The sequence below is a fragment of the Narcine bancroftii genome, chromosome 12 (genome assembly GCF_036971445.1).
Source record: "Narcine bancroftii isolate sNarBan1 chromosome 12, sNarBan1.hap1, whole genome shotgun sequence".
Lineage (NCBI taxonomy): Eukaryota > Metazoa > Chordata > Chondrichthyes > Torpediniformes > Narcinidae > Narcine > Narcine bancroftii.
The window spans coordinates 50,851,168-50,923,256 of NC_091480.1; positions in this window are offsets into that span (position 1 = coordinate 50,851,168).

Genomic DNA, 72,089 nt, shown 5'->3' on the forward strand with positions numbered 1-72,089 from the left:
TGCAACAGTGTCCATGATTGGGACAGTGAGAGTGACCAGCAGCAGTGACTGTGATTGGGTCAGTGGGAGTGACCGAGAGCAGTGACAGTGAATGTTTCAGTAGGAGTGACCGTCAGCAGTGACAGTTATTGGGTCAGTGGGAGAAACCTAGAGCAGTGACCGTGATTGTGTCAGTGGGAGTGCTCTACAGCAGTCACTGTGATTGTGTCAGAGGGAAAGACATACAGCAGTGACCGTGATTGGGTCAGTGGGAATGGCCTACAGCATTGACCATGATTGGGTCAGTGCAAATGAACTACAGCATTGACCGTGATTGGGTCAGTGGGAATGACATACAGCAGTGACCTTGCTTGGGTCAGTTGGAGTGACCTACAGCAGTGACAGTGAGTGGTTCAGTTGGAGTGACCGACAGCAGTGACAGTGAGTGGGTCACTGCAGTGACCTACAGCAGTTACTGCAATTTTGACAGAGGGAATGACCTACATCAGGGACTGTGATTGGCTCAGCGGGAGTGACCTACAGCATTGACCGTGATTGTGTCAGTGGGAGTGCTCTACAGCAGTGACAGTGAGTGGGTCAGTGGGAGTGACCGACAGCATTGACAGTGAGTGGGTCAGTGCGAGTAACCTACAGCGGTAACAGTGATTGTGTCAGTGGGAAAGACCAAAGCAGTGACTGAAATTGGTTCAGAGGGAATGACCGCCAGCAGTGACCGTGATTAGGTCAGAGGGAATGACCTACAGCAGTGACCGTGATTGGGTCAGTGGGAATGATATACAGCAGAGACCGTGATTGGGGCAGTGGGAGTGACCAACAGCAATGACCGTGATTGGGTCAGTGGGAGTGACCTAAAGCAGTGACCGTGATTGTGTCAGTGGGAGTGCTCTACAGCAGTGACAGTGAGTGGTTCTAAGTGAATGACCTGCAACAGTGACATTGATTGGGACAGTGAGAGTGACCTGCAGCAGTGACTGTCATTGGGTCAGTGGGAGTGACCTACAGCAGTGACAGTGAGTGCGTCAGTGGGAGTGACCGACAGCATTGACAGTGAATGGGTCAGTGCGAGTAACCTACAGCAGGAACCGTGATTGTGTCAGTGGGAATGACCTACAGCAGTGACAGTGAATGGGTCAGTGGGAATAACCGACAGCATTGACAGTGAGTGGGTCAGTGGGAGTAAACTACAGCAGTAACAGTGATTGTGTCAGTGGGAGTGACCTACAGCAGTGACAGTGAATGGGTCAGTGGGAGTGACCGTCAACAGTGACAGTGAGTGGGTCAGTGGGAGTGACCTACAGCAGTAACCGTGATTGTGTCAGTGGGAAAGACCTACAGCAGTCACTGAAATTGGTTCAGTGGGAATGACCTACAGCAGTTACCGTGATTGGGTCAGTCGGAATGACCTACAGCAGTGACTGTAATTGGGTCAGTGGGAGTGACCTACAGCATTGACAGTGAATGGGTCAGAGGGAATGACCGCCAGCAGTGACCGTGATTAAGTCAGTGCGAATGACCTACAGCAGTGATCGTAATCGGGTCAGTGCGAATGACCTACAGAAGTGACTGTGAGTGGGACAGTGGGAATGACCTACAGCAGTGACCGTATTTGCGTCAGTTGGAGTGACCAACAACAGTGACTGTGAGTTGGTCAGTGGGAGTGAACTACAGTAGTGACTGTGATTTGGTCAGTGGGAGTGACCTACAGCAGTTACTGTGATTTGGCCAGAGGGAGTGACCTACAGTAGTGACTGTGATTGGGTCAGTGGGAATGAGCAACAGCAGTGACTGTTATTGGGTCAGTGGAAGTGAACTAAAGCCGTGACCGTGATTGAGTGATCTAGAGCAGTGACAGTGAGTGGGTCTATTGTGAATGGCCTTCAATAGAGTCCATGATTGGGACAGTGAGAGTGACCTACAGCAGTGATTGTGATTGGGTCTGTGTGAGTGACCTACAGCTGTGAGAGTGAGTGGGTCAGTGTGAGTGACTTACAGCATTAACCGTGATTGGGTCTGTGCGATTGACCTACAGCAGTGACTTAGATTGGGTATGTAGGAATGACCTCCAGCAGTGTCCGTGATTGGGTCAGTGGGAATGACGTACAGCAGTGACCGAGATTGGTTCAGTGGGAATGATATACAGCAGTAACCGTGATTGGGTCAGTGCGATAGACCTACAGCAGTGACTGAGATTGGGTATGCAGGAATGACCTACACCAGTGACTGTGATTGGGGCAGTGGAAGTGACCTACAGCAGTGACCGTGATTTGGTCAGTGGGAATAATATTCAGCTGTGACCGTGATTGGGGCAGTGGGAGTGACTTACAGCAGTAACCGTGATTGGGTCAGTGGTAGTTACCTACAGCAGTGACAGTTAGTGAGTGAGTGGGAGTGACATGCAGCAGTGACTGTGAGTGGGACACTGGGAATGACATACAGCAGTGACCGTTATTGGGTCAGTGGAGTGACGTATAGCAGTAACCCTGATTGGGTGAGTGGCAGTGACCTCCATCAGTTACCATGATTGGGTTAGTGGGAATGACCTACAGCAGTGACAGTGAGTGGGTCAGTGGGGGTGACCGACAGCAGTGAAAGTGAGTGGATCAGTGGGAATGACCTACAACAGTGAATGTGATTGGGTCAGTGGGAATGACCTACAGCTTTGACCATGATTGGGTTACTGCGAATGACCTACAGCATTGTCCTTGCTTGGGTCAGTTGGAGTGACCTACAGCAGTAAGAGTGAATGGGTCAGTGGGAGTGACCTACAGTAGTGACTGACATTGGGTGAGTGGCAGCAGTGACTGTGATTGTGTCAGAGGGAGTGACCTACAGCAGTGACTGTGATTGTGTCAGAGGGAGTGACCTACAGCATTGACTGTGAATGGGTCAGTGGGAATGACCTACAGCACTGGGTGTGATTGGGTCTGTGGGAGTGACATACAGCAGTGAGAGTGAGTGGGTCAGTGGGAATTACCTACAGCAGAGACTGTGATTGGCTCAGCGGGAGTGACGTACAGCAGTGTCTGTGATTGGGTCAGTGGGAGTGACCTAAAGCAGTGACCGTGATTGTGTCAGTGGGAGTGCTCTACAACAGTGACAATGAGTGGGTCTGTGGGAATGACCTGCAACAGTGACAATGATTGGGACAGTGAGAGTGACCAGCAGCAGTGACTGTTATTGGGTCAGTGGGAGTGACCGACAGCAGTGACAGTGAGTGGGTCAGTGGGAGTGACCGTCAGCAGTGACAGTTATTGTGTCAGTGGGAGTAACCTAAAGCAGTGACCGTGATTGTGTCAGTGGGAGTGCTCTACAGCAGTTACAGTATTGTGTCAGTGGGAGTGACCTACAGCAGTCACTGTGATTGTGTCAGAGGGAAAGACATACAGCAGTGAGCGTGATTTGGTCAGTGGGAATGACCTACAGCATTGACCATGACTGGGTCAGTGCAAATGACCTACAGCAGTGACTGAGATTGGTTCAGTGGGAATGATATACAGCAGTGACCGTGATTGGGGCAGTGGGAGTGAACTACATCAGTGACTGTGATTAGGTCAGTGGGAGTGACCTACAGCAGTGAGAGTGAGTGTATGAGTGCGAATGACCTACAGCAGTGACCGTAATTGAGTCAGTGGGAATGACCAACAGAAGTGACTGTGAGTGGGACAGTGGGAATGACTTGCAGCAGTGACCGTAATTGGGTCAGTGGGAGTGTCCAACGACAGTGACTGTGATTGGGTCAGTGGGAGTGAGCTCAAGCCGTTACGTTGATTGAGTCAGTGGGAGTGATCTACAGCAGTGACAGTGAGTGGGTCTGTGGGAATGACCTGCAACAGTGACCATGATTGGGACAGTGACAGTGACCTACAGCAGTGACAGTGAGTGGGTCAGTGGGAGTGACCGACAGCAGTGACAGTGAGTGGGTCACTGGCAGTGACCTACAGCAGTTACTGTGATTGTGTCAGAGGGAGTCACCTACAGCAGTGACTGTGATTGGCTCAGCGGGAGTGACCTACAGTAGTGGCTGTGATTGGGTCAGTGGGAGTGACCTAAAGCAGTGGCCCTGATTGTGTCAGTGGGAGGTCTCTACAGCAGTCACTGAAATTGGTTTAGAGGGAATGACCGCCAGCAGTGTCCGTGATTAGGTCAGTGTGAATGACCTACAGCAGTGACCGTGATTGGGTCAGAGTGAATGACATACAGCAGTGACCGTGATTGCTTCAGTGGGAGTGACCTACAGCAGTGAGAGAGAGAGTGGGTGAGTGCGAATGACCTACAGCAGTGATCGTAATCGGATCAGTGCGAATGAACTAGAGAAGTAACTGTGAGTGGGACAGTGGGAATGACCTACAGCAGTGACAGTATTTGCCCCAGTTGCAGTGACCAACAACAGTGACTGTGAGTTGGTCAGTGGGAGTGAACTACAGTAGTGACTGTGATTTGTTCACTGGGAGTGACCTACAGCAGTGACTGTGATTGGGTCAGAGGGAGTGACCTACAGCAGTGACTGTGATTGGGTCAGTGAGAATGTCCTACAGCACTGACTGTGATTGGATGAGTGGTAGTGACCTAAAGCCGTGACCGTGATTGAGTCAGTGGGGGTGATCTAGAGCAGTGACAGTGAGTGGGTATATTGGCAATGGCCTGCAACAGTGTCCATGATTGGGACAGTGAGAGTGACCAGCAGCAGTGACTGTGATTGGGTCAGTGGGAGTGACCGACAGCATTGACAGTGAATGGGTCAGTGCGAGTAACCTACAGCAGGAACCGTGATTGTGTCAGTGGGAATGACCTACAGCAGTGACAGTGAGTGGGTCAGTGGGAGTGACCGACAGCATTGACAGTGAATGGGTCAGTGCGAGTAACCTACAGCAGGAACCGTGATTGTGTCAGTGGGAATGACCTACAGCAGTGACAGTGAATGGGTCAGTGGGAATAACCGACAGCATTGACAGTGAGTGGGTCAGTGGGAGTAAACTACAGCAGTAACAGTGATTGTGTCAGTGGGAGTGACCTACAGCAGTGACAGTGAATGGGTCAGTGGGAGTGACCGTCAACAGTGACAGTGAGTGGGTCAGTGGGAGTGACCTACAGCAGTAACCGTGATTGTGTCAGTGGGAAAGACCTACAGCAGTCACTGAAATTGGTTCAGTGGGAATGACCTACAGCAGTTACCGTGATTGGGTCAGTCGGAATGACCTACAGCAGTGACTGTAATTGGGTCAGTGGGAGTGACCTACAGCATTGACAGTGAATGGGTCAGAGGGAATGACCGCCAGCAGTGACCGTGATTAAGTCAGTGCGAATGACCTACAGCAGTGATCGTAATCGGGTCAGTGCGAATGACCTACAGAAGTGACTGTGAGTGGGACAGTGGGAATGACCTACAGCAGTGACCGTATTTGCGTCAGTTGGAGTGACCAACAACAGTGACTGTGAGTTGGTCAGTGGGAGTGAACTACAGTAGTGACTGTGATTTGGTCAGTGGGAGTGACCTACAGCAGTTACTGTGATTTGGCCAGAGGGAGTGACCTACAGTAGTGACTGTGATTGGGTCAGTGGGAATGAGCAACAGCAGTGACTGTTATTGGGTCAGTGGAAGTGAACTAAAGCCGTGACCGTGATTGAGTGATCTAGAGCAGTGACAGTGAGTGGGTCTATTGTGAATGGCCTTCAATAGAGTCCATGATTGGGACAGTGAGAGTGACCTACAGCAGTGATTGTGATTGGGTCTGTGTGAGTGACCTACAGCTGTGAGAGTGAGTGGGTCAGTGTGAGTGACTTACAGCATTAACCGTGATTGGGTCTGTGCGATTGACCTACAGCAGTGACTTAGATTGGGTATGTAGGAATGACCTCCAGCAGTGTCCGTGATTGGGTCAGTGGGAATGACGTACAGCAGTGACCGAGATTGGTTCAGTGGGAATGATATACAGCAGTAACCGTGATTGGGTCAGTGCGATAGACCTACAGCAGTGACTGAGATTGGGTATGCAGGAATGACCTACACCAGTGACTGTGATTGGGGCAGTGGAAGTGACCTACAGCAGTGACCGTGATTTGGTCAGTGGGAATAATATTCAGCTGTGACCGTGATTGGGGCAGTGGGAGTGACTTACAGCAGTAACCGTGATTGGGTCAGTGGTAGTTACCTACAGCAGTGACAGTTAGTGAGTGAGTGGGAGTGACATGCAGCAGTGACTGTGAGTGGGACATTGGGAATGACATACAGCAGTGACCGTTATTGGGTCAGTGGAGTGACGTATAGCAGTAACCCTGATTGGGTGAGTGGCAGTGACCTCCATCAGTTACCATGATTGGGTTAGTGGGAATGACCTACAGCAGTGACAGTGAGTGGGTCAGTGGGGGTGACCGACAGCAGTGAAAGTGAGTGGATCAGTGGGAATGACCTACAACAGTGAATGTGATTGGGTCAGTGGGAATGACCTACAGCTTTGACCATGATTGGGTTACTGCGAATGACCTACAGCATTGTCCTTGCTTGGGTCAGTTGGAGTGACCTACAGCAGTAAGAGTGAATGGGTCAGTGGGAGTGACCTACAGTAGTGACTGACATTGGGTGAGTGGCAGCAGTGACTGTGATTGTGTCAGAGGGAGTGACCTACAGCAGTGACTGTGATTGTGTCAGAGGGAGTGACCTACAGCATTGACTGTGAATGGGTCAGTGGGAATGACCTACAGCACTGCGTGTGATTGGGTCTGTGGGAGTGACATACAGCAGTGAGAGTGAGTGAGTCAGTGGGAATTACCTACAGCAGAGACTGTGATTGGCTCAGCGGGAGTGACGTACAGCAGTGTCTGTGATTGGGTCAGTGGGAGTGACCTAAAGCAGTGACCGTGATTGTGTCAGTGGGAGTGCTCTACAACAGTGACAATGAGTGGGTCTGTGGGAATGACCTGCAACAGTGACAATGATTGGGACAGTGAGAGTGACCAGCAGCAGTGACTGTTATTGGGTCAGTGGGAGTGACCGACAGCAGTGACAGTGAGTGGGTCAGTGGGAGTGACCGTCAGCAGTGACAGTTATTGTGTCAGTGGGAGTAACCTAAAGCAGTGACCGTGATTGTGTCAGTGGGAGTGCTCTACAGCAGTTACAGTATTGTGTCAGTGGGAGTGACCTACAGCAGTCACTGTGATTGTGTCAGAGGGAAAGACATACAGCAGTGAGCGTGATTTGGTCAGTGGGAATGACCTACAGCATTGACCATGACTGGGTCAGTGCAAATGACCTACAGCAGTGACTGAGATTGGTTCAGTGGGAATGATATACAGCAGTGACCGTGATTGGGGCAGTGGGAGTGAACTACATCAGTGACTGTGATTAGGTCAGTGGGAGTGACCTACAGCAGTGAGAGTGAGTGTATGAGTGCGAATGACTTACAGCAGTGACCGTAATTGAGTCAGTGGGAATGACCAACAGAAGTGACTGTGAGTGGGACAGTGGGAATGACTTGCAGCAGTGACCGTAATTGGGTCAGTGGGAGTGTCCAACGACAGTGACTGTGATTGGGTCAGTGGGAGTGAGCTCAAGCCGTTACGTTGATTGAGTCAGTGGGAGTGATCTACAGCAGTGACAGTGAGTGGGTCTGTGGGAATGACCTGCAACAGTGACCATGATTGGGACAGTGACAGTGACCTACAGCAGTGACAGTGAGTGGGTCAGTGGGAGTGACCGACAGCAGTGACAGTGAGTGGGTCACTGGCAGTGACCTACAGCAGTTACTGTGATTGTGTCAGAGGGAGTCACCTACAGCAGTGACTGTGATTGGCTCAGCGGGAGTGACCTACAGTAGTGGCTGTGATTGGGTCAGTGGGAGTGACCTAAAGCAGTGGCCGTGATTGTGTCAGTGGGAGGTCTCTACAGCAGTCACTGAAATTGGTTTAGAGGGAATGACCGCCAGCAGTGTCCGTGATTAGGTCAGTGTGAATGACCTACAGCAGTGACCGTGATTGGGTCAGAGTGAATGACATACAGCAGTGACCGTGATTGCTTCAGTGGGAGTGACCTACAGCAGTGAGAGAGAGAGTGGGTGAGTGCGAATGACCTACAGCAGTGATCGTAATCGGGTCAGTGCGAATGAACTAGAGAAGTAACTGTGAGTGGGACAGTGGGAATGACCTACAGCAGTGACAGTATTTGCCCCAGTTGCAGTGACCAACAACAGTGACTGTGAGTTGGTCAGTGGGAGTGAACTACAGTAGTGACTGTGATTTGTTCACTGGATGTGACCTACAGCAGTGACTGTGATTGGGTCAGAGGGAGTGACCTACAGCAGTGACTGTGATTGGGTCAGTGAGAATGTCCTACAGCACTGACTGTGATTGGATCAGTGGTAGTGACCTAAAGCCGTGACCGTGATTGAGTCAGTGGGGGTGATCTAGAGCAGTGACAGTGAGTGGGTATATTGGCAATGGCCTGCAACAGTGTCCATGATTGGGACAGTGAGAGTGACCAGCAGCAGTGACTGTGATTGGGTCAGTGGGAGTGACCGAGAGCAGTGACAGTGAATGGGTCAGTGGGAGTGACCGTCAGCAGTGACAGTTATTGGGTCAGTGGGAGTAACCTAGAGCAGTGACCGTGATTGTGTCAGTGGGAGTGCTCTACAGCAGTTACAGTGATTGTGTCAGTGGGAGTGACCTACAGCAGTCACTGTGATTGTGTCAGAGGGAAAGACATACAGCAGTGACCGTAATTGCGTCAGTTGGAGTGACCATCAACAGTGACTGTGAGTTGGTCAGTGGGAGGGATCTACAGTAGTGACTGTGATTTGGTCAGTGGGAGTGACCTACAGCAGTGACAGTGATTGGGCCAGAGGGAGTGACCTACAGCAGTTACTGTGATTGGGTCAGTGGGAATGAGCTACAGCAATGACTGTGATTGGGTCAGTGGAAGTGACCTCAAGCCGTGACAGTGATTGAGTCAGTGGGGGTGACCTAGAGCAGTGACAGTGAGTGGGTCTATTGGGAATGGCCTGCAACATTGTCCATGATTGGAACAGTGAGAGTGACCTACAGCAGTGACTGTGATTGGCTCAGCGGGCGTGACCTACAGCAGTGCCTGTGATTGGGTCAGTGGGAATGACCTACAGCAGTGAGAGTGAGTGGGTGAGTGCTAATGACCTACAGCAGTGACCGTAATTGAGTCAGTGGGAAGGAACTACAGAAGTTACTGTGTTTGTGTCAGAGGGAGACACCTACAGCAGTGACTGTGATTGGCTCGGCGGGAGTGACCTACAGCAGTGGCTGTGATTGGGTCAGTGGGAGTGACCTAAAGCAGTGACAGTGAGTGGGTCAGTGGGAGTGACTTACTGCAGTAACCGTGATTGGGTCAGTGCGATAGACCTATAGCAGTTATTGAGATTGGGTCTGTAGGAATAACCAAAAGCAGTGACCGTGATTGGGTCAGTGGGAATGGCCTACAGCAGTGACTGAGATTGGTTCAGTGGGAATGATATACAGCAGTGACCGTGATTGGGGCAGTGGGAGTGAACTACATCAGTGACTGTGATTGGGTCAGTGGGAGTGACCTAGAGCCGTGACTGTAATTGGGTTAGTGTGAGTGACCTACAGCAGTGACTGAGATTGGGGCAGTGGGAGTGACCTACAGCAGTGACTGTATTTGTGTCAGAGGGAATGACCTACAGCAGTGACTGTCATTGGGTCAGTGGGAGTGACCTAAAGCCGTGACCGTGATTGAGTCAGTGTGGGTGACATATAGCAGTAACCATGATTAGGTGAGTGGGAGTGACCTACAGCAGTAACCATAATTGGGTCAGTGGGAATGAAATACAGCAGTGACCTTGCTTGGGTCAGTTCGAGTGACCTACAGCAGTGAGAGTGAGTGGGTCAGTGGGAGTGACCTACAGTAGTGACTGATAGTGTGTGAGTGGCAGTGACCTACAGCAGTGTCTGTGATTGGCTCAGTGGGAGTGACCTAAAGCAGTGACCGTGATTGTGTCAGTCGGAGTGCTCTACAACAGTGACAAGTAGTGGGTCTGTGGGAATGACCTGCAACAGTGACAATGATTGAGACAGTGAGAGTGACCTACAGCAGTGACAATGAGTGGGTCAGTGGGAGTGACCGTCAGCAGTGACAGTGAGTGGGTCAGTGGGAGTGACCTACAGCAGTAACCGTGATTGTGTCAGTGGGAAAGACCTACAGCAGTCACTGAAATTGGTTCAGTGCGAATGACCTACAGCAGTGACCGTGATTGGGTCAGTCGGAATGACCTAAAGCAGTGACAGTGAATGGGTCAGTGGGAGTACCCTAAAGCAGTGACCGTGATTGTGTCAGTGGGAGTGCTCTACAGCAGTGGCAGTGAGTGGTTCTAAGGGAATGACCTGCAACAGTGACATTGATTGGGACAGTGAGAGTGACCTGCAGCAGTGACTGTCATTGGGTCAGTGGGAGTGACCTACAGCAGTGACAGTGAGTGGGTCAGTGGGAGTGACCGACAGCATTGACAGTGAATGGGTCAGTGCGAGTAACCTACAGCAGGAACCGTGATTGTGTCAGTGGGAATGACCTACAGCAGTGACTGAAATTGGTTCAGTGGGAATGATATACAGCAGTGACCGTCATTAGGGCAGTGGGAGTGACCAACAGCAGTGACCGTGATTGAGTCAGTGGGAATGACCAACAGAAGTGACTGTGAGTGGGACAGTGGGAATGACTTGCAGCAGTGACCGTAATTGGGTCAGTGGGAGTGTCCAACGACAGTGACTGTGATTGGGTCAGTGGGAGTGAGCTCAAGCCGTTACGTTGATTGAGTCAGTGGGAGTGATCTACAGCAGTGACAGTGAGTGGGTCTGTGGGAATGACCTGCAACAGTGACCATGATTGGGACAGTGACAGTGACCTACAGCAGTGACAGTGAGTGGGTCAGTGGGAGTGACCGACAGCAGTGACAGTGAGTGGGTCACTGGCAGTGACCTACAGCAGTTACTGTGATTGTGTCAGAGGGAGTCACCTACAGCAGTGACTGTGATTGGCTCAGCGGGAGTGACCTACAGTAGTGGCTGTGATTGGGTCAGTGGGAGTGACCTAAAGCAGTGGCCGTGATTGTGTCAGTGGGAGGTCTCTACAGCAGTCACTGAAATTGGTTTAGAGGGAATGACCGCCAGCAGTGTCCGTGATTAGGTCAGTGTGAATGACCTACAGCAGTGACCGTGATTGGGTCAGAGTGAATGACATACAGCAGTGACCGTGATTGCTTCAGTGGGAGTGACCTACAGCAGTGAGAGAGAGAGTGGGTGAGTGCGAATGACCTACAGCAGTGATCGTAATCGGGTCAGTGCGAATGAACTAGAGAAGTAACTGTGAGTGGGACAGTGGGAATGACCTACAGCAGTGACAGTATTTGCCCCAGTTGCAGTGACCAACAACAGTGACTGTGAGTTGGTCAGTGGGAGTGAACTACAGTAGTGACTGTGATTTGTTCACTGGATGTGACCTACAGCAGTGACTGTGATTGGGTCAGAGGGAGTGACCTACAGCAGTGACTGTGATTGGGTCAGTGAGAATGTCCTACAGCACTGACTGTGATTGGATCAGTGGTAGTGACCTAAAGCCGTGACCGTGATTGAGTCAGTGGGGGTGATCTAGAGCAGTGACAGTGAGTGGGTATATTGGCAATGGCCTGCAACAGTGTCCATGATTGGGACAGTGAGAGTGACCAGCAGCAGTGACTGTGATTGGGTCAGTGGGAGTGACCGAGAGCAGTGACAGTGAATGGGTCAGTGGGAGTGACCGTCAGCAGTGACAGTTATTGGGTCAGTGGGAGTAACCTAGAGCAGTGACCGTGATTGTGTCAGTGGGAGTGCTCTACAGCAGTTACAGTGATTGTGTCAGTGGGAGTGACCTACAGCAGTCACTGTGATTGTGTCAGAGGGAAAGACATACAGCAGTGACCGTAATTGCGTCAGTTGGAGTGACCATCAACAGTGACTGTGAGTTGGTCAGTGGGAGGGATCTACAGTAGTGACTGTGATTTGGTCAGTGGGAGTGACCTACAGCAGTGACAGTGATTGGGCCAGAGGGAGTGACCTACAGCAGTTACTGTGATTGGGTCAGTGGGAATGAGCTACAGCAATGACTGTGATTGGGTCAGTGGAAGTGACCTCAAGCCGTGACAGTGATTGAGTCAGTGGGGGTGACCTAGAGCAGTGACAGTGAGTGGGTCTATTGGGAATGGCCTGCAACATTGTCCATGATTGGAACAGTGAGAGTGACCTACAGCAGTGACTGTGATTGGCTCAGCGGGCGTGACCTACAGCAGTGCCTGTGATTGGGTCAGTGGGAATGACCTACAGCAGTGAGAGTGAGTGGGTGAGTGCTAATGACCTACAGCAGTGACCGTAATTGAGTCAGTGGGAAGGAACTACAGAAGTTACTGTGTTTGTGTCAGAGGGAGACACCTACAGCAGTGACTGTGATTGGCTCGGCGGGAGTGACCTACAGCAGTGGCTGTGATTGGGTCAGTGGGAGTGACCTAAAGCAGTGACAGTGAGTGGGTCAGTGGGAGTGACTTACTGCAGTAACCGTGATTGGGTCAGTGCGATAGACCTATAGCAGTTATTGAGATTGGGTCTGTAGGAATAACCAAAAGCAGTGACCGTGATTGGGTCAGTGGGAATGGCCTACAGCAGTGACTGAGATTGGTTCAGTGGGAATGATATACAGCAGTGACCGTGATTGGGGCAGTGGGAGTGAACTACATCAGTGACTGTGATTGGGTCAGTGGGAGTGACCTAGAGCCGTGACTGTAATTGGGTTAGTGTGAGTGACCTACAGCAGTGACTGAGATTGGGGCAGTGGGAGTGACCTACAGCAGTGACTGTATTTGTGTCAGAGGGAATGACCTACAGCAGTGACTGTCATTGGGTCAGTGGGAGTGACCTAAAGCCGTGACCGTGATTGAGTCAGTGTGGGTGACATATAGCAGTAACCATGATTAGGTGAGTGGGAGTGACCTACAGCAGTAACCATAATTGGGTCAGTGGGAATGAAATACAGCAGTGACCTTGCTTGGGTCAGTTCGAGTGACCTACAGCAGTGAGAGTGAGTGGGTCAGTGGGAGTGACCTACAGTAGTGACTGATAGTGTGTGAGTGGCAGTGACCTACAGCAGTGTCTGTGATTGGCTCAGTGGGAGTGACCTAAAGCAGTGACCGTGATTGTGTCAGTCGGAGTGCTCTACAACAGTGACAAGTAGTGGGTCTGTGGGAATGACCTGCAACAGTGACAATGATTGAGACAGTGAGAGTGACCTACAGCAGTGACAATGAGTGGGTCAGTGGGAGTGACCGTCAGCAGTGACAGTGAGTGGGTCAGTGGGAGTGACCTACAGCAGTAACCGTGATTGTGTCAGTGGGAAAGACCTACAGCAGTCACTGAAATTGGTTCAGTGCGAATGACCTACAGCAGTGACCGTGATTGGGTCAGTCGGAATGACCTAAAGCAGTGACAGTGAATGGGTCAGTGGGAGTACCCTAAAGCAGTGACCGTGATTGTGTCAGTGGGAGTGCTCTACAGCAGTGGCAGTGAGTGGTTCTAAGGGAATGACCTGCAACAGTGACATTGATTGGGACAGTGAGAGTGACCTGCAGCAGTGACTGTCATTGGGTCAGTGGGAGTGACCTACAGCAGTGACAGTGAGTGGGTCAGTGGGAGTGACCGACAGCATTGACAGTGAATGGGTCAGTGCGAGTAACCTACAGCAGGAACCGTGATTGTGTCAGTGGGAATGACCTACAGCAGTGACTGAAATTGGTTCAGTGGGAATGATATACAGCAGTGACCGTCATTAGGGCAGTGGGAGTGACCAACAGCAGTGACCGTGATTGGGTCAGTGGGAGTGACCTGAAGCAGTGACCGTCATTGTGTCAGTTGGAGTGCTCTGCAGCAGTGACAGTGAGTTGTTCTTAGGGAATGACCTGCAACAGTGACCATGATTGGGACAGTGAGAGTGACCTGCAGCAGTGACTGTGATTTGGTCAGTGGGAGTGACCTACAACAGTGACAGTGAATGGGTCAGTGGGAATAACCGACAGCACTGACAGTGAGTGGGTCAGTGGGAGTAAACTAACAGCAGTAACAGTGATTGTGTCAGTGGGAGTGACCTACAGCAGTGACAGTGAATGGGTCAGTGGGAGTAACCGTCAGCAGTGACAGTGAGTGGGTCAGTGGGAGTGACCTACAGCAGTAACCGTGATTGTGTCAGTGGGAAAGACCTACAGCAGTCACTGAAATTGGTTCAGTGGGAATGACCTACAGCAGTGACCGTGATTGGATCAGTCGGAATGACCTACAGCAGTGACTGTAATTGGGTCAGTGGGAGTGACCTACAGCATTGACAGTGAATGGGTCAGTGGGAGTGACCGACAGCATTGACAGTGAGTGGGTCAGTGGGAGTAAACTACAGCAGTAACCGTGATTGTGTCAGTGGGAAAGACCTACAGCAGTGACTGAAATTGGTTCAGAGGGAATGACCGCCAGCAGTGACCGTGATTAAGTCAGTGCGAATGACCTACAGCAGTGATCGTAATCGGGTCAGTGCGAATGACCTACAGAAGTGACTGTGAGTGGGACAGTGGGAATGACCTACAGCAGTGATCGTATTTGCGTCAGTTGGAGTGACCAACAACAGTGACTGTGAGTTGGTCAGTGGGAGTGAACTACAGTAGTGACTGTGATTTGGTCAGTGGGAGTGACCTACAGCAGTTACTGTGATTTGACCAGAGGGAGTGACCTACAGTAGTGACTGTGATTGGGTCAGTGGGAATGAGCAACAGCAGTGACTGTTATTGGGTCAGTGGAAGTGAACTAAAGCCGTGACCGTGATTGAGTGATCTAGAGCAGTGACAGTGAGTGGGTCTATTGTGAATGGCCTGCAATAGAGTCCATGATTGGGACAGTGAGAGTGACCTACAGCAGTGATTGTGATTGGGTCTGTGTGAGTGACCTACAGCTGTGAGAGTGAGTGGGTCAGTGTGAGTGACTTACAGCATTAACCGTGATTGGGTCTGTGCGATAGACCTACAGCAGTGACTGAGATTGGGTATGCAGGAATGACCTACACCAGTGACTGTGATTGGGGCAGTGGAAGTGACCTCCAGCAGTGACCGTGATTTGGTCAGTGGGAATAATATTCAGCTGTGACCGTGATTGTGGCAGTGGGAGTGACTTACAGCAGTAACCGTGATTGGGTCAGTGGTAGTTACCTACAGCAGTGACAGTTAGTGAGTGAGTGGGTGTGACATGCAGCAGTGACTGTGAGTGGGACACTGGGAATGACATACAGCAGTGACCGTTATTGGGTCAGTGCAGTGACGTATAGCAGTAACCCTGATTGGGTGAGTGGCAGTGACCTCCATCAGTTACCATGATTGGGTTAGTGGGAATGACCTACAGCAGTGACAGTGAGTGGGTCAGTGGGAAAGACCTACAGCAGTGACTGAAATTGGTTCAGAGGGAATGACCGCCAGCAGTGACCGTGATTAAGTCAGTGCGAATGACCTACAGCAGTGATCGTAATCGGGTCAGTGCGAATGACCTACAGAAGTGACTGTGAGTGGGACAGTGGGAATGACCTACAGCAGTGATCGTATTTGCGTCAGTTGGAGTGACCAACAACAGTGACTGTGAGTTGGTCAGTGGGAGTGAACTACAGTAGTGACTGTGATTTGGTCAGTGGGAGTGACCTACAGCAGTTACTGTGATTTGACCAGAGGGAGTGACCTACAGTAGTGACTGTGATTGGGTCAGTGGGAATGAGCAACAGCAGTGACTGTTATTGGGTCAGTGGAAGTGAATTAAAGCCGTGACCGTGATTGAGTGATCTAGAGCAGTGACAGTGAGTGGGTCTATTGTGAATGGCCTGCAATAGAGTCCATGATTGGGACAGTGAGAGTGACCTACAGCAGTGATTGTGATTGGGTCTGTGTGAGTGACCTACAGCTGTGAGAGTGAGTGGGTCAGTGTGAGTGACTTACAGCATTAACCGTGATTGGGTCTGTGCGATTGACCTACAGCAGTGACTTAGATTGGGTATGTAGGAATGACCTCCAGCAGTGTCCGTGATTGGGTCAGTGGGAATGACGTACAGCAGTGACCGAGATTGGTTCAGTGGGAATGATATACAGCAGTAACCGTGATTGGGTCAGTGCGATAGACCTGCAGCAGTGACTGAGATTGGGTATGCAGGAATGACCTACACCAGTGACTGTGATTGGGGCAGTGGAAGTGACCTCCAGCAGTGACCGTGATTTGGTCAGTGGGAATAATATTCAGCTGTGACCGTGATTGTGGCAGTGGGAGTGACTTACAGCAGTAACCGTGATTGGGTCAGTGGTAGTTACCTACAGCAGTGACAGTTAGTGAGTGAGTGGGTGTGACATGCAGCAGTGACTGTGAGTGGGACACTGGGAATGACATACAGCAGTGACCGTTATTGGGTCAGTGGAGTGACGTATAGCAGTAACCCTGATTGGGTGAGTGGCAGTGACCTCCATCAGTTACCATGATTGGGTTAGTGGGAATGACCTACAGCAGTGACAGTGAGTGGGTCAGTGGGGGTGACCGACAGCAGTGAAAGTGAGTGGATCAGTGGGAATGACCTACAACAGTGAATGTGATTGGGTCAGTGGGAATGACCTACAGCTTTGACCATGATTGGGTTACTGCGAATGACCTACAGCATTGTCCTTGCTTGGGTCAGTTGGAGTGACCTACAGCAGTAAGAGTGAATGGGTCAGTGGGAGTGACCTACAGTAGTGACTGACATTGGGTGAGTGGCAGTGACCTACAGCAGTGACTGTGATTGTGTCAGAGGGAGTGACCTACAGCATTGACTGTGAATGGGACAGTGGGACTGACCTACAGCACTGGGTGTGATTGGGTCTGTGGGAGTGACATACAGCAGTGAGAGTGAGTGGGTCAGTGGGAATTACCTACAGCAGAGACTGTGATTGGCTCAGCGGGAGTGACGTACAGCAGTGTCTGTGATTGGGTCAGTGGGAGTGACCTAAAGCAGTGACCGTGATTGTGTCAGTGGGAGTGCTCTACAACAGTAACAATGAGTGGGTCTGTGGGAATGACCTGCAACAGTGACAATGATTGGGACAGTGAGAGTGACCAGCAGCAGTGACTGTTATTGGGTCAGTGGGAGTGACCGACAGCAGTGACAGTGAGTGGGTCAGTGGGAGTGACCGTCAGCAGTGACAGTTATTGTATCAGTGGGAGTAACCTAAAGCAGTGACCGTGATTGTGTCAGTGGGAGTGCTCTACAGCAGTTACAGTAATTGTGTCAGTGGGAGTGACCTACAGCAGTCACTGTGATTATGTCAGAGGGAAAGACTTACAGCAGTGACCGTGATTTGGTCAGTGGGAATGACCTACAGCATTGACCATGACTGGGTCAGTGCAAATGACCTACAGCAGTGACTGAGATTGGTTCAGTGGGAATGATATACAGCAGTGACCGTGATTGGGGCAGTGGGAGTGAACTACATCAGTGACTGTGATTAGGTCAGTGGGAGTGGCCTACAGCAGTGAGAGTGAGTGTATGAGTGCGAATGACCTACAGCAGTGACCGTAATTGAGTCAGTGGGAATGACCAACAGAAGTGACTGTGAGTGGGACAGTGGGAATGACTTGCAGCAGTGACCGTAATTGGGTCAGTGGGAGTGTCCAACGACAGTGACTGTGATTGGGTCAGTGGGAGTGAGCTCAAGCCGTTACGTTGATTGAGTCAGTGGGAGTGATCTACAGCAGTGACAGTGAGTGGGTCTGTGGGAATGACCTGCAACAGTGACCATGATTGGGACAGTGACAGTGACCTACAGCAGTTACTGTGATTGTGTCAGAGGGAGTCACCTACAGCAGTGACTGTGATTGGCTCAGCGGGAGCGACCTACAGTAGTGGCTGTGATTGGGTCAGTGGGAGTGACCTAAAGCAGTGGCCGTGATTGTGTCAGTGGGAGGTCTCTACAGCAGTGACAGTGAGTGGTTCTGAGGTAATGACCTGCAACAGTGACCATGATTGGGACAGTGAGAGTGACCTGCAGCAGTTACTGTGATTGGGTCAGTGGGAATGAGCTACAGCAATGACTGTGATTGCGTCAGTGGAAGTGACCTCAAGCCGTGACAGTGATTGAGTCAGTGGGGGTGACCTAGAGCAGTGACAGTGAGTGGGTCTATTGGGAATGGCCTGCAACATTGTCCATGATTGGAACAGTGAGAGTGACCTACAGCAGTTACTGTGATTGTGTCAGAGGGAGTCACCTACAGCAGTGACTGTGATTGGCTCAGCGTGCGTGACCTACAGCAGTGCCTGTGATTGGGTCAGTGGGAATGACCTACAGCAGTGAGAGTGAGTGGGTGAGTGCGAATGACCTACAGCAGTGACCGTAATTGAGTCAGTGGGAAGGAACTACAGAAGTTACTGTGTTTGTGTCAGAGGGAGACACCTACAGCAGTGAGTGTGATTGGCTCGGCGGGAGTGACCTACAGCAGTGGCTGTGATTGGGTCAGTGGGAGTGACCTAAAGCAGTGACAGTGAGTGGGTCAGTGGGAGTGACCTAAAGCAGTGACAGTGAGTGGGTCAGTGGGAGTGACTTACAGCAGTAACCGTGATTGGGTCAGTGCGATAGACCTATAGCAGTTATTGAGATTGGGTCTGTAGGAATAACCAAAAGCAGTGACCGTAATTGGGTCAGTGGGAATGGCCTACAGCAGTGACTGAGATTGGTTCAGTTGGGAATGATATACAGCAGTGACCGTGATTGGGGCAGTGGGAGTGAACTACATCAGTGACTGTGATTGGGTCAGTGGGAGTGACCTAGAGCCGTGACTGTAATTGGGTTAGTGTGAGTGACCTACAGCAGTGACTGAGATTGGGGCAGTGGGAGTGACCTACAGCAGTGACTGTATTTGGGTCAGAGGGAATGACCTACAGCAGTGACTGCCATTGGTTCAGTGGGAGTGACCTAAAGCCGTGACCGTGATTGAGTCAGTGGGGGTGACATATAGCAGTAACCATGATTAGGTGAGTGGGAGTGACCTACAGCAGTAACCATAATTGGGTCAGTGGGAATGAAATACAGCAGTGACCTTGCTTGGGTCAGTTCGAGTGACCTACAGCAGTTAGAGTGAGTGGGTCAGTGGGAGTGACCTACAGTAGTGACTGATAGTGTGTGAGTGGCAGTGACCTACAGCAGTGTCTGTGATTGGCTCAGTGGGAGTGACCTAAAGCAGTGACCGTGATTGTGTCAGTGGGAGTGCTCTACAACAGTGACAATGAGTGGGTCTGTGGGAATGACCTGCAACAGTGACAATGATTGAGACAGTGAGAGGGACCTACAGCAGTGACAATGAGTGGGTCAGTGGGAGTGACCGTCAGCAGTGACAGTGAGTGGGTCAGTGGGAGTGACCTACAGCAGTAACCGTGATTGTGTCAGTGGGAAAGACCTACAGCAGTCACTGAAATTGGTTCAGTGCGAATGACCTACAGCAGTGACCGTGATTGGGTCAGTCGGAATGACCTAAAGCAGTGACAGTGAATGGGTCAGTGGGAGTACCCTAAAGCAGTGACCGTGATTGTGTCAGTGGGAGTGCTCTACAGCAGTGACAGTGAGTGGTCCTAAGGGAATGACCTACAACAGTGACATTGATTGGGACAGTGAGAGTGACCTGCAGCAGTGACTGTCATTGGGTCAGTGGGAGTGACCTACAGCAGTGACAGTGAGTGGGTCAGTGGGAGTGACCGACAGCATTGACAGTGAATGGGTCAGTGCGAGTAACCTACAGCAGGAACCGTGATTGTGTCAGTGGGAATGACCTACAGCAGTGACTGAAATTGGTTCAGTGGGAATGATATACAGCAGTGACCGTCATTAGGGCAGTGAGAGTGACCAACAGCAGTGACCGTGATTGGGTCAGTGGGAGTGACCTGAAGCAGTGACCGTCATTGTGTCATTTGGAGTGCTCTGCAGCAGTGACAGTGAGTTGTACTTAGGGACTGACCTGCAACAGTGACCATGATTGGGACAGTGAGAGTGACCTGCAGCAGTGACTGTGATTTGGTCAGTGGGAGTGACCTACAACAGTGACAGTGAATGGGTCAGTGGGAATAACCGACAGCATTGACAGTGAGTGGGTCAGTGGGAGTAAACTACAGCAGTAACAGTGATTGTGTCAGTGGGAGTGACCTACAGCAGTGACAGTGAATGGGTCAGTGGGAGTGACCGTCAGCAGTGACAGTGAGTGGGTCAGTGGGAGTGACCTACAGCAGTAACCGTGATTGTGTTAGTGGGAAAGACCTACAGCAGTCACAGAAATTGGTTCAGTGGGAATGACCTACAGCAGTGACCGTGATTGGATCAGTCGGAATGACCTGCAGCAGTGACTGTAATTGGGTCAGTGGGAGTGACCTAGAGCATTGACAGTGAATGGGTCAGTGGGAGTGACCGACAGCATTGACAGTGAGTGGGTCAGTGGGAGTAAACTACAGCAGTAACCGTGATTGTGTCAGTGGGAAAGACCTACAGCAGTGACTGAAATTGGTTCAGAGGGAATGACCGACAGCAGTGACCGTGATTAAGTCAGTGCGAATGACCTACAGCAGTGATCGTAATCGGGTCAGTGCGAATGACCTACAGAAGTGACTGTGAGTGGGACAGTGGGAATGACCTACAGCAGTGACCGTATTTGCGTCAGTTGGAGTGACCAACAACAGTGACTGTGAGTTGGTCAGTGGGAGTGAACTACAGTAGTGACTGTGATTTGGTCAGTGGGAGTGACCTACAGCCGTTACTGTGATTTGACCAGAGGGAGGGACCTAGAGTAGTGACTGTGATTGGTTCAGTGGGAATGAGCAACAGCAGTGACTGTTATTGGGTCAGTGGAAGTGAACTAAAGCCGTGACCGTGATTGAGTGATCTAGAGCAGTGACAGTGAGTGGGTCTATTGTGAATGGCCTGCAATAGAGTCCATGATTGGGACAGTGAGAGTGACCTACAGCAGTGATTGTGATTGGGTCTGTGTGAGTGACCTACAGCTGTGAGAGTGAGTGGGTCAGTGTGAGTGACTTACAGCATTAACCGTGATTGGGTCTGTGCGATTGACCTACAGCAGTGACTTAGATTGGGTATGTAGGAATGACCTCCAGCAGTGTCCGTGATTGGGTCAGTGGGAATGACGTACAGCAGTGACCGAGATTGGTTCAGTGGGAATGATATACAGCAGTAACCGTGATTGGGTCAGTGCGATAGACCTACAGCAGTGACTGAGATTGGGTATGCAGGAATGACCTACACCAGTGACTGTGATTGGGGCAGTGGAAGTGACCTACAGCAGTGACCGTGATTTGGTCAGTGGGAATAATATTCAGCTGTGACCGTGATTGGGGCAGTGGGAGTGACTTACAGCAGTAACCGTGATTGGGTCAGTGGTAGTTACCTACAGCAGTGACAGTTAGTGAGTGAGTGGGAGTGACATGCAGCAGTGACTGTGAGTGGGACACTGGGAATGACATACAGCAGTGACCGTTATTGGGTCAGTGGAGTGACGTATAGCAGTAACCCTGATTGGGTGAGTGGCAGTGACCTCCATCAGTTACCATGATTGGGTTAGTGGGAATGACCTACAGCAGTGACAGTGAGTGGGTCAGTGGGGGTGACCGACAGCAGTGAAAGTGAGTGGATCAGTGGGAATGACCTACAACAGTGAATGTGATTGGGTCAGTGGGAATGACCTACAGCTTTGACCATGATTGGGTTACTGCGAATGACCTACAGCATTGTCCTTGCTTGGGTCAGTTGGAGTGACCTACAGCAGTAAGAGTGAATGGGTCAGTGGGAGTGACCTACAGTAGTGACTGACATTGGGTGAGTGGCAGTGACCTACAGCAGTGACTGTGATTGTGTCAGAGGGAGTGACCTACAGCATTGACTGTGAATGGGACAGTGGGACTGACCTACAGCACTGGGTGTGATTGGGTCTGTGGGAGTGACATACAGCAGTGAGGGTGAGTGGGTCAGTGGGAATTACCTACAGCAGAGACTGTGATTGGCTCAGCGGGAGTGACGTACAGCAGTGTCTGTGATTGGGTCAGTGGGAGTGACCTAAAGCAGTGACCGTGATTGTGTCAGTGGGAGTGCTCTACAACAGTAACAATGAGTGGGTCTGTGGGAATGACCTGCAACAGTGACAATGATTGGGACAGTGAGAGTGACCAGCAGCAGTGACTGTTATTGGGTCAGTGGGAGTGATCCACAGCAGTGACAGTGAGTGGGTCAGTGGGAGTGACCGACAGCATTGACAGTGAATGGGTCAGTGCGAGTAACCAACAGCAGGAACCGTGATTGTGTCAGTGGGAAAGACCTACAGCAGTGACTGAAATTGGTTCAGAGGGAATGACCGCCTGCAGTGACCGTGATTAGATCAGTGCGAATGACCTACAGCAGTGACCGTGATTGGGTCACTGGGAATGATATACAGCAGTGACCGTGATTAGGGCAGTGGGAGTGACCAACAGCAGTGACTGTGATTGGGTCAGTGGGAGTGACCTGAAGCAGTGACCGTCATTGTGTCAGTGGGAAAGACCTACAGCAATGACTGAAATTGGTTCAGAGGGAATGACCGCCAGCAGTGACCGTGATTAAGTCAGTGCGAATGACCTATAGCAGTGATTGTAATCGGGTCAGTGCGAATGACCTACAGAAGTGACTGTGAGTGGGACAGTGGGAATGACCTACAGCAGTGACCATATTTGCGTCAGTTGGAGTGACCAACAACAGTGACTGTGAGTTGGTCAGTGGGAGTGCACTACAGTAGTGACTGTGATTTGGTCAGTGGGAGTGACCTACAGCAGTTACTGTGATTGGGCCAGAGGGAGTGACCTACAGCAGTGAATGTGATTGGGTCAGTGGGAATGAGCAACAGCAGTGACTGTGATTGGGTCAGTGGAAGTGACCTAACGCCGTGACCGTGATTGAGTGATCTAGAGCAGTGACAGTGAGTGGGTCTATTGTGAATGGCCTGCAATAGTGTCCATGATTGGGACAGTGAGAGTGACCTACAGCAGTGATTGTGATTGGGTCAGTGTGAGTGACCTACAGCTGTGAGAGTGAGGGGGTCAGTGGGAGTGACTTACAGCATTAACCGTGATTGGGTCTGTGCGATTGACCTACAGCAGTGACATAGATTGGGTACGTAGGAATCACCTACACCAGTGACTGTGATTGGGGCAGTGGAAGTGACCTACAGCAGTGACCGTGATTTGGTCAGTGGGAATAATATTCAGCTGTGACCGTGATTGGTGCAGTGGGAGTGACCTACAGCAGTAACCGTGATTGTGTCAGTGGTAGTTCCCTACAGCAGTGACAGTGAGTGAGTGAGTGGGAGTGACATGCAGCAGTGACTGTGAGTGGGACACTGGGAATGACATACAGCAGTGACCGTTATTGGGTTAGTGGAGTGACGTATAGCAGTAACCTTGATTGGGTGAGTGGCAGTGACCTCCATCAGTTACCATGATTGGGTTAGTGGGAATGACCTACAGCAGAGACAGTGAGTGGGTCAGTGTGGGTGACCGACAGCAGTGAAAGTGAGTGGATCATTGGGAATGACCTACAACAGTGACTGTGATTGGGTCAGTGGGAATGACCTACAGATTTGACCATGATTGGGTTACTGATAATGACCTACAGCTTTGTCCTTGCTTGGGTCAGTTGAAGTGACCTACAGCAGTGAGAGTGAATGGGTCAGTGGGAGTGACCTACAGTAGTGACTGACATTGGCTCAGCGGGAGTGACCTACAGCAGTGTCTGTGATTGGGTCAGTGGGAGTGACCTAAAGCAGTGACCGTGATTGTGTCGGTGGGAGTGACCTACAGCATTGACTGTGAATGGGTCAGTGGGACTGACCTACACTGAGTGTGATTGGGTCTGTGGGAGTGACATACAGCAGTGAGAGTGAGTGTGTCAGTGGGAATGACCTACAGCAGAGACTGTGATTGGATCAGCGGGAGTGACCTACAGCAGTGACTGAAATTGGTTCAGAGGGAATGACCGCCTGCAGAGACCGTGATTAGGTCAGTGCGAATTACCTACAGCAGTGACCGTGATTGGGTCAGTGGGAATGATATACAGCAGTGACCGTGATTAGGGCAGTGGGAGTGAGCAACAGCAGTGACCGTGATTGGGTCAGTGGGAGTGACCTGAAGCAGTGACCGTCATTGTGTCAGTGGGAGTTCTCTGCAGCAGTGACAGTGAGTTGTTCTTAGGGAATGACCTGCAACAGTGACCATGATTGGGACAGTGAGAGAGACCTGCAGCAGTGACTGTGATTGAGTCAGTGGGAGTGACCTACAGCAGTGACTGTGAATGGGTCAGTGGGAGTGACCGTCAGCAGTGACAGTGAGTGGGTCAGTGGGAGTAACCTACAGCAGTAACCGTGATTGTGTCAGTGGGAGAGACCTACAGCAGTGACTGAAATTGGTTCAGAGGGAATGACCGCCAGCAGTGACCGTGATTAAGTCAGTGCGAATGACCTACAGCAGTGATTGTAATCGGATCAGTGCGAATGACCTACAGAAGTGACTGTGAGTGGGACAGTGGGAATGACCGACAGCAGTGACCATATTTGCGTCAGTTGGAGTGACCAACAACAGTGACTGTGAGTTGGTCAGTGGGAGTGAACTACAGTTGTGACTGTGATTTGGTCAGTGGGAGTGACCTACAGCAGTTACTGTGATTGGGCCAGAGGGAGTGACCTACAGCAGTGAATGTGATTGGGTCAGTGGGAATGAGCAACAGCAGTGACTGTGATTGGGTCAGTGGAAGTGACCTAACGCCGTGACCGTGATTGAGTGATCTAGAGCAGTGACAGTGAGTGGGTATATTGTGAATGGCCTGCAATAGTGTCCATGATTGGGACAGTGAGAGTGACCTACAGCAGTGATTGTGATTGGGTCAGTGTGAGTGACCTACAGCTGTGAGAGTGAGGGGGTCAGTGGGAGTGACTTACAGCATTAACCGTGATTGGGTCTGTGCGATTGACCTACAGCAGTGACATAGATTGGGTACGTAGGAATGACCTACACCAGTGACTGTGATTGGGGCAGTGGAAGTGACCTACAGTAGTGACCGTGATTTGGTCAGTGGGAATAATATTCAGCTGTGACCGTTATTGGTGCAGTGGGAGTGACCTACAGCAGTAACCGTGATTGTGTCAGTGGTAGTTCCCTACAGCAGTGACAGTGAGTGAGTGAGTGGGAGTGACATGCAGCAGTGACTGTGAGTGGGACACTGGGAATGACATACAGCAGTGACCGTTATTGGGTTAGTGGAGTGACGTATAGCAGTAACCTTGATTGGGTGAGTGGCAGTGACCTCCATCAGTTACCATGATTGGGTTAGTGGGAATCACCTACAGCAGAGACAGTGAGTGGGTCAGTGTGGGTGACCGACAGCAGTGAAAGTGAGTGGATCATTGGGAATGACCTACAACAGTGACTGTGATTGGGTCAGTGGGAATGACCTACAGATTTGACCATGATTGGGTTACTGATAATGACCTACAGCTTTGTCCTTGCTTGGGTCAGTTGAAGTGACCTACAGCAGTGAGAGTGAATGGGTCAGTGGGAGTGACCTACAGTAGTGACTGACATTGGCTCAGCGGGAGTGACCTACAGCAGTGTCTGTGATTGGGTCAGTGGGAGTGACCTAAAGCAGTGACCGTGATTGTGTCGGTGGGAGTGACCTACAGCATTGACTGTGAATGGGTCAGTGGGACTGACCTACACTGTGTGTGATTGGGTCTGTGGGAGTGACCTGAAGCAGTGACCGTCATTGTGTCAGTGGGAGTTCTCTGCAGCAGTGACAGTGAGTTGTTCTTAGGAATGACCTGCAACAGTGACCATGATTGGGACAGTGAGAGAGACCTGCAGCAGTGACTGTGATTGAGTCAGTGGGAGTGACCTACAGCAGTGAGAGTGAATGGGTCAGTGGGACTAACCGACAGCATTGACAGTGAGTGGGTCATTGGGAGTAAACTACTGCAGTAACAGTGATTGTGTCAGTGGGAGTGACCTACAGCAGTGACTGTGAATGGGTCAGTGGGAGTGACCGTCAGCAGTGACAGTGAGTGGGTCAGTGGGAGTAACCTACAGCAGTAACCGTGATTGTGTCAGTGGGAAAGACCTACAGCAGTCACTGAAATTGGTTCAGTGGGAATGACCTAGAGCAGTGACCGTGATTGGGTCAGTCGGAATGACCTACAGCAGTGAATGTGATTGGGTAAGTGGGAGTGACCTACAGCAGTGACAGTGAATGGGTCAGTGGGAGTGACCGACAGCATTGACAGTGAGTGGGTCAGTGGGAGTAAACTACAGCAGTAACCGTGATTGTGTCAGTGGGAAAGACCTACAGCAGTGACTGAAATTGGTTCAGAGGGAATGACCGCCAGCAGTGACCGTGATTAAGTCAGTGCGAATGACCTACAGCAGTGATCGTAATCGGGTCAGTGCGAATGACCTACAGAAGTGACTGTGAGTGGGACAGTGGGAATGACCTACAGCAGTGACCGTATTTGCGTCAGTTGGAGTGACCAACAACAGTGACTGTGAGTTGGTCAGTGGGAGTGAACTACAGTAGTGACTGTGATTTGGTCAGTGGGAGTGACCTACAGCAGTTACTGTGATTTGGCCAGAGGGAGTGACCTACAGCAGTGACTGTGATTGGGTCAGTGGGAATGAGCAACAGCAGTGACTGTGATTGGGTCAGTGGAAGTGACCTAAAGCCGTGACCGTGATTGAGTGATCTAGAGCAGTGACAGTGAGTGGGTCTATTGTGAATGGCCTGCAATAGTGTTCATGATTGGGACAGTGAGAGTGACCTAGAGCAGTGATTGTGATTGGGTCTGTGTGAGTGACCTACAGCTGTGAGAGTGAGTGGGTCAGTGTGAGTGACTTACAGCATTAACCGTGATTGGGTCTGTGCGATTGACCTACAGCAGTGACTTAGATTGGGTATGTAGGAATGACCTCCAGCAGTGTCCGTGATTGGGTCAGTGGGAATGACGTACAGCAGTGACTGTGATTGGGTATGCAGGAATGACCTACACCAGTGACTGTGATTGGGGCAGTGGAAGTGACCTACAGCAGTGACCGTGATTTGGTCAGTGGGAATAATATTCAGCTGTCACCGTGATTGGGGCAGTGGGGGTGACCTACAGCAGTAACCGTGATTGGGTCAGTGGTAGTTACCTACAGCAGTGACAGTTAGTGAGTGAGTGGGAGTGACATGCAGCAGTGACTGTGAGTGCGACACTGGGAATGACATACAGCAGTGACCGTTATTGGGTCAGTGGAGTGACGTATAGCAGTAACCCTGATTGGGTGAGTGGCAGTGACCTCCATCAGTTACCATGATTGGGTTAGTGGGAATGACCTACAGCAGTGACAGTGAGTGGGTCAGTGGGGGTGACCGACAGCAGTGAAAGTGAGTGGATCATTGGGAATGACCTACAACAGTGACTGTGATTGGGTCAGTCGGAATGACCTACAGCAGTGACTGTGATTGGGACAGTGAGAGTGACCTGCAGCAGTGACTGTGATTGGGTCAGTGGAAGTGACCTACAGCAGTGACAGTGAATGGGTCAATGGGAGTAACCGACAGCATTGACAGTGAGTGGGTCAGTGGGAGTAAACTACAGCAGTAACAGTGATTGTGTCAGTGGTAGTGACCTACAGCAGTGACAGTGAATGGGTCAGTGGGAGTGACCGTCAGCAGTGACAGTGAGTGGGTCAGTGGGAGTGACCTACAGCAGTAACCGTGATTGTGTCAGTGGGAAAGACCTACAGCAGTCACTGAAATTGGTTCAGTGGGAATGACCTACAGCAGTGACCGTGATTGGGTCAGTCGGAATGACCTACAGCAGTGACTGTGATTGGGTCAGTGGGAGTGACCGACAGCAGTGACAGTGAATGGGTCAGTGGGAGTGACCGACAGCATTGACAGTGAGTGGGTCAGTGGGAGTAAACTACAGCAGTACCCGTGATTGTGTCAGTGGGAAAGACCTACAGCAGTGACTGAAATTGGTTCAGAGGGAATGACCGCCAGCAGTGACCGTGATTAAGTCAGTGCGAATGACCTACAGCAGTGATCGTAATCGGGTCAGTGCGAATGACCTACAGAAGTGACTGTGAGTGGGACAGTGGGAATGACCTACAGCAGTGACCGTATTTGCGTCAGTTGGAGTGTCCAACAACAGTGACTGTGAGTTGGTCAGTGGGAGTGAACTACATTAGTGACTGAGATTTGGTCATTGGGAGTGACCTACAGCAGTTACTGTGATTGGGCCAGAGGGAGTGAACTACAGCAGTGACTGTGATTGGGTCAGTGGGAGTGAGCAACAGCAGTGACTGTGATTGGGTCAGTGGAAGTGACCTAAAGCCGTGACCGTGATTGAGTGATCTAGAGCAGTGACAGTGAGTGGGTCTATTGTGAATGGCCTGCAATAGTGTCCATGATTGGGACAGTGAGTGTGACCTACAGCAGTGATTGTGATTGGGTCAGTGTGAGTGACCTACAGCTCTGAGAGTGAGTGGGTCAGTGGGAGTGACTTACAGCATTAACCGTGATTGGGTCTGTGCGATTGACCTACAGCAGTGACATAGATTGGGTATGTAGGAATGACCTACACCAGTGACTGTGATTGGGGCAGTGGAAGTGACCTACAGCAGTGACCGTGATTTGGTCAGTGGGAATAATATTCAGCTGTGACCGTGATTGGGGCAGTGGGAGTGACCTACAGCAGTAACCGTGATTGGGTCAGTGGTAGTTCCCTACAGCAGTGACAGTGAGTGAGTGAGTGGGAGTGACATGCAGCAGTGACTGTGAGTGGGACACTGGGAATGACATACAGCAGTGACCGTTATTGGGTCAGTGGAGTGACGTATAGCAGTAACCTTGATTGGGTGAGTGGCAGTGACCTCCATCAGTTACCATGATTGGGTTATTGGGAATGACCTACAGCAGAGACAGTGAGTGGGTCAGTGGGGGTGACCGACAGCAGTGAAAGTGAGTGGATCATTGGGAATGACCTACAACAGTGACTGTGATTGGGTCAGTGGGAATGACCTACAGATTTGACCATGATTGGGTTACTGCTAATGACCTACAGCATTGTCCTTGCTTGGGTCAGTTGAAGTGACCGACAGCAGTGAGAGTGAATGGGTCAGTGGGAGTGACCTACAGTAGTGACTGACATTGGCTCAGCGGGAGTGACCTACAGCAGTGTCTGTGATTGGGTCAGTGGGAGTGACCTAAAGCAGTGACCGTGATTGTGTCAGTGGGAGTGACCTACAGCATTGACTGTGAATGGGTCAGTGGGACTGACCTACATTGAGTGTGATTGGGTCTGTGGGAGTGACATACAGCAGTGAGAGTGAGTGTGTCAGTGGGAATGACCTACAGCAGAGACTGTGATTGGGTCAGCGGGAGTGACCTACAGCAGTGTCTGTGATTGGGTCAGTGGGAGTGACCTGAAGCAGTGACCGTGATTGTGTCAGTGGGAGTGCACTACAACAGTGACAATGAGTGTGTCTGTGGGAATGACCTGCAACAGTGACAATGATTGGGACAGTGAGATTTACCAGCAGCAGTGACTGTGATTGGGTCAGTGGGAGTGACCTACAGCAGTGACAGTGAGTGGGTCAGTGGGAGTGACCTACAGCAGTCACTGTGATTGTGTCAGAGGGAAAGACATACAGCAGTGACCCTGATTGGGTCAGTGGGAATGACCTACAGCATTGACCATGATTGGGTCAGTGCAAATGACCTAAAGCCGTGACCGTGATTGAGTGATCTAGAGCAGTGACAGTGAGTGGGTCTCTTGTGAATGGCCTGCAATAGTGTCCATGATTGGGACAGTGAGAGTGACCTACAGCAGTGATTGTGATTGGGTCAGTGTGAGTGACCTACAGCTGTGACAGTGAGTGGGTCAGTGGGAGTGACTTACAGCATTAACCGTGATTGGGTCTGTGCGATTGACCTACAGCAGTGACTTAGATTGGGTATGTAGGAATGACCTCCAGCAGTGTCCGTGATTGGGTCAGTGGGAATGACGTACAGCAGTGACCGTGATTTGGTCAGTGGGAATAATATTCAGCTGTGACCGTGATTGGGGCAGTGGAAGTGACCTACAGCAGTAACCGTGATTGGGTCAGTGGTAGTTACCTACAGCAGTGACAGTGAGTGAGTGAGTGGGAGTGACATGCAGCAGTGACTGTGAGTGGGACACTGGGAATGACATACAGCAGTGACCGTTATTGGGTCAGTGGAGTGACGTATAGCAGTAACCTTGATTGGGTGAGTGGCAGTGACGTCCATCAGTTACCATGATTGGGTTAGTGGGAATGACCTACAGCAGAGACTGTGAGTGGGTCAGTGGGGGTGACCGACAACAGTGAAGTGAGTGGATCAGTGGGAATGACCTACAACAGTGACTGTGATTGGGTCAGTGGGAATGACCTACAGATTTGACCATGATTGTGTTACTGCGAATGACCTACAGCATTGACATTGCTTGGGTCAGTTGGAGTGACCTACAGCAGTGAGAGTGAAGGGGTCAGTGGGAGTGACCTACAGTAGTGACTGACATTGGCTCAGCGGGAGTGACCTACAGCAGTGTCTGTGATTGGTTCAGTGGGAGTGACCTAAAGCAGTGACCGTGATTGTGTCAGTGGGAGTGACCTACAGCATTGACTGTGAATGGGTCAGTGGGACTGACCTACACTGAGTGTGATTGGGTCTGTGGGAGTGACATACAGCAGTGAGAGTGAGTGGGTCAGTGGGAATGACCTACAGCAGAGACTGTGATTGGCTCAGCGGGAGTGACCTACAGCAGTGTCTGTGATTGGGTCAGTGGGAGTGACCTAAAACAGTGACCGTGATTGTGTCAGTGGGTGTGCTCTACAACAGTGACAATGAGTGGGTCTGTGGGAATGACCTGCAACAGTGACAATGATTGGGACATTGAGAGTGACCAGCAGCAGTGACTGTGATTGGGTCAGTGGGAGTGACCGACAGCAGTGACAGTGAGTGTGTCAGTGGGAGTGACCGTAAGCAGTGACAGTTATTGGGTCAGTGGGAGTAACCTAAAGCAGTGACCGTGATTGTGTCAGTGGGAGTGCTATACAGCAGTTACAGTGATTGTGTTAGTGGGTGTGACCTACAGCAGTCACTGTGATTGTGTCAGAGGGAAAGACATACAGCAGTGAGTGTGATTGGGTCAGTGGGAATGGCCTACAGCATTGACCATGATTGGGTCAGTGCAGTGACCTACAGCAGTTACTGTGATTGTGTCAGAGAGAGTGACCTACAGCAGTGACTGTGATTGGCTCAGCGGGAGTGACCTACAGCAGTGACCGTGATTGTGTAAGTCGGAGTGCTCTACAGCTGTGACAGTGAGTGGTTCTGAGGGAATGAACTGCAACAGTGACCATGATTGGGACAGTGAGAGTGACCTGCAGCAGTGACAGTGAATGGGTCAGTGGGAGTGACCGACAGCATTGACAGTGAGTGGGTCAGTGGGAGTACCCTACAGCAGTAACCGTGATTGTGTCAATGGGAAAGACCTACAGCAGTGACTGAAATTGGTTCAGAGGAAATGACCGCCAGCAGTGACCATTATTAAGTCAGTGCGAATGACCTACAGCAGTGATCGTAATCGGGTCAGTGCGAATGACCTTCAGAAGTGACTTTGAGTGGGACAGTGGGAATGACCTACAGCAGTGACCGTAATTGCGTCAGATGGTGTGACCAAAATGCGAAGGTTTTTGGTGAAAGTTTGTGTGGGGCGGAGTGTGTTAGAAGAAGTGTGGTGAAAGGTGTGTGGTCGGAGGGACTCTGGTGGGAGTCCATGTGGTGCGAGGGAGTGTTGTGTGTGGGACCATGGGTCAAGGAGTGTGGTGAATTGAGTGTGGTTTGAGGACATGTTGTGGGAGGGAGTGTGGTGCGAGTGAGTGTGTTGAACAGGTGAATGGAGTGTGATGGTAAGGCGTGTGGTTTAAGCGTGTGTTCTGCTAGTGAGTGTGGTGAAAGGATATGGTAAAGAGAGTTAGTAGGCAGGGTGTGTGTGGCGAGGACATGTGGTGCGAGGGTGACTGGTGCGTGGGAGTGTAGGAAAAGGAGTGTGGTGAACTGAGAGGGGTGGGAGGGCGAGTGGGCGGAGTGCATATGTTGCAAGGGAGTGTGGTGCTCGGGAGTGTGGTGAGATGGCGTGTGGTGCGAGGGTGTGTTGGAGGAGTGTGGTGAAGGGAGTGTGGTGAGAGGGCGTCTGTTCGGAGGGTTTGTGGAGCGACGGAGTATGTGAGAAGCAGTGAGGTGAAGTGAGTGTGTTTGGAGGGCATGTGGTGGGAGGGCGTGTGGTGCGAGTGAGTGTGGAGAAGGGAGAATAGTGTGAGGGCGTGAGATGTGAAGGAGGGGTGAGAAATGTGGAGTGTGATGGTTGGAGTGTGTGGTTGGAGGGTGTGTGGTGCGAGTGATTGTGGAAAAGTATATGGTAGAGAGTGGTAGTTTGGAGGGTGTGTGTGGTGAGGACATTTGGTGCGAGGTGGACTCGTGCGGGTGAGTGTGGGAAAAGGAGTGTGGTGAACTGAGCGTTGTCGGAGGGATTGTGGTGGGAGTCCATGTGGTGCGATGATGTGTGGTGTGTGGAAATGTGGGTCAAGGAGTGTGGTCAATGGAGTGTGGTGGGAGGACGTGTGTTGGGAGGGCTTTTGTGTAAAGGTAGTGTGGGGAGCAGGGTGGGAGAAGGTGGCTGGTGAAGGAAATGTGGTGTGAGGTCGTGTGGTGGGATAGCGTGTGGTGGCAGAGTGTGTGGTGCAAAGGAGTGTGTGACGAGGATTGTGGCGAAGGGAGTTTGGTGGGAGGGCATGTGGTGGGAGGGCGTGTGGTATGTGGGCGTGTGGTGTGAGTGAGTGTGTGAGTAGGAGGGTTATGAAGGGTGTGTGGTGGGAGGGACTGTGGTGGGAGTGCGTGTGGTGTGAGGGTGTGTGTTGTGAGGGTGTGTGTGTCGTGGGAATGTGGGAGAAGGAGTGTGGTGGGAGGGCGTGTGGTGGGAGGTGTGCGGTGAAAGCAGTGTTTTGGGAGGGGATGAGGTGGAAGGGCATGTGGTGGGAGGGCGTGTGCTTAGAGGAAGCGTGGAGTAAGGAGTGTGATGTAGGCAATGTGGTGGGAGCCCATGTGGTGCGAAGGTGTGTGGTGAAGGTTAGTGTTGGGAGGAATGTGTTAGAAGAAGTTCTGTGAAGGTTGTGTGGTCGGAGGGACTGTGGTGGGTGTCCGTGTGGCACGAGGGTGAGTGGTGTGTGGGAATGTGAGTCAAGGAGTGTGGTGAATTGAGTGTAGTGGGGGGGCATTTGGTGGGAGGGCATGTGGTGCGAGTGAGTGTGGAGAACTGAGAGTAGTGTGAGGGCGTGTGGTGTGAAGGAGTGGTGAGAAATGGTGAATGGAGTGTGGTGGTAGGACGTGGTGGGATGGTGTGTGGTGTGAGTTAGTGTGGTGAACTGATGAACCGAGTGTGGTGGTAGGGCGTGTGATGTAAGGGTGCGTGGTGCGAGTGAGTGTGGTAAAAGCATATGATAGAGAGAGTTAGTTGGGAGGGTGTGTGTGGTGAGGACATGTGGTGCGAGGTTGACTCGTGCAGGTGATTGTGGGAAAAGGAGTGTGGTGAACTGTGAGTGGTGGGAGGTCGAGTGGGGGGAGTGTGCGTGGTGCGAGTGAGTGTAGTGAGTGGGCGTGACATACGTGGGTGTGTGGGAGAAGTTGTGTGCTGAAGGGAGTGTGGTGGGAGGGCATCCGGTCAGAGGGTGTGTGGAGCGAGAGTGTATGGGAGAGGTAGTGTGGTGAGGTGAGTGTGATGGGAGGGAGTATGGTTGGAGGGCTTGTGGTTAGAGGAAGGGTGGGATAATAGGAGTGTGATTTAGGTAATGTGGTGGGAGGGCATGTCTTGTGAAGGTGTGTGGTGAAAGTTCCTGTGGGGAGGAGTGTGTTAGAAGAATTGTGGTGAAGGGTGTTTGGCGTGAGGTACTGTGGTTGGAATGCATGTGGTGCCAGGGTGTGTGGTGTGTGGGAATATTGGATAAGGAGTGGTGAGAAGGGAGTATGGTGCGAGTGCATGTGGTGCGAGGGTTCTTGGGAGACTTATTGTGGTGAGGGGAGTGTGGTGGGATGGCATGTGGGAGAAGGAGTGTGGTGAAGGGAGTGTGTTGGGAAGTTATAAGGTTGATGTGTGTGTGATGCAAGGGCATCTGGTGAGAGTGCGTGAGGGGTAATGGTGAATGGAGGTTGGTGGGAGGTTTGTTGTGTGGTGCAAGGGAATGTTGAAGAAGGAGTATAGTGAAAGGTGTGTGTTGGTAGGGTGGGAGGTGTGCGGACGTGTGGTTCTTGGTTGTGTTGTGCGAATGATTGTGGGAGAATGTGTGTGCCGAAGTGGGTGTGGTGGGAGGGTGAGTGGTGGAGGTGTGTGTGATGCGAGGGAGTGTGATGCATGGGCGTGTCGTGCATGGGTGTCTGGGAGAAGGTGTGTGCTGAAGGAAGTGTGGTGGGAGGGCATCCGGTCCGAAGGTGTGTGTTGCGAGGGTGTATGAGAGAGGTAGTGTGGTGAAGTTAGTGTGATGGGAGGGAGTGTGTTTGGAGGGCGTGCGGTTAGAGGAAGTGTGGGATAAGCAGTGTGATTTAGGCAATGTGGTGGGAGGGCATGTGTTGTGAAGGTGCGTGGTGAAAGTTCCTGTGGGGAGGAGTGTGTTAGAAGAAGTGAGGTGAAGGCTGTGTAATGGGACGGACTGTGGTTAGAGTGCGTGTGGTGCCATGGTGTGTGGTGCGTGGGAATGTCGGATAAGGAGTGTGGAGAAGGGAGTGTGGTGTGTGGACGTATGGTGGGAGGGCTTTTGGGTAAAGGTAGTGTGGGGGGAGTGTGGGAGAAGGAGCGTGGTGAAGGAAATGTGGTGTGAGTTAGTGTGGTGGTTTATCATGTGGTGGGAGAGAGTGTGGTGCAAAAGAGTGTGTGACCAGGAGTGTGGTGAAGAGAATTTGGTGGGAGGGCGGGTGTGGTGTGAGAGAGTGTGTGAGTAGGAATATGGTGAAGAGTGTGTGGTGGGAGGACATGTGGTGGGAAGGAATGTGGTGGATTGACGTGTGGAGAAGGAATGTGTTCGGACGGTTTGTAGGGAAAGGTATTCTGGAGAAGTGTAAGGGAGATGAAGTGTGCTGAAAAAAGTGTGGTGGGAGAACGTGTGGTAGGAGAGTGTGTGGAGAGAAGGAGTATTTGAGAAGGACTGTTGCAAATGGAGTTTGGTGGTTGGGCATGTGGTGGGAGGACGTGTGGTACGAGGGCATGTGGTGCGAAAGAAATAGAGGGTGGAGCTGTGGTGAAAGAAGTCTCGTGGGAGGACGTGTGGTGGTTGGGCGCATGGTGGGAGGGCGGGTGTTTGGAGGATGTGTGGTGGTAGTGCGTATAGTGCGAGTGAGTGTGGAGAAGGGAGATAAGTGTGAGGGAGTGTGGTGTGAAGGTGTGTGGTGAAATGGTGAATGTGGTGGTAGGGCGTGTGGTGTAAGGGTGTGTGTGCGAGTGAGTTTGGTAAAAGTGTATGGTAAAGGCAGTTAGTTTGGGAGGGTGTGTGTGGCGAGGAGATGTGGTGTGAGGTTGACTGGTGCGAGGGAGTTTGGGAGATGGGGTGTGGTGAACTGAGTGGAGTAGGGGAAGGGTGAGTGTGGGGAGTGCATATGTTGCGAGGGAGTGTGGTGCGAAGGAGTGTGGAGAATGGGCGTGTGGTGCGAGGCTGTGTGGTAGAAGGTGTGTAGTGAAGGGAGTGTGGTGGGAGGGACTGTGGTGGGAGTGCGTGTGGTACGAGGATGTGTGGTGCGTGAGAATGTGGGAGAAGCAGTGTGGTGAAGGGAGTGTGGTGGGAGGACATGTGGTGAGAGGGAGTGTGTGATAAATAGTGTGGTGAATGGGGTGTTTTGGGAGGGGATGAGGTGGAAGGGAGTGTGGTGGGAGGGCGTGTGGAAAGAGGAAATGTGTGAGAATGAGTGTGATGTAGGCAATGTTGTGGGAGGGCATGTATTGCGAAGGTGTGTGGTGAAAGTTAGTGTGGGGAGGAGTGTGTTAGAAGAAGTGAGGTGAAGGGTGTATGGTCGGAGGGATTGTGGTGGGAGTCCGTGTGGTGCGAGGATGTGTGGTGTGTGGAAATTTGGGTCAAGGAGTGTGGTCAATGGAGTGTGGTGGGAGGACGTGTGTTGGGAGGGCTTTTGTGTAAAGGTAGTGTGGGGAGCAGGGAGGGAGAAGGTGGCTGGTGAAGGAAATGTGGTGTTAGGTTGTGTGGTGGGATAGCGTGTGGTGGCAGAGTGTGTGGTGCAAAGGAGTGTGTGACGAGGATTGTGGCGAAGGGAGTTTGGTGGGAGGGCATGTGGTGGCAGGGCGTGTGAGTGAGTGTGTGAGTAGGAGGATCATGAAGGGTGTGTGGTGGGAGGGACTGTGGTGGGAGGGCTTGTGGTGTGAGTGTGTGTGTTGCGAGGGTGTGTGTGTCGTGGGAATGTGGGAGAAGGAGTGTGGTTGGAGGGTGTGTGGTCGGAGGTGTGTGGTGAATGCAGTGTTTTGGGAGGGGATGAGGTGGAAGGGCATGTGGTGGGAGGGCGTGTGGTTAGAGAAAGTGTGGAGTAAGGAGTATGATGTAGGCAATGTGGTGGGAGCCCATGTGGTGCGAAGGTGTGTGGTGAAGGTTAGTGTTGGGAGGGATGTGTTAGAAGAAGTGCTGCGAAGGTTGTGTGGTCGGAGGGACTGTGGTGGGTGTCCGTGTGGCGCGAGGGTGTGTGGTGTGTGGGAATGTGAGTCAAGGAGTGTGGTGATTGAGTGTGGTGGGGAGGCATGTGGTGGGATGACATGTGGTGCGAGTGAGTGTGGAGAACTGAGAGTAGTGTGAGGGCGTGTGGTGTGAAGGAGTGGTGAGAAATAGTGAATGGAGTGTGGTGGTAGCACGTGGTGAGAGGGTGTGTGTTGCGAGTTAGTGCGGTGAACTGATGAACCGAGTGTGGTAGTAGGGCGTGTGGTGTAAAGGTGTGTGGTGCGAGTGAGTGTGGTAAAAGCATATGGTAGAGAGAGTTAGTTGGGAGGGTGTGTGTGGTGAGGACATGTGGTGCGAGGTTGACTCATGCGAGTGATTGTGGGAATAGGAATGTGGTGAACTGAGAGTGATGGGAGGGCGAGTGGGGGGAGTGCGTGTGGTGCGAGTGAGTGTAGTGAGTGGGCGTGCCGTATGTGGGTGTGTGGGAGAAGGTGTGTGGTGAAGGGAGTGTGGTGGGAGGGCATCTGGTCAGAGGGTGTGTGGAGCGAGAGTGTATGGGAGAGATAGTGTGGTGAGGTGAGTGTGATGGGAGGGAGTGTGGTTGGAGGGCTTGTTGTTAGAGGAAGTGTGGGATAAGGAGTGTGATTTAGGCAATGTGGTGGGAGGGCATGTGTTGTGAAGGTGTGGTGAAAGTTCCTGTGGGGAGGAGTGTGTTAGAAGAAGTGCGGTGAAGGGTGTTTGGCGTGAGGTACTGTGGTTGGAGTGCGTGTGGTGCCAGGGTGTGTGGTGTGTGGGAATGTGTGACAAGGAGTGTTGAGAAGGGAGTGTGGTGCGAGTGCATGTGGTGTGAGGGTTTTTGGGAGACTTATTGTGGTGAGGGGAGTGTGGTGGGAGGGCGTGTGGTGGGAGTGTGAGTGGTGGGAGGGCATGTGGGCGAAGGAGTGTGGTGAAGGGAGTGTGTTGGGAAGTTATAAGGTTGATGTGCGTATGATGCGAGGGCATCTGGTGGGAGGGCGTGAGGGGCAATGGTGAAGGGAGGTTGGTGGGAGGGCGTGTGGTGTGTTAGTGTGTGGTGCGAGGGAATGTTGAAGATGGAGTATAGTGAAAGGTGTGTGTTGGTAGGGTGGGAGGTGTGCGGACGTGTGGTTCTTGGTTGTGTTGTGCGAATGATTGTGGGAGAATGAGTGTGCCGAAGTGAGTGTGGTGGGAGGGTGAGTGGTGGAGGTGTGTGTGATGCGAAGGAGTGTGGTGAGTGGGCGTGTCGTGCATGGGTGTCTGGGAGAATGTGTGTGCTGAAGGAAGTGTGGTGGGAGGGCATCCGGTCAGAGAGTGTGTGGAGCGAGAGTGTTTGTGAGAGGTAGTTTGGTGAAGTGAGTGTGATGGGAGGGAGTGTGGTTGGAGGGCGTGTGGTTAGAGGAAGTGTGGGATAAGGAGTGTAATTTAGGCAATGTGGTGGGAGGACATCTGTTGCGAAGGTGTGTAGTGAAAGTTAGTGTGGGGAGGAGTGTTTTAGAAGAAGTGTGGTGAAGGCCGTGTGGTGGGACGGACTGTTGTTGGAGTGCGTGTGGTGCCATGGTGTGTGGTGTGAGGGAATGTGGGATAAGGTGTGTGGAGAAGGGAGTGTGGTGGGAGGACGTGTGGTGGGAAGGCTTTTTGGTAAAGGTAGTGTCGGGAGGAGTGTGGGAGAAGGAACGTGGTGAAGGAAATGTGGTGTGAGGTAGTGTGGTGGGATATCGTATGGTGGGAGAGTGTGTGGTGCAAAAGAGTATGTGACCAGGAGTGTGGCGAAGGGAATTTGGTGGGAGGACGGGTGGTAGGAGGGCATGTGGTGTGAGGGAGTATGTGAGTAGGAATGTGGTGAAGGGAGTGGTGGGAGTGCGTGTGGTGGGAGGGCATGTGGTGCCAAGGAATATGGTGGGTTGACGTGTGGAGAAGGAGTGTGGTGGGAGGGCTTGTATGGAAATGTATTGTGGGGAAGTGTAAGGGAGAAGAAATATGGTGAAAGAAGTGTGGTAGGAGTCCATGTGGTGGGCGAGAGTGTGGTGCGAAGGAGTTTGTGACCAGGAGTGTGGCAAAGGGAATTTATTTCAATATTTGCAGCTTCATTTTAGCATTTATTTATACTTTTCGAAATTGAAATTTAATTCGAATTACTTTATCTACATTTTGTGTTTTGGTTGTAAAGTATATTTTTAAAATTCTTTAAAAGTTTTACAAGTCTTATTAATATTTAAACATGAAAGTTCATAGATGTAAAACAATGAATTGATAACATTTCGCAAAAAAAGCATTTATTTTGATGTTAGTAGTTTCATTTTAGCCTGTATATTATTGTTTTTAAAATTTAAATGTGGACGTGAATTTCCTGATCGACATTTTGTTTTCTTTAAGATAATTATGTTTTCAAGCCTCTGACAATTTTTTACATTAGAAAGGCTATTAATATTGGAACTTGGCAGTTCATATGAGAATCATTGTTTAATCATTTCCCAAAAATCCATTTATATTAATGATTGTTGTTTCATTTTCGAAATTATATTATACTTCTTTAAATTGGAAACGTAGATGTGAATTTAGTGTTCTATATTAGGCTAGGTGACCATCGGTTGAGGATGGAGATCTTGTCGCTGAGGAGGACTTTGCCGTCTGAGCTGCGCAGCGGGCTTTGGACTTGGGGTGAGTGGCCGTACACAGCCATTAGAGCCTCGTAGAAACCCCTGAAGTCGCCAATGTCCGCGCTGAGCTGTGTTCGTTTGGCGAGGCTAGTCCACTCATTTTGGATCTCCCGGAGTTTGCGCTGAAGATGGCTGCATGCGCGACGGAAGGCTTGTTTCTTCTCTGGACAGGACGGCTTTGTAAGGTGAGCCTGGTGGGCAGCTCGCTTCTTTGCCAGCAGCTCCTGGATTTCCTGGCTGTTTTCGTCAAACCAGTCCTTGTTTTTCCTGGAGGAGAAGCCCAGTACCTCTTCAGTGGATTGCAGTATGGTAGTCTTCAACTGATCCCAGAGGGTTTCAGGGGACGGGTCCGTGAGGCGGGTTGCAACGTCGAGCTTTGCTTTGAGGTTTGCCTGGAAGTTTCCTCTCGCTTCGTCTGACTGCAGGTTTCCAACATTGAACCTCTTTCTGGGGGCTTTATTGTTCCTGGGCTTTGGCTTGAAGTGAAGTTTGAGCTTGCAGCGAACCAGCCGGTGGTCAGTGTGGCATTCCGCGCTAGGCATGACCCTGGTGTAGAGCACATCTTGTTTGTCACTTTCTCGCACCAGGATGTAGTCCAGGAGGTGCCAGTGTTTGGATCGGGGATGCATCCAGGTGGTCTTAAGGCTGTCCCTCTGCTGAAAAAGGGTGTTTGTAATGACAAGTCGCTGTTCTGCGCAGAGCTCCAACAGGAGGCGCCCATTGTCGTTGCACTTGCCGACGCCATGCTTGCCCAGGATTCCTGGCCAGGTTTCTGAGTCTTTGCCGACACGAGCGTTGAAGTCGCCCAGGATGACAACCTTGTCGGCTGTAGGGGTACGTTGGATGAGGTTGCGCAGGTCGGTGTAGAACTTGTTCTTTTCTGCTGGTTCCGCCTGGAGGGTTGGAGCATAGACACTGATGAGGGTGATGTGACGCTTGTTTTGAAGTGGGAGTCGCATGGACATGATTCGGTCCGAGAGGCCTGTCGTAAGGTTTTCGAGTTTGGAGGCAATGAAGCTCTTGACCATGAAGCCTACACCAGATAGGCGTCGTTCATCCGAAGGCTTTCCAGACCAGTAGAGTGTGTAGCCCGCGCCGCGTTCTTGGAGGCTGCCTACATCTGCCAGGCGGACTTCACTGAGAGCGGCTATGTCGATGTCAAGTCTGAGGAGTTCATGTGCAATGAGGGCAGACCGACGTTCAGGTCGGTGGCTGTCAGCCTTGTGTAGCATGGTTCTGATGTTCCAGCATGCTAGCTTGAGTTTGTGAGCATCTTTTGAGGGGGAGGACGTGGAGGGGGAGGACGTGGAGGGGGAGGACATGGACCTGTCCTCGGGCCTGCGCAAAGGAGCTTTTAGGTGGAGTGCAGTGCGCGCAGTACTGGCCCCACACTTTACACCCACGGTTCGTGTGCCGTGGCCAAGCAAGCTGGGACGTGGCAGCGAGGTCCTTGGGTCGTAGGTTTTATATCGTAGTGGCCTTCTCCTATGCAGGTTTCTTACCCGGGCTGGAGGGGCCTGCCTCCCCTCCTAGGTCGGTCCATACTGCCCGGACCGGGGCCGAGGCCGCCGCAGCTCACCCTGTGCCTGGATTGGGGCCGCCGCCTCCCACTCTCTGCCCGGATCGGGGCCTTCTTTTTTCAGTGCCAACCGCTCAGTCCAAGATTCCGCCCTGCTCCAGCTCCCTCAACAGCCCCTAAGGCTAGAGCTGGATGAGGTTCCCACCCTGGATGAGACATATAAGGCAATCGAACAACTGAAAAGTGGCAAAGCAGCAGGTATGGATGGAATCCCCCCAGAAGTCTGGAAGGCTGGCGGCAAAACTCTGCATGCCAAACTGCATGAGTTTTTCAAGCTTTGTTGGGACCAAGGAAAACTGCCTCAGGATCTTCGTGATGCCACCATCATCACCCTGTACAAAAACAAAGGCGAGAAATCAGACTGCTCAAACTACAGGGGAATCACGTTGCTCTCCATTGCAGGCAAAATCTTCGCTAGGATTCTACTAAATAGAATAATACCTAGTGTCGCCGAGAATATTCTCCCAGAATCACAGTGCGGCTTTCGCGCAAACAGAGGAACCACTGACATGGTCTTTGCCCTCAGACAGCTCCAAGAAATGTGCAGAGAACAAAACAAAGGACTCTACATCACCTTTGTTGACCTCACCAAAGCCTTCGACACCGTGAGCAGGAAAGGGCTTTGGCAAATACTAGAGCGCATCGGATGTCCCCCAAAGTTCCTCAACATGATTATCCAACTGCACGAAAACCAACAAGGTCGGGTCAGATACAGCAATGAGCTCTCTGAACCCTTCTCCATTAACAATGGCGTGAAGCAAGGCTGTGTTCTCGCACCAACCCTCTTTTCAATCTTCTTCAGCATGATGCTGAACCAAGCCATGAAAGACCCCAACAATGAAGACGCTGTTTACATCCGGTACCGCACGGATGGCAGTCTCTTCAATCTGAGGCGCCTGCAAGCTCACACCAAGACACAAGAGAAACTTGTCCGTGAACTACTCTTTGCAGATGATGCCGCTTTAGTTGCCCATTCAGAGCCAGCTCTTCAGCGCTTGACGTCCTGCTTTGCGGAAACTGCCAAAATGTTTGGCCTGGAAGTCAGCCTGAAGAAAACTGAGGTCCTCCATCAGCCAGCTCCCCACCATGACTACCAGCCCCCCCACATCTCCATCGGGCACACAAAACTCAAAACGGTCAACCAGTTTACCTATCTCGGCTGCACCATTTCATCAGATGCAAGGATCGACAATGAGATAAACAACAGACTCGCCAAGGCAAATAGCGCCTTTGGAAGACTACACAAAAGAGTCTGGAAAAACAACCAACTGAAAAATCTCACAAAGATAAGCGTATACAGAGCCGTTGTCATACCCACACTCCTGTTCGGCTCCGAATCATGGGTCCTCTACCGGCACCACCTACGGCTCCTAGAACGCTTCCACCAGCGTTGTCTCCGCTCCATCCTCAACATCCATTGGAGCGCTTTCATCCCTAACGTCGAAGTACTCGAGATGGCAGAGGTCGACAGCATCGAGTCCACGCTGCTGAAGATCCAGCTGCGCTGGGTGGGTCACATCTCCAGAATGGAGGACCATCGCCTTCCCAAGATCGTGTTATATGGCGAGCTCTCCACTGGCCACCGTGACAGAGGTGCACCAGAGAAAAGGTACAAGGACTGCCTAAAGAAATCTCTTGGTGCCTGCCACATTGACCACCGCCAGTGGGCTGATAACGCCTCAAACCGTGCATCTTGGCGCCTCACAGTTTGGCGGGCAGCAACCTCCTTTGAAGAAGACCACAGAGCCCACCTCACTGACAAAAGGCAAAGGAGGAAAAACCCAACACCCAACCCCAACCAACCAATTTTCCCTTGCAACCGCTGCAATCGTGTCTGCCTGTCCCGCATCGGACTTGTCAGCCACAAACGAGCCTGCAGCTGACGTGGACTTTTTACCCCCTCCATAAATCTTCGTCCGCGAAGCCAAGCCAAAGAAGATTAGGCTAGGTATTTTTACAACCTCTGACAAACGTTTTACATGTGCTGTTTAATCAACTGAGATCATAGGCCACACTACCTTTCCCCACTTTCCGTCGCACCACACGGCATCCCACCACACGCCCTCCTACCAAACTCCCTTCGCCACACTCCTGCTCCCACATACCCTCCCATCACACTCCTCCCACACTAACTCGCACGACATGTCCTCGCACCACACACCCTCCAAACACAGTCTCTTCACCATATCCTTCTTACACTTTCTCCTACCACTCTCCCTTCAACATATTCCTTCTACCACAAGCCCAGGCATCCACACGCCCTCGCACAACACGCCCTCCCAGCACAGTCCCTTCACCACACTCCTTCTCCCACACACCCTCGCACCACACGCCCCCAAACCACTCTCCCTTCTCCACACTCCTTCTCTCACACTCCATCGCTCCACACACCCTCATAACCCTCCCAATACACTCCCTTCACCACACTCCTTACCTCACACACCTTGTCCCACACTCCCTAGCTCCACACACCCTCACAATACTCTCCCTTATCCTCATTCCATCGCACCACACGTCCTAGAACCACACGTCCCCCAAACACCCGCCCTCCAACCATGCGCCCTCCAACCACACGTCCTCCCACCACACTTCTTTCACCACACTCCTTCTACCACATTCATCCTCACAATACCTTCCCCCACAAACCCTCCCACCACATTGCCTACATTAAACCCCTTATCCCACACTTCCTCTAACCACACCTCTTACAACCACACTCCCTCCCATCACAGTTCACCACACTACCTCTCCCATACTGCCTCGCTCCACACCCCCTCTGACCGGATGCCCTCCCAACACACTCCCTTCACCACACACATTCTCTCACACACCCACGCATGACTCGCCCACTCACCACACACCCTCACACCACACGCACCCCCACCACTCACCCTCCCACCACACTCACTTCTCCACACTCTTTCTCCCACACACCTTCGCAACACACAACCTTAAACCAGACGCCCAACCACAGCACTCCATTCACTATTTCACCACGCCCTCAAAAATGAAGCTGCAAACATATATGTATTTTTGGGTAATGTTTAAACAATATTTCACACCTATGAACTGTCATGTTTAAATATTAATAGCCTTTGTAAAACGTTTAAAGAAGTTTAAAAATATACTATACAACAAGAAAACAAAATGTAGAGAAAGAAATTTGCATTTCAAAAAGTATAAATAAACGCTAATATGAAGCCGCAAACATTGAAATGAATGCATTTTAGGAAACGATTAAACATTGCTTTCTCAGCTTTGAACTACGTTGATTATAGTTTAACAGAACATGTAAAACGTTTGTCAGAGGTTGGAAAAGAACTTCTTTAAGAAACCAAATTGTAGATCAGTAAATTTACAATTACATTCTAATTTTAAAAAGATTAATATATGCATAAAATGAAATTACAAACATAAAATAAAATGTTTTTTTGAGAAATGTTGAAATTTTTTCACATCTATAAACTTTCATGTTTAAATATTAATAGCCTTTGTAAAACGTTTAAAGAAGTTTAAAAATATACTATACAACCATAAAAAAAATGTAGATAAAGAAATTCTCATTTAAATTTCAAGTTCAAAACGTAATAAATGCTAATATGAAGCTGCAAACATTGAAATGAATGTATTTTAGGAAAAGATTAAACATAGCTTTCTCAGCTATGAACTACGTTGTTTATAGTTTAACAGAACTTGTAAAACGTTTGTCAAAGGTTGTCAAGAAACCAAAATGTAGATCAGTAAATTCACATTTGCATATCAATTTTTAAAGAAATAATATAAATTCTTAAAATGAAATTACAAAAATAAAACAAAATACTTTTTTGAGAAATGTTTAAACATTTTTTCACATCTTTAAACTTTCATGTTTAAATATTAATAGCCTTTGTAAAACGTTTAAAGAAGTTGAAAAATATACATTACAACCGGGAAACAAAATGTAGATAAAGAAATTCGCATTTAATTTTCAATTTGAAAAAGTATAAATAAATGCTAATATGTAGCTGCAAACATTGAATTGAATGCATTTTAGGAAAAGATTAAACATAGTTTTCTCAGCTATGTACACCATCGTTTATATATAAACATGCGTAAAACGTTTGTCAGAGTTTATAACAATACTTTAACGAAACGAAATGTAGAAGAGTAAATTCATATCTACATTTCAAGTTTAAAAACCATCGTATAATTTCCAAACTGAATCTAAAAACATTAACGCAAATGTATTTTTCAGAAATATTTAAATATTGTTTCACATCTATGAACTTTCATGTTTAAATATTCATAGCCTTTGTAAAACGTTTAAAGCAGTTTAAAAATATACTATGCAACCAGAAAACGAAGTGTAGGCAAAGAAATTTGGATTTAAATTTCAATTTCAAAAAGTAAAATATAATGCTAATATGAAGCTGCATTTTAGGAAAAGATTAAATATAGCTTTCTCAGCTAGAACTACGTTATTTATAGTTTAACAGCACATGTCAAACATGTGTCAGAGCTTGGAAAAATACTTTTCTTCAAGAAGCCCAATTATAGATCAATAAAGTCGCATTTACATATCCAAATTTAAAAGAATAATATAAATGCTTTAAATTACAAAAAATTGCTTATTTGAGAATTTTTTCACAACTATGAACTTTCATGTTTAAATATTAATAACCTTTGTAAAACGTTAAAAGAAGTTTAAAAATATACTATACAACCAGAAAACAAAATGTAGATAAAGAAATTCGCATTTAAATTTCAATTTCAAAAAGTATAAATAAATGCTAATATGAAGCTGCAAACATTGAAATGAATGCACTTTTGGGAAAGATTAAACATAGCTTTCTCATCTATGAATTACGTTGTTTATAGTTTAACAGCACATGTTAAACGTTTGTCAGAGCTTGTAAATGTACTTTTCTTCAAGAAAACAAATTGTAGATCAGTAAATTCACATTAACATTTCAATATTTAAAAGATAATATAAATGCTTAAAATGAAATTACAAACATAAAATAAAATGCTTTTTTGAGAAATGTTTAAGCATTTCTTCACATCTATGAACTTTCATGTTTAATATTCATAGCCTTTGTAAAACGTTTAAAGCAGTTTAAAAATATACTATGCAACCAGAAAACGAAGTGTAGGCAAAGAAATTCGCATTTAAATTTCAATTTCAAAATGTAAAATATAATGCTAATATGAAGCTGCATTTTAGGAAAAGATTAAACAATCTTTCTCTGCTAAGAACTACGTCGTTTATAGTTTAACAGCACATGTCAAACATGTGTCAGAGCTTGGAAAAATACTTTTCTTCAAGAAGCCCAATTATAGATCAATAAAGTCGCATTTACATTTCAAAATTTAAAAGAATAATATAAATGCTTTAAATTACAAAAAATTGCTTATTTGAGAATTTTTTCACAACTATGAACTTTCATGTTTAAATATTAATAACTTTGTAAAACGTTAAAAGAAGTTTAAAAATATACTATACAACCAGAAAACAAAATGTAGATAAAGAAATTCGCATTTAAATTTCAATTTCAAAAAGTATAAATAAATGCTAATATGAAGCTGCAAACATTGATATGAATGCATTTTTGGGAAAGATTAAACATAGTTTTCTCAGCTATGAACTCCATCGTTAAAATATAAACATGCTTGTAAAACGTTTGTCAGAGTTTGTAAAAATACTTATAATTAAATGAAACGTAGAAGAGTAAATTCACATCTACATTTCAAATTTTAAAAACCATAGTATAATTTACAAAATAAAGCTAAAAACATTATTGCGGAAGTATATTTGAGAAAAATATTAAAATTATTTCACCAATGAACTTTCATGTTTAAATATTAATAGCATATGTAAAATGTTTAAAGAATTTTTAAAATATACATACAACCAGAAAAGAAGTTCGCATTTTAATTTCAATTTCAAAATGTGTTAATAAATGCTAATATGCAGCTGCAATCATTGAAATAAATGCTTTTTAGGAAAAGATTAAACATAGTTTTCTCAGCGATGAACTACGTTATTTAGAGTTTAACCGCACATGTAAAACGTTTGTGAGAGGTTGAAAGAGTACTTTCCTACAGGAATCCCCAATGTAGATCAGGAAATTCACGTCTACATTTAAATTTTGAAAGGAATAATATAAATGCTTGAAATGAAATTACAAACATAAACATAAATGCTTTTTTCAGAAATGTTTAAACATTGTATCACATCTATGAATGTTCATCTTTAAATATTAATAACAGATGTAAAACTTTTATAAAAGTTAAAAACATTATCTTTACAACCAGAAAACAAAATGTAGATAAGAAAATTGGCTTTTAAATTTCAATGTCATGAAGAATAAATATTTATTTATTGCAAACATTGAAAGAATGTTTCTTTGAGAAATGGTTAAACCCAGTTTTGTCACCTATGAACTACGTTGTTTATATTTAAACAGCACATTTAAAACTCTTTGCCAGAGGTTTGAAAAGAACTTTTCTAAAAGAAATAAAATGTTGAACAGTAAATTCACATCTACATTTCCAATTTTGAAAAGCATATTATAATTTCTAACATGAAGCTGTGAACAATAATATATATATGTATTTTTGGGTAATGTTTAAACAATGATTCACTCCTATCAATAGTCATGTTTAAATATTAATAGCCTTTGTAAAATGTTTAAAGAAGTTTTAAAATATACTATGGAACCAGAAAATGAAATGTAGGCAAAAAAATTTGCATTTAAATTTAAATTTCAAAAAGTATAAATAAATGCTAATATGAAGGTGCGAACATTGAATTGAATGCATTTTATGAAAGATTAAACATTGCTTTCTCATCTATGAACTACGTTGTTTAAAGTTGAACAGAACATGTAAAAGTTTGTCAGAGGTTGTAAAAGTACTTTTCTTCAAGAAACCAAATGTAGATCAGTAAATTCACATTTACATTTCAATATTTAAATGAATAATATAAATACTTAAAATGAAATTACAAATATAGAATAAAATGCTTTTTTTGAGAAATTTTTAAATATTTTTTCACATCTATGAACTTTCATGTTTCATATTAATATCCTTTAAAGAAGTTTAATAATATACTATACAACCAGATAACAAAATGTAGATAAGGAAATCGCATTTAATTTTCAATTTGAAAAAGTATAAATAAATGCTAATATGAAGCTGGAAACATTGAAATGAATGCACTTTTGGGAAAGATTAAACATAGTTTTCTCAGCTATGAACTCCATCGTTAAAATATAAACATACATGTAAAACGTATGTCAGAGTTTGTAAAAATAGTAATAATTAAATGAAATGTAGAAGAGTAAATTCACATCTACATTTCAAATTTTAAAAAGCATATTATAATTTCTGACATGAAGCTGCAAACATTAATGTAGTTTTGAGTGATGTTTAAACAATGTTTCACACCTATCAATAGTCATGTTTAGATATTAGTAGCCTTTGTAAAACATTTAAAGAAGTTTTACAATATACTATGCAACAAGAAAACAAAATTTAGGCAAAGAAATTCGCATTTACATTTCAATTTCAAAAAGTAAAATTTAATGCTAATATGAAGCTGCAAACATTCAAATGAATTCATTTTTGGAAAAGATTAAACATAGCTTTCTCATCTATGAACTACGTTGTTTATAGTTTAACAGCATATGTTAAACGTGTGTCAGAGGTTGGAAAAGTACTTTTCTTCAAGACACAAATTGTGCATCAGTAAATTCACATTTACATTTAAAATTTAAATAGAATGATATGAATGCCCAATATGAAATTACAAACATAATACAAAATACTTTTTGGAGTCATGTTTAAACATTTTTTCACATCTATGAACTTTCATCTTTAAATATTAATAGCCTTTATAAAACGTTTAAAGAAGTTTTAACATGTACTATGCAACAGAAAACAAAATGGAGGCAAAGAAATTCGCATTTAAATTTCAATTACAAAAAGTATAAATAAATGCCACAATGAAGGTGCGAACATTGAATTGAATGCATTTTATGAAAGATTAAACATAGCTTTCTCATGTATGAAGTACGTATTTTATAGTTTAACAGAACATGTAAAAGTTTGTCAGAGGTTGTAAAAGTACTTTTCTTCAAGAAACCCAATTGTAGATCAGTAAATTCACATTTACATTTCAATATTTAAAAGATAATATAAATGCTTAAAATGAAATTACAAACATAAAATAAAATGCTTTTTGAGAAATGTTTAAGCATTTCTTGACATCTATGAACTTTCATGTTTCATGTTAATAGTCTTTGTAAAACGTTTAAAGAACTTTGAAAATATACTATACAACCAGAAAACAAAATGTAGATAAAGAAATTCGCATTTAAATTTCAAAATGAAAACCACACACCATGGCACAACACACACTCCAACCACCGTCCCTCCCACCACACACCCTTCACCGCACTTCTTCTAACACGTTCCTCAAAAGACTAACTTACACCTCACAGCTTCTCACCACAACCCCTCCCACCACATTCCCTACATCACACTCGTTATTCAACACTTTCTCTAACCATACGTTCTCCAAACACATAGCCTCCCACCACTCTCAGTTAACCACACTGCTTCTCACACACTCCCTCGCTCAACACTCCCCCCGAACGGACGCCTTCCCACCTCACTCTCTTCACCACACTCCACCAACACACCCTCACTTAAAACGCCATCTCACCACACTGCTTCTCACACACTCCCTCGCTCAACACTCCCCCCGAACGGACGCCTTCCCACCACACTCCCATCACCACATTCCTCCAACACTCCCTCGAAACCCACTACCTAGCACCACACGCACTCCACCCACTTGCCCTCCCACCACTCAGTTCACCACAATCCTATTCCCACACTCCCTCACACCAGTCAACCTCGCACCACATGTCCTCGCCACACACACCCTCCCAACGAACTCTCTTTACCATATCCTTTTACCACACGCACACGCACCACACTCCCTTCTCCACACTCCTTATCCCACATTCCAATGCACCACTCACCCTGGCTCCACACGCACTCCAACCACAGTCCCTTCCACCACACACCCTTCACCGCACTTCTAACACACTCCTCCCCACGCTAACATTCACCACATACCTTGGCAACACATGACCTCCAACCACATTGCCTCACTCACACTCCTTATCCCAAATTTACACTAATCACACGCCGTCCATAACTCCCTCCCATCACACTCACCTCACCACACTACCTCACGCATACACTCTCGCTCCACACACCGTCTGAACGGACGCCGTCCCACCAAAATCCCTTCACCACACTCATTCTCCCACACTCCTTCGAACCACACAACCATGAACTACACGTCCTCACACCACACACACTCCCAACACACCCCCTTCACCACACACCTTCATATACACCCTCACACCACACATCCTCACACCATACACGCTCCCACCAACCTCCTTTCAATATTGCTCCACACGCCCTCGCATCACACGCATCACACGCACATCACAGGAGCTCGCATCAACTTCATACCTTCCCACCACACTCCCTTCACCACACTCCCTCTCACACACTCCCTCGCACACACCTTCTCCCACCACACGCCCTTGCAGCGCTGCAACTCCCACCACAGGACCTCCCACCACACTCCCCTCACCACACATTCCATCAAACACCCTCGCACAACACTCACTAGCACCACACTCCCTTCTCCACACTCCTTATCCCACATTCCCACGCACCACACACCATGGCACCACACCCACTCCAACCACCGTCCCTCCCACCACACACCCTTCACCGCACTTCTTCTAACACATTCTTCCAAACACTAACTTTCACCACACACCTTCTCAAGACATGCCCTACCACCACGATACCTACGTCAAAATCCTTATTCCACAATTCATCAAACCACACGCCCTCCAACCACAATCCCTCCCACAACACTCACTTAACCACACTGCTTCTCACACACTCCATCGCTCCAGACACCCCCCGAACGGACGCCCTCCAACCACACTCCCTTCACCACATGCTCTCCTCCAACTCGCCCTCCCACCACTCTCAGTTCACCACACTCCTTTTCCCAAACTCCCTCGTACCAGTCAACCTCAAACCACATGTCCTCGCAACACAAACCCTCCCAACTATCTCTCTTTACCATATCCTTTTACTAAACTCACTCGCACCACACACCCCTACACCACATGCCCTACCACCACAATCCATTGACCACGTCAACACACTCATTCGTACCACATACCCGTCCACCACACACCCTACCACCACACTCCATTCACAATTTCTCCCCACTCTTTCACACCACACGCCCTCACACTATTCTACCTTCTCCACACTCACTCGCACCACACGCCCTCCCACCACAAAACTTCCCACCACACTCAATTCACCACACTCCTTGACCCACATTCCCACACACTACACACCCTCGCACCACACGAGCTCCCACCACAGTCACTCTGACAACACTCCCTTCACCCCACTCCTTTTCCCACACTCCCTCGCACCACACGCACACGCACCACACTCCCTTCTCCACACTCCTTATCCCACATTCCCACGCACCACACATGCTGGCATCACATGCGCTCCAACCACAGTCCCTCCCACCACACACCCTTCACCGCACATCTTCTAACAAATTCCACCCCACACTAACTTTCACCATACACCTTCACTCCACATGCCCACCCACCACATTGCCAACATAACATACCTTATTCCACACTTCCTCTTACCACACGCCCTCCAACCACAATCCCTCCCACCACACTCACTTAACTACACTGCTTCTCACACACTCCCTCGCTCCAGATACCCCCCGAAAGGACGCCCTCCCATCTCACTCCCCTCACCACAGTGATTCTCCCAAACACCCTCGCACCAAACGCACACGCACCACACTCCCTTCTCCACATTCCTTATTCCACATTCCAACGCACCACTCACCCTGGCTCCACACACACTCCAAGCACTCTCCCTCCCACCACACACACTTCACCGCACTTCTTCTAACAAATTCCACCCCACACTAACTTTCACCATACACCTTCGCACCACATGCCCTCCCACCACATTGCCTACATCACATTCCTTATTCTACATTTCCTGTTACCACACGCCCTCCAACCACACTCCCACCCACCAATCATTCTTCACCACACCCCTCCCACACACGTTCTTACCACACGCCATCACACCACAGTCCCTACCACCACACAGCATTCACCGCACTTCTTCTAACACACTCCTCCCCATGCTAACATTCACCACACACCTTTGCAACACATGCCCTCCCACCACATTGCCTCAAACACACTCCTTATCCCATACTTACTCTAATCACACGCCCTCCAATCACACTTCCTCCCATCACACTCACCTCACCACACTACCTCACGCTCGCTCCACACACCGTCTGAACGGATGCCCTCCCACCACAATCCCTTCGCCACACACCTTCTCCCACACACCAACGCATGGCACGCCCACTCACCACACTCCCTCTCACCACACTCATTCTCCCACACTCCTTCGAACCACACAACCATGAACCACACGTCCTCACACCACACACCCACCCAACACACCACCTTCACCATACTCCTTCTTATACACCCTCACACCACACATGCTCACACCATATGCGCTCCCACCAAGCTCCTTTCAACATTGCTCCCCACGCCCTCGCATCAATCGCATCACACGCACATCACACGAGCTTGCATCAACTTCATACCTTCCCACCACACACCCTCCCACACACTCCCTCGCACACAACTCCTCCCACCACACACCCTCGCAGCACTCGCACTCCCACCACACTCCCTCCCACAACACTCCCCTCACGACACTCCCTCTCACATACTCCCTCGCACAACACACACTCGCACCACACTACCTTCTCCACACGCCTTATCCCACATTCCCACGCACCACACACCATGGTACCACACGCACTCCAGCCACCATCCCTCCCACCACACTCCATTCACCACACTCCACCAACACACCCTCGCACAACACGCCATCTCACAGCACTCCCTCGCACCACACTCCCTAGCACCACACGCACTCCTCCAACTCGCCCTCCCACCACTCTCAGTTCACCACACTCCTTTTCCCACACTCCCTCGCACCAGTCAACCTCAAACCACATGTCCTCGCAACACAAACCCTCCCAACTAACTCTCTTTACCATATCATTTTACTACACTCACTCGCACCACACACCACTACACCACACGCCCTACCACCACAATCCATTCACCACGTCACCACACTCAGTCGTACCACACACCCTTAAACCACACACCCTACTATCACACTCCATTCACAATTTCTCCACACTCACTCGCACAACACGCCCTCCCACCACAAAACCTCCCACAACACTCAATTCACCACACTCCTTGACCCACATTCCCACACACCACACACCCTCGCACCACACGGGCTCCCACCACAGTAACTCTGACAACACTCCCTTCACCCCACTCCTTTTCCCACACTCCCTCGCACCACACGCACACGCACCACACTCCCTTCTCCACACTCCTTATCCCACATTCCCACGCACCACACACGCTGGCATCACATGCGCTCCAACCACAGTCCCTCCCACCACACACCCTTCACCACACATCTTCTAACAAATTCCACCCCACACTAACTTTCACCATACACCTTCGCTCCACATGCCCTTCCACCACAATGCCAACATCACATTCCTTATTCCACACTTCCTCTTACCACACGCCCTCCAACCACAATCCCTCCCACCACACTCACTTAACTACACTGCTTCTCACACACTCCCTCACTCCAGACAACCCCCGAACGGACACCCTCCCACCACACTCCCTTCACCACACTCCACCAACACTCCCTCGCACCACACTCTCTAGCACAACATGCACTCCTCCAACTCGCCCTCCCATCACTCTCAGTTCACCACACTCCTTTTCCCACACTCCCTCGCACCAGTCAACCTCACACCACATGTCCTCGCAACACAAACCCTCCTAACTAACTCTCTTTACCATATCCTTTTACTAAAGTCACTTCACCACACACCCCTACACCACACGCCCTATCACCCCACACTAACTTTCACCATACACCTTCGCTCCACATGCCCTCCCACCACATTGCCAACATCACATTCCTTATTCCACACTTCCTCTTACCACACGCCCTCCAAACACACTCCCACCCACATAAAGTACTTCACCATACCACTTCTCACATACTCCCTCGCTGCACACACCCTCCTAACGGAAGCCCTCTCACCACACTCCCTTCACCACTCTCCCTCGCACCACACGAACTCCCCCCACTCCTCTTAGTTCACCACACCCCTTTTCCCAAACTCCCTCGCACCTGTCAACCTCGCACCACATGTCCTGACCACATACTCCCTCCCAACTAACTCTCTTTACCATATTCTTTGAACACACTCACTCGCACCACACACCCTTACACCACACACCTTGCCACCACACTCCATTCACCATTTCACCACATGCCTTCACACCACATGCTCTCACACTACTCTCCCTTCTCCACACTCACTCGCACCACACGCACAACCACCACACATCCTCCAAACACCGGCCCTCCCACCATGCACCCAACTACCACACGTCCTCCCACCACACTCCTTTCACCACAGCTCCACCCATCATATTCATTTGCACCACACGCCCTCATACCACACGCCCTCCCACCACATGCTCTCCCACCAAACTCCGTTCACCACACTCCTGGTCAAACACTCCTTCGCTCCACACACTCTCCCACCTCATGCCCAACCACCACACTCCATTCACTATTTCACCACAAGCCCTCCCACCACACGCCCTTCCACCTCATCCCCTCCCAAAACACTCCCTTCACCACACTCCTTATCACACACTCCCTCACACAACACGCCCTCACACAACTCTCCATTCTCCACATTCACTCGCAACACACGACCAAGCACCACAGGTCCTCCAAACACCCGCGCTCGCAGCACGCGCCCAACCACCACAAGTACTCCCACCACACTTCTTTCACCACACTCTTCTCCCTTACACTTCCACACAATACCTCTCCCTACAAGCCTTCCCACCATACTCCCTCTCCACACGTTAACCCACCATATTCCTTCGCACCACACGCCCTCCCAACACACGCACTCCAACCACACACCCTTCACAGCACTCCTACTAACACACTCCCTCACACCACATGCCCTCCTACCACACGCCCTCCAACCACACCCCTCCCACCACACTCACTTCACCACACTACTTCTCCAATACTCCCTTGTTCCACACATCCTCTGACCGGACACCTTCCCACCACACTCCCTTCTCCACACTCCTTCACCCACATGGCCTCGCACCACACGCATTCCCACAACCTGCCTCCCACCACACTCACTTCACCACACTCCTTCCCCCACACTCCCTCGCACCGCACTGGCTCCCACCACATTCCTTCTCCCACACGCCCTGGCACCACACGCCCTGGCACCACACGTCCTTCCTTCTCTCGCCCTCCCACCACCACCCTCCCACCACGTGCTCTCCAATCCACGTCCTGCCACCACACTTCTTTCACCACACACATTCTCCCACACTCCTCCCCACAAAACCTTTACCCACAAGGCCTCCCACCACACTCCTACTCCCACACAGCCTCCCACCACATTCCCTCGCACCACGGGTCCTCCCACCACAAACACATCAACAAATTCCTTCTCACACACAACCTCGCACCAGATGCCCTCCCACCTCACGAGCTGGCAGAACACGCCCTTCACCACACTCCTTCTCCCACACTCCCTCGCAGCACACTCCTTCTCCCACACTCCCTCAAACAACTCAAACTCGCTCCACACGTCCCAAAAAATCCCTTCAACATATCCTTGTCCCACAAACATTCGCACCAAACACCCTCGCACCACACGACCTCCCATCATTTCTCCACACACCCCCACCACACGCCCTCGTGCCTCACGCCCTTCCAACTCATCCCCTCCCCACACTCACTTCACCACACTCCTTATCCCACACTCCCTCGCACCACACGCCCTCACACTACTCTGCCTTCTCCACACTCCCTCGCACCACACGTCCTAGCACCACACGTCCTCCCACCACACGCCCATCGCACCACGCGCCCTCACACCATACATCCTCCCACCACAGACCCTTCACCACACTCCTCCTAACAAACTCCCTCGCTCCACACGTTCTCCCACCACGCTACCTCACAGCACATTTCCTTCACCATGCACATTCTCCCACATTCCTCCCCACTCCACAAGCCCTCCAACCACACGCCCTCCCAGCACACTCACTTCACCACACCCCTTCTCCCACACACCCTCATACCACATTCATTCTTCCACACTCCCTTGGACCACACAACCTTGCACCATGAGTCCTCACCCCACACACCCTCCAAGCATAATCCCTTCTCCATATACTTCTCCCACACTCACTTGCACCACGCACACTCGCACCACACGCCCTCCCACCACACAACCTTCACTACACTCCTTCTCCCAAACTCCTCGCACCACACGCTCTTCCCATGCTCCCCTGCACCAGTCAACCTCGCACAACATGTCCTCGCCACACACACCCTCCATATTCTCTTCCACACTCACTTGCACCAAACACCCTTGGTGACTCGCCCTACCACCACACTCCATTTACCAGTTCATCACACTCACTAGCACCAAACAACATTTCACCACACCACCTCACACTACTCTCCCTTCTCAACACTCACTCGCACCACACGCACTACCACCACACATCCTCCAAACACCCGCCCTCCCACCATGCACCCAAACAACACACGTCCTCCAACCACACTTCTTTCACCACAGCTCTACCCACCATATTCCTTCGCACCACAAGCCCTCCCACCACATGGCCTCCCACTAAACTCCATTCGTCATACTCCTGGTCAAACACTCCTTCGCCCCACACACTCTCCCACCTCATGTACTCCCACCACACTTCTTTCACCTCACTTCTTCACCCTTACACTTCCCCACAATACCATTCCCTACAAGCCCTCTCACCACACTCCTTCTTCACGTGTCAACCCACCACATTCCTACACACCACACGCCCTCCCACCACATGCCCTCTCACCAAAATCTGTTCGCCACACTCCTGGTCAAACACTCCTTCGCTCCACACACTCTCCCAACACATGTACTCCCACCACATTTCTTTCACCACACTTCTTCACCCTCACACTTCCCCACAATACCTTTCCTACAAGCCCTCCCACCACACTCTTTCTCCACATGTCAACCCATCACATTCCTACTTACCACATGCCCTCACACCACACGCACTCCCACCACACACCATTCACCACATTCCTATTCACATACACCCTCACACCACATGCCCTACTACCAACCACCCTCCCACCAAATTCCCTTCGCTACACTCCTGGTCACACACTCCTTTGCACCACACACACTCCGGCCACACGCTAAACCACCACACAAACTCAAACGACATTTCCTTCACCACGCTACTTCTCCCATACTCCTCCCCACACTACCTTTACCCAAAAGCCCTCCCACCACACGTCCTCCCACCACACTCCCTTTTCCACACTCCTTATCCCACATTCCCACGCACCACACACCATGGCACCACATGTACTGCAACCACAGTCCCTCCCACCACACAGCCTTCACCACACTTCTTCTAACACACTCCTCCCCACACTAACTTTCACCACACACCTTCGCAACACATGCCCTCCCACCACATTGCCTAAATCACACTCCTTATCCCACAGTTCCTCTAACCACATGCCCTCCATCCGCACTCCCTCCCATCAAACTCACCTCACCACACTACCCTTCCCATGCACTCTCGCTCCGCACACCCTCTGACCGGATGCCCTCCCACAGCACTCCCTTCACCACACACCTTCTCCTACACACACACGCACAGCACGCCCACTCACCACACTCCCTCGCACCACATGCACCCCCACCACTCACCCTCCCACCACAGTCATTCTCCCACACCCCTTCGTACCACACAGCCACTAACCACACGCCATCACACCACACACCCTCCCAACACACTCCCTTCACCATACTCCTTCTTCAACACTCCCTCGCACCACACATCCTCACAACACATGCCCTCCCACCAATCTCCGTTCAACATTGCACCCCACGCCCTCCCACCAGATTCCCTCGCATCACACGCACATCAAGCTCATACCTCACTTCACCACACTACTTCTCACATACTCCCTCGCTCCACACACCCTCCGAACAGACGCCCTCCCACCGCACTCCCTTAACCACACTCCTCCAAAACACCCTCGCACCACACGCCATCTCACCACACTCCCTTGCGCCACAATCCCTCGCATCACACGCACTCCCCCTAATCACCCTCCCACCATTCTCAGTTCACCACACTCCTTTTCCCACACTCCCTCACACCAGTCAAGCTCACACCACATGTCCTCGCCGCACACACCCTCCCAACTAACTCTCTCTACCATATCCTTTAACTACACTCACTCGCACCACACATCCTTACACGACACACCCTACCACCACTCTGCATTCACCATTTCTCCCCACTCCTTCACACCACACGCCCTCACACTGCTCTCCCTTCTCAATCACTCGCACCACACTCACTCGCACCATAGACTCTCCCACCACATGTCCTCCAACCACACTCAATTCACCACACTCCTTGACCCACATTCCCACACACCATACACCCTCGCACCACACGCACTCCCATCACAGTCCCTCCAAACACACTCCTTCTCCCACACTACCTTTCACCACACGCCCTCCTACCACCTGTGCTCCCAACCCACTCACTTCACCACACTACTTCTCACACACTCCCTCAAACCATACGCCGATCTACCACACACACTCTCACAACATACGCCATTCCACGACACGACCTCCCACCAAATACTCTCCCACAATATGCCCTCCTACCACACTTCCTTTACCACATTCCTCCTCTCACACTCAATCGCAAAACACATTCTCCCACCACACGCTCTCCCTCCACATGCCCTCACACCACATTTCATTCACCACACTCCTTCTCCCACACTACTCCCCGCACTGCCTTTCACACAAACCCTCCCACTACATGCCCTCCCACCACACACACTTCACCTCACTCCTTGTCCAACACTCCCTTGCACCACATATCCTCCCACCAACCTCCCTTCACAATTTCTCCCAACGCACGCCTACCACACGCCCTCGCACCACACGCACTTCAACCACATCCCCTACCACCACAAACCCTTCCACCATGCGCTCTCCCACCACACATCTTTCTCCAAATACCAACTCCCACACTACTCCCCACAATACCTGTCCCCACAAGCCCTCCCACCACACTCCTTCTCCCACACTCCATCGGAACACAGGTCCTCAAACCACTCTCCCTTCTCCACCTTTTCTCACACTCCCTCGCACCACCCGCCCTCCCACCACATGCTCTCCCAGCACACGTCCTCCAACTACACTTCTTTCACCACAATCCTTCTCCCACACTCATCCCCACAATACCTTTCCCCACAAACCCTCCCACCACACACACTCCAACCACACTTCTTCTCCCACACGTCCACCCACCACATTCCTTCATACCACACGCCCTCCCTCCAAACTGCCTTTGTCACACACCTGCTCACACACTCACTGACACTACACAATCTCCCACGACATGCTCTCCCAACCACACGCCCTCACAGCACATTTCCTTCAACATGCTACTTCGCCAACACTCCTCCCCACACTACCTTTCCCCAGAAGCCCTCTCACAACACTCCCTTCACCACTCTCCTTCTCCCACACTCACTGGCACCCGCAACACACGTCCTCGCATGACACATCCTCCCAACAAACTCCCTTCACCATTTCTCCACACGCCCTCCCACCAAACGCCTTCGCACTAAACGCCCTCGCACCACATGCCCTTCCACCACACTCCCTACCATCCCACTCCCTCTCCCACTGTTCATCGCACCACACGCCCTGCCAACATACTCACTTCACCACACTCATTCTCCCTCACTCCTCCCAACACTAACTTACACCACATTTCATCGCACCACACGCCCTGCCACCTAATGCTCTTTCACTGCACTGCTTCTCAAACACTCCTCCCCACAATACCTTTACCCTCAAGCCTTCCCACCACACACCCTCCTACCACACTACTTCTCACACACTCCTTCGCACCAAACTCCCTTCGCCACACTACTGCTCCCACACTCCCTCGCACGATCCACTCTCCCACCACAAACTCTCCCACCACACGCAATCCCAACACATTCCCTTCACCACACTCCTTCACTCGCACTTCCAGGCATCACACGTCGTCCCACCACATGTCCTCCCACCGAACTCCCTCGCACCTCACGACTTCTCCCACACTCCTCCCCACACTACCTTGCACCACACGCACTCCCACCACACACCCTTCACCACACTCCTCCCATACTCTTTCGCACCACACACCCTCCCACCACACGCCCTCACACCACGCTCTCTTTTCCACACTCCTTCTCCCACACTCTTCCCCACACTACCTCGCACCATATGCCCTCCTACGACTCTCCCTTCACCACCATCGTTCTCCCACACTCCCACGCACCACACTCCCTCGCAGCACACGCCCTGCCACCACACTCCCTTCACCACACTCCTTCTCCCAAAAGCCGTCGCACCACACTCCCTCCCACCACACTACCTTGACCAAACTACTTCTCCCACACTCCCTCACACCGGTGAAGGGAGTGTGTTGGGAGTGTGTGTGGTGCGAGGACGTGTGGTTCGAGTTTGTGTGGTGCGAAGGAGTTTGGGAGAAGGGGTGTGGTGAAGGGAGTGTGTTGGGAAGTTATAAAGTTGATGTGCATGTGATGCGAGGGCATCTGGTGGGAGGGCGTGAGGTGCAATGGTGAAGGGAGGTTGGTGGGAGGGCGTGTGGTGTGTTAGTGTGTGGTGTGAGGGAATGTTGAAGAAGGAGGATAGTGAAAGGAGTGTGTTGGTAGGGTGTGAGGTGTGCGAACATGTGGTTCTTGGTTGTGTCATGCGAAAGAGTGTGGGAGAATGAGTGTGGCGAAGTGAGTGTGGTGGGAGGGTGAGTGGTAGGGGGGTGTGTGATGCGAGGGAGTGTGGTGAGTGGGCGTATCGTGCGTGGGTGTCTGGGAGAAAGTGTGTGCTGAAGGGAGTGTGGTGGGAGGGCATCCGGTCCGAAGGTGCGTGTTGCGAGGATGTATGGGAGAGGTAGTGTGGTTGGAGGGCGTGCGGTTAGAGTAAGTGTGGGATCAGGAGTGTGATATAGGCAATGTGGTGGGAGGACTTGTGTTGCGAATGTGTGTGGTGAAAGTTAGTGTGGGGCTGAGTGTGTTAGAAGAAGTGCGGTGAAGTGTGTGTGGTCGGAGGGACTCTGGTGGGAGTCCTTGTGGTGTGAGGGTGTGTGGTGTGTGGGAATATGGGTCAAGGAATGTCGTGAATTGAGTGTGGTTGGAGGACATGTGGTGGGAGGGAGTGTGGTGCGAGTGAGTGTGTTGAACAGGTGAATGGAGTGTGGTGGTAAGGCGTGTGGTGTAAGGGTGTGTTGTGCGAGTGAGTGTGGTAAAAGGATATGGTAAAGAGAGTTAGTAGGCAGGGTGTGTGTGGCGAGGACATGTGGTGCGAGGGTGACTGGTGAGAGGGAGTGTTGGAAAAGGAGTGTGGTGTACTGAGAGTGGTGGGAGGGCGAGTGGGGGAGTGCGTGTGGTGCGAGGGAGTGTGGTCTGTGGGCGTGCCATGTGTGGGTGTGTGGGAGAAGGTGTGTGGTGAAGGTAGTGTGGTGGGAGGGCATCCGGTCAGAGGGTGTGTGGAGCGAGAGTGTATGGGAGAGGTAAGTGTGGTGAGGTGAGTGTGATGGGAGGGAGTATGGTTGGAGGGCTTGTGGTTAGAGGAAGTGTGGGATAAGGAGTGTGATTTAGGCAATGTGGTGGGAGGGCATGTGTTGTGAAGGTGTGTGGTGAAAGTTCCTGTGGGGAGGAGTGTGTTAGAAGAAGTGCGGTGAAGGGTGTGTGGCGTGAGGTACTGTGGTTGGAGTGCGTGTGGTGCCAAGGTGTGTAGTGTGTGGCAATGTGCGATAAGGAGTGTTGAGAAGGGAGTATGGTGCGAGTGCATGTGGTGCGAGCATTTTTGGGAGACTTATTGTGGTGAGGGGAGTGTGGTGGGAGGGCGTGTGGTGGGAGTGTGAGTGGTGGGAGAGTGTGGGAGAAGGAGTGTGGTGAAGGGAGTGTGTTGGGAAGTTATAAGGTTGATGTGCGTGTGATGCGAGGGCATCTGGTGGGAGGGCGTGTGGGGCAATGGTGAAGGGAGGTTGGTGGGAGGGCGTGTGGTGTGTTAGTGTGTGGTGCGAGGGAATGTTGAAGAAGGAGTATAGTGAAAGGTGTGTGTTGGTAGGGTGGGAGGTGTGCGGACGTGTGGTTCTTGGTTGTGTTGTGTGAATGATTGTGGGAGAATGTGTGTTCCGAAGTGAGTGTGGTGGGAGGGTGAGTGGTGGAGGTGTGTGTGATGCGAGGTAGTGTGGTTGGAGGGCTTGTGGTTAGAGGAAGTTTGGGATAAGGAGTGCGATTTAGGCAATGTGCTGGCAGGGCATGTGTTGTGAAGGTGTGTGGTGTAAGTTCCTGTGGGGAGGAGTGTGTTAGAAGAAGTGCGGTGAAGGCTGTGTGGTGGGAGGGACTGTGGTTAGAGTGCGTGTGGTGCCATGGTGTGTGGTGCATGGGAATGTGTGATAAGGAGTGTTGAGAAGGGAGTGTGGTGCGAGTGCATGTGGTGCGAGGGTTTTTTGGAGACTTATTGTGGTGAGGGGAGTGTGGTGGGAGGGCGTGTGGTGGGAGTGTGAGTCGTGGGAGGGCATGTGGGAGAAGGAGTGTCGTGAAGGGTGTGTGTTGGGAAGTTATAAGGTTGATGTGCGTGTGATGCAAGGGCATCTGGTGGGAGGGCGTGAGGGGCAATGGTGAAGGGAGGTTGATGGGAGGGCGTGTGGTGTGTTAGTGTGTGGTGCGAGGGACTGTTGAAGAAGGAGTATAGTGAAAGTTGTGTGTTGGTAGGGTGTGAGGTGTGCGGATGTGTGATTCTTGGTTGTGTTGTGCGAATGATTGTGTGAGAATGAGTGTGCCGAAGTGAGTGTGGTGGGAGGGTGAGTGGTGGAGGTGTGTGTGTGATGCGAGGGAGTGTGGTGAGTGGGCGTGTCGTGCATGGGTGTCTGGGAGATGGTGTGTGCTGAAGGAAGTGTGGTGGGAGGGAATCCGGTCCGAAGGTGTGTGTTGCGAGGGTGTATGGGAGAGGGTAGTGTGGTGAAGTTAGTGTGCTGTGAGGGAGTGTGTTTGGAGGGCGTGCAGTTAGAGTAAGTGTGGGATCAGGAGTGTGATGTAGGCAATGTGGTGGGAGGGCATGTGTTGCGAAGGTGTGTGGTGAAAGTTAGTGTGGGGCAGAGTGTGTTAGAAGAAGTGTGGTGATGGGTGTGTGGTCGGAGGGACTCTGGTGGGAGTCCATGTGGTGCGAGGGTGTGTGGTGTGTGGGAATATGGGTCAAGGAGTGTGGTGAATTGAGTGTGGTTGGAGGACATGTGGTGTAAGGGTGTGTAAAAGGATATGTTAAAGAGAGTTAGTAGGCAGGGTGTGTGTGGCGAGGACATGTGCTGCGAGGGTGACTGGTGCGAGGGAGTGTAGGCAAAGGAGTGTGGTGAACTGAGAGTGGTGGGAGGGCGAGTGGGCGGAATGCATATGTTGCAGGGATTGTGGTGCGAGGGAGTGTGTTGAGATGGCGTGTGGTGCGAGGGTGTGTTGGAGGAGTGTGGTGAAGGGTGTGTGGTGAGAGGGCGTCCGTTCGGAGGGTGTGTGGAGCGACGGAGTGGTGGGAGGGCATGTGGTGGGACGCCGTGTGGTGCGAGTGAGTGTGGAGAAGGGAGAGTAGTGTGAGAGTGTGTGGTGTGAAGGAGTGGTGAGAAATGTGGAGTGTGGTGGTAGGACATGTGGTGGGACGGTGTGTGGTGCGAGTGATTGTGGTAAAAGTATATGGTACAGAGTGTTAGTTGGGAGGGTGTGTGTGGTGAGGACATGTTGTGCGAGGTGGACTTAGAGTGGTGGGAGGGAGAGTGGGGGGAGTGTATGTGGTGCGAGGGAGTGCGGTGTGTGGGCGTGCCATGCGTGGGTGTGTGGGAGAAGGTGTGTGGTGAAGGGAGTGCGGTGGGAGGGCATGCGGTCAGAGGGTGTGTGGAGCGAGAGTGTATGGGAGAGGTAAGTGTGGTGAGGTGAGTGTGATGGGAGGGAGTATGGTTGGAGGGCTTGTGGTTAGAGGAAGTGTGGGATAAGAGGAGTGTGATTTAGGCAATGTGGTGGGAGGGCATGTGTTGCGAAGGTGTGTGGTGAAAGTTCCTGTGGGGAGGAGTGTGTTAGAAGAAGTGCGGTGAAGGCTGTGTGGTAGGAGGGAATGTGGTTAGAGTGCGTCTGGTGCCATGGTGTGTGGTGCGTGGGAATGTGGGATAAGGAGTGTGGAGAAGGGAGTGTGGTGTGAGGACGTGTGGTGGGTGGGCTTTTCGGTAAAGATAGTGTCGGGAGGTGTGTGGGAGGAGGAGCGTGGTGAAGGAAATGTGGTGTGAGTTAGTGTGGTGGTTTATCGTGTGGTGGGAGAGAGTGTGGTGCAAAAGAGTGTGTGACGAGGAGTGTGGCGAAGAGAATTTGGTGGGAGGGCGGGTGGTAGGATGGCATGTGGTGTGAGGGAGTATGTGAGTAGGAATGTGGTGAAGAGTGTGTGGTGGGAGGGCATGTGGTGAGAAAGAATGTGGTGGATTGACGTGTGGAGAAGGAATGCGTTGGGACGGCTTCTAGGGAAAGGTATTGTGGAAAAGTGTAAGTGAGATGAAGTGTGGTGAAAGAAGTGTGGTGGGAGAATGTGTGGTAGGACAGTGTGTGGAGAGAGGGAGTATTTGAGAAGGAGTGTTGCGAACGGAGTTTGGTGGTTGGGTATGTGGTGGGAGGGCGGATGGTATGAGTGCATGTGGTGCAAAGGAAAATGGTGGGTGGAGCTGTGGTGAAAGAAGTCTCGTGGGAGGACGTGTGGTGTTTGGGTGCATGGTGGGAGGTCGGGTGTTTGGAGGATGTGTGATGGTAGTGCGTGTGGTGCGAGGGAGTGTGGTGAGTGGGCATGCCATGCGTGGGTGTGTGGGAGAAGGTGTGTGGTGAAGGAAATGTATTGTGGGGAAGTGTAAGGGAGAAGAAGTATGGTGAAAGAAGTGTGGTGGGAGTCCATGTGGTGGGCGAGAGTGTGGTGCGAAGGAGTTTGTGACCAGGAGTGTGGCAAAGGGAATTTATTTCAATGTTTGCAGCTTCATTTTAGCATTTATTTATACTTTTTGAAATTGAAATTTAAATTCGAATTACTTTATCTACATTTTGTTTTCTGGTTGTAAAGTGTATTTTTAAAATTCTTTAAAAGTTTTACAAGTCTTATTAATATTTTAACATGAAAGTTCATAGATTTAAAACAATGAATTGATAAACATTTCGCAAAAAAAGCAGTTATTTTGATGTTAGTAGTTTCATTTTAGCCTGTATATTATTCTTTTCAAAATTTAAATGTGGACGTGAATTTCCTGATCGACATTTTGTTTTCTTTAAGATAATTATTTTTTCAAGCCTCTGACAATTTTTTACATTTTAGAAAGACTATTAATATTTGAACATGGCAGTTCATATGAGAATCATTGTTTAATGATTTCCCAAAAATCCATTTATATTAATGTTTGTTGTTTCATTTTCGAAATTATATTATACTTCTTTAAATTGGAAACGTAGATGTGAATTTAGTGTTCTTACAACCTCTGACAAACGTTTTACATGTGCTGTTTAATCAACTGATATCATAGGCCACACTACATTTCCCCACTTTCCGTCGCACCACACGGCATCCCACCACACGCCCACCCACCATACGCCCTTCCACCACACGCCCTCCTACCAAACTCCCTTCGCCACACTCCTGCTCCCACACACCCTCCCACCACACTCCACCCACACTAACTCGCACCACATGTCCTCGCACCACACACCCTCCAAACACAGTCTCTTCACCATATCCTTCTTACACTTTCTCCTACCACTCACCCTTCAACATATTGCTTCTCCCACTAGCCCAGGCATCTACAGGCCCTCGCACAACACGCCCTCCCAGCACAGTCCCTTCACCACACTCCTTCTCCCACACACCCTCGCACCACACGCCCACAAACCACTCTCCCTTCTCCACACTCCTACTCTTACACTCCATCGCTCCACACGCCCTCGCACCACACGCCATTGCACCTCATACCCTCCCAATACACTCCCTTCACCACACTCCTTACCTCACACTCCTTATCCCACACTCCCTAGCTCCACACACCCTCACAATACACTCCCTTATCCTCATTCCATCGCACCACACGTCCTAGATCCACACGTCCCCCAAACACCCGCCCTCCCACCACGTGCCCTCCAACCACACGTCCTCCCACCACCATTCTTTCACTACACTCCTCCTACCACATTCATCCTCACAATATCTTCCCCCACAAACCCTCCCACCACATTGCCTACATTAAACCCCTTATCCCACACTTCCTCTAACCACACCTCTTACAACCACCCTCCCTCCCATCACAGTTCACCACACTACCTCTCCCATACTGCCTCGCTCTACACCCCCTCTGACCGGATGCCCTCCCAACACACCTTCTCCCACACACCCACGCATGACTCGCCCACTCACCACACACCCCCACACCACACGCACCCCCACCACTCACCCTCCCACCACACTCACTTCTCCACACTCTTTCTCCCACACCCCTTCGCAACACACAACCTTAAACCACACGCCCAACCACAACACTCCACTCACCATTTCACCACGCCCTCAAAAATGAAGCTGCAAACATATATGTATTTTTGGGTAATGTTTAAACAATATTTCACACCTATGAACTGTCATATTAATAGCTTTTGTAAAACGTTTAAAGATGTTTAAAAATATACTATACAACAAGAAAACAAAATGTAGAGAAAGAAATTTGCATTTCAAAAAGTATAAATAAACGCTAATATGAAGCTGCAAACATTGAAATGAATACATTTTAGGAAACGATTAAACATTGCTGTCTCAGCTGTGAACTACGTTGATTATAGTTCAACAGAACATGTAAAACGTTTGTCAGAGGTTGGAAAAGAACTTCTTCAAGAAACCAAATTGTAGATCAATAAATTTACAATTGCATTCTAATTTTAAAAAGATTAATATATGCTTAAAATGAAATTACAAATATTAAGTAAAATATTTTTTTGAGAAATGTTGAAATTTTTCACATCTATAAACTTTCATGTTTAAATATTAATAGCCTTTGTAAAACGTTTAAAGAAGTTTACAAATATACTATACAACCATAAAAAAAGTGTAGATAAAGAAATTCGCATTTAAATTTCAAGTTCAAAACGTAATAAATGCTAATATGTAGCTGCAAACATTGAATTGAATGCATTTTAGGAAAAGATTAAACATAGTTTTCTCAGCTATGTACACCATCGTTTATATATAAACATACGTAAAACGTTTGTCAGAGTTTATAACAATACTTTTCTTTAACGAAACGAAATGGAGAAGAGTAAATTCATATCTACATTTCAAGTTTAAAAACCATCGTATAATTTCCAAATTGAATCTAAAAACATTAATGCTTTTCTTCAAGAAAACAAATTGTAGATCAGTAAATTCACATTTACATTTCAATATTTAAAAGATAATATAAATGCTTAAAATGAAATTACAAACAAAATAAAATGCTTTTTTGAGAAATGTTAAGCATTTTTTCACATCTATAAACTTTCATGTTTAAATATTAATAACCTTTGTAAGACGTTTAAAGCAGTTTAAAAATATACTATAGAACCAGAAAACAAAATATAGATAAGGAGATTCGCATTTAATTTTCAAGTTGAAAAAGTATAAATAAATGCTAAATGAAGCTGCATTATAGGAAAAGATTAAACAAGCTTTCTCTGCTAAGAACTACTTTGTTTACAGTTTAACAGCACGTGTAAAACGTATGTTAAAAGTACTTTTCTTCAATAAAACAAATTAAGGATCAGTAAATTCACATTTACTTTTCAATTCTAAAAAGAATGATATGAGTGCTCAATATGAAACATGAAATAAAATGCTTTTTTGCGACATGTTTAAACATTTTTTCACATCTATGAACTTTCATGTTTCATATTAATAGCCTTTGTAAAACGTTTAGTTTTAAAATATACTATACAACCAGAAAACAAAATGTAGGCAAAGAAATTCGCATTTACATTTCAATTTCAAAAAGTAAAATTTAATGCTAATATGAAGCTGCAAACATTCAAATGAATTCATTTTTGGAAAAGATTAAACAAGCTTTCTCATCTATGAACTACGTTGTTTATATTTTAACAGAACATGTAAAAGTTTGTCAGAGGTTGGAAAACTACTTTTCTTCAAGAAACCCACTTGTAGATCAGTAAATTCACATTTACATTTCCATATTTAAAAGAATACTATAAATGCTTAAAATGAAATTACAAACATAAAATAAAATGCTTTATTGAGAAATGTTTCAGCATTTCTTGACATCGATGAACTTTCATGTTTAAATATTCATAGCATTTGTAAAACGTTTAAAGAAGTTTAAAAATATACATTACAACAAGAAAACAAAATATAGATAAGGAGATTCGCATTTAATTTTCGTTGAAAAAGTATAAATAAATACTAATATGAAGCTGCATTTTAGGAAAACATTAAACAAGCTTTCTCATCTATGAACTACGTTGTTTATAGTTTATCAGCGCATGTAAAACTTTTGTCAGAGGTTGAAAACATACCTTTCTTCAAGAAACCCAATTGTGCATCAGTAAATTTACATTTACACATCAATATTTAAAATTTTAATATAAATGCTTATAATGAAATTACAAACATAGAATAAAATGCTTTTTTGAGAAATCTTTAGATATTTTTTCACATCTATGAACTTTCATGTTTCATATTAACAACATTTGTAAAACGTTTAAAGAAGTTTAAAAATACACTCTACAACCAGAATACAAAATGTAGATAAAGAAATTCGCATTCAAATTTCGATCAAAACGTAATAAATGCTAATATGAAGCTGCAAACATTGAAATTAATTAATTTTTGGAAAAGATTAAACATAGCTTTCTCATCTAAGAACTACGTTGTTTATAGTTTAACAGCACATGTTAAACGTTTGTCAGAGGTTGTAAAAGTACTTTTCTTCAAGAAAACAAATTGAGGATCAGTAAATTCACATTTACTTTTCAATTCTAAAAAGAATGATATGAGTGCTCAATATGAAACATGAAATAAAATGCTTTTTTGCGACATGTTTAAACATTTTTTCACATCTATGAACTTTCATATTTAAATATTAATAGCCTTTGTAAAACGTTTAGTTTTAAAATATACTATGGAACCAGAAAACATAATGTAGTCAAAGAAATTCGCATTTAAATTTCAATTTCAAAAAGTATAAATAAATGCTAATATGAATGTGCGAACATTGAATTGAATGCATTTTATGAAAGATTAAACATTGCTTTCTTATCTATGAACTATGTTGTTTATAGTTGAACGGAACATGTAAAAGTTTGTCAGAGGTTGTAAAAGTACTTTTCTTTAAGAAAACAACTTGTAGATCAGTAAATTCATTTACATTTCAATATTTAAAAGATAATATAAATTCATAAAATGAAATTACAAACACAAAATACAATGATTTTTTGAGAAATGTTTAAGCATTTATTCACATCTATGAACTTTCATGTTTAAATATTCATAGCCTTTGTAAAACGTTTAAAGCAGTTTAAAAATATACTATTCAACCAGAAAACAAAATGTAGATAAGGAGATTCGCATTTAATTTTCAAGTTGAAAAAGTATAAATAAATGCTAAATGAAGCTGCATTTTAGGAAAAGATTAAACAAGCTTTCTCTGCTAAGAACTACTTTGTTTACAGTTTAACAGCACGTGTAAAACGTATGTTAAAAGTACTTTTCTTCAATAAAACAAATTAAGGATCAGTAAATTCACATTTACTTTTCAATTCTAAAAAGAATGATATGAGTGCTCAATATGAAACATGAAATAAAATGCTTTTTTGCGACATGTTTAAACATTTTTTCACATCTATGAACTTTCATGTTTCATATTAATAGCCTTTGTAAAACGTTTAGTTTTAAAATATACTATACAACCAGAAAACAAAATGTAGGCAAAGAAATTCGCATTTACATTTCAATTTCAAAAAGTAAAATTTAATGCTAATATGAAGCTGCAAACATTCAAATGAATTCATTTTTGGAAAAGATTAAACAAGCTTTCTCATCTATGAACTACGTTGTTTATATTTTAACAGAACATGTAAAAGTTTGTCAGAGGTTGGAAAACTACTTTTCTTCAAGAAACCCACTTGTAGATCAGTAAATTCACATTTACATTTCCATATTTAAAAGAATACTATAAATGCTTAAAATGAAATTACAAACATAAAATAAAATGCTTTATTGAGAAATGTTTCAGCATTTCTTGACATCGATGAACTTTCATGTTTAAATATTCATAGCATTTGTAAAACGTTTAAAGAAGTTTAAAAATATACATTACAACAAGAAAACAAAATATAGATAAGGAGATTCGCATTTAATTTTCGTTGAAAAAGTATAAATAAATACTAATATGAAGCTGCATTTTAGGAAAACATTAAACAAGCTTTCTCATCTATGAACTACGTTGTTTATAGTTTATCAGCGCATGTAAAACTTTTGTCAGAGGTTGAAAACATACCTTTCTTCAAGAAACCCAATTGTGCATCAGTAAATTTACATTTACACATCAATATTTAAAATTTTAATATAAATGCTTATAATGAAATTACAAACATAGAATAAAATGCTTTTTTGAGAAATCTTTAGATATTTTTTCACATCTATGAACTTTCATGTTTCATATTAACAACATTTGTAAAACGTTTAAAGAAGTTTAAAAATACACTCTACAACCAGAATACAAAATGTAGATAAAGAAATTCGCATTCAAATTTCGATCAAAACGTAATAAATGCTAATATGAAGCTGCAAACATTGAAATTAATTAATTTTTGGAAAAGATTAAACATAGCTTTCTCATCTAAGAACTACGTTGTTTATAGTTTAACAGCACATGTTAAACGTTTGTCAGAGGTTGTAAAAGTACTTTTCTTCAAGAAAACAAATTGAGGATCAGTAAATTCACATTTACTTTTCAATTCTAAAAAGAATGATATGAGTGCTCAATATGAAACATGAAATAAAATGCTTTTTTGCGACATGTTTAAACATTTTTTCACATCTATGAACTTTCATATTTAAATATTAATAGCCTTTGTAAAACGTTTAGTTTTAAAATATACTATGGAACCAGAAAACATAATGTAGTCAAAGAAATTCGCATTTAAATTTCAATTTCAAAAAGTATAAATAAATGCTAATATGAATGTGCGAACATTGAATTGAATGCATTTTATGAAAGATTAAACATTGCTTTCTCATCTATGAACTATGTTGTTTATAGTTGAACGGAACATGTAAAAGTTTGTCAGAGGTTGTAAAAGTACTTTTCTTTAAGAAAACAACTTGTAGATCAGTAAATTCATTTACATTTCAATATTTAAAAGATAATATAAATGCTTAAAATGAAATTACAAATATAAAATAAAATGCTTTTTTGAGAAATGTTTAAGCATTTCTTCACATCTATGAACTTTCATGTTTAAATATTCATAGCCTTTG